A 63,005-nucleotide genomic window follows, 5' to 3' on the forward strand; every position below is an offset into this window, starting at 1 on the left:
TTTTAGTCCTCATATCAATGACAGTGATGCGTCCAAGTATGATATATTTCTGCAAGGCCTGAATCAAGATATCTACTCACAAGTTGTCGCATGTGATAATTTGACATTTTATAAGACTTTGGTGAACCGTTGCCGTCAAGTGGAGAACAACAATAGGCGGGCACTGTTGATGATGCCAGGACAGCCTAGTGGATCTCTTGGGCCTAGGGCTCAATTTATTGTGCAATCTGGACCTATGTCTTCTTCTACTACTACTACTTCGTCTGGTTCTCTTGGTTCACGAGGTACTTTTTGTTTTGGAAAGAAGAAGAAGGAGGAGGAATTTTGCAGCCACTGTGGTGGAAAGCATCCTGCGGCTTCGTGTCGGAAGGCTACTGGTGCTTGTTATATTTATGGTGAGCTGGGACATCTGCAGAGAGATTGTTCTCAGCGCATGGGTTCTGCTAGTGGATCGGGATCACAGGTTGGATCTCAGGCTTCTACTTTTCCACGTCAGCAGACAGCACCACAGAGTTCTTCTGGTTACCGTCCACAGACTCAAGGGCAGGTATTTGCTTTGTCTCAGGAGCAGGCTTTGGAGGGAAGCGATCGCATGTTGGTAGGTACCTTTCTATTATGTGGTATTCCTGCACTTGTCTTAATTGATACTGGAGCATCGCATTCCTTTATTTCTAGTCGTTTTGTTAAGAGACATAGATTACCTTATGTATCATTAGATAAGGATTTAGTTGTATCTACTCCGCTGGAGCAGGAGGTAGTAACTAAGCATCTAGTGATGGGTTGCCTTCTAGAGTTTGAGGGTAATGTGTTATCGGCTAATCTGATGATATTAGCGATGACAGATTTTGATTGTATTTTGGGAATAGATATGCTGACTTTGCATCACGCTACTGTGGATTGTTATCAGCGTCTGGTACAGTTTCATCCGGATGAGGGTGATAGCTGGTACTTTTTATGGTGAGGGTGCGCGACCTCCGATGCTACTTGTATCGGCTCTGAAGGCATGTCATGTCTTGGAGTCAGGTGGGGAGGGCTACCTCATTTATGCAGTTGATATGTCCACGAGTAGTCCGGGTATCGATCAGCTACCGGTTGTCAGCAAGTTTTTAGATGTATTCCCTGATGAGATTCCTGGTTTTCCTCCGGTTCGAGAGGTTTAATTTGGTATTGATCTAGTGCCAGGAACTACGCCTATATCCCGAGCACCTTATCGTTTAGCACCGTCAGAGATGAGGGAATTGAAACAGCAGTTGCAGTATCTGCTTGATAAGGGATATATTCGTCCGAGTGTTTCTTCGTGGGGAGCACCTGTTTTGTTTGTCAGGAAGAATGATGGATCGATGCGATTATGTATTGATTACAGGCAGCTGAATCATGTCACCATCAAGAATAAGTATCCTTTGCCACGAATTGATGATCTGTTCGATCAATTACAGGGTACTTCTGTTTGCTCCAAGATAGATCTGAGATCGGGATACCACCAGATGCGGGTACGAGACTCAGATATTTCTACGACTGCTTTCAGAACCAGATACGGGCATTATGAATTTCTGGTGATGTCATTCGGTTTGACGAATGCACCGCAGTCTTTATGAATCTGATGAATCAGGTATTTCGAGAATATATGGATAGATTTGTCATTGTCTTCATTGATGATATTCTTGTCTATTCTCATGACAAGGATGAGCATGCACAACATCTGAGGATTGTGTTGCAGACGTTACGAGATAAGCAGCTGTATGCGAAATTGAGCAAGTGTGAATTCTGGCTTGATCGGGTAGTATTTCTCGGTCATGTGATCTCTAGCGAAGGAATATCTGTTGATCCTAGTAAGATAGAGGCAGTGCTGAACTGGTCTCGTCCGACGACGGTTGCTGAGATTCGTAGTTTCTTGGGTCTAGCGGGTTATTACCGTCGGTTCATCGAGAATTTTGCATAGTTGGCCAGGCCTTTAACTCAGCTTACTCGGAAAGATATTTCCTTCATATGGTCCTCGGATTGTGAGGAGTCATTTCACGAGCTGCGTAAACGTCTTACTACTGCACCTGTGCTAGCTCTACTTTCTGGATCAGGAGGTTATGTTGTCTATACTGATGTCTCTGGTCAGGGGTTAGGATGTGTTCTGACACAGCATGGACATGTTATTGCCTATGCTTCTCGACAGTTGAAGACACATGAGAATAATTATCCAGTACATGATCTCGAGTTAGCCGCCATTGTATTTGCTCTCAAGATTTGGAGACATTATCTTTATGGCTAAAAATTTGAGATATTCACGGATCACAAGAGTTTGAAGTATTTATTCACTCAGGCAGAGTTGAATATGCGACAGAGACGCTGGATGGATCTTCTGAAGGATTATGATTGCGAAATCAAATATCATCCAGGTTCTGCTAATCTTACTGCTGATGCCTTGAGTCGGCAGGTGAGATTTTCTGCACTTCAGACTAGTGAAGTATCTCATATGATTCAAGAGTGTTGTTCATTGAGTTTAACGCTCAAGCACAAGAAATGGAGGAATGGGATTCGATTGTATACTATTCTATCTGAGCCAGCATTGTATTCTCGGATTAGAGATGCTCAGATATCTGATGATAAGACTCATCGTTTGGCACGTCTTGCCAATGGAGTTAATACATCTGGATTCCATTATCAGGCAGATGGTTTATTATGCTTATCGAATCGAGTGGTTGTGCCTGATGTTGCGGAGCTAAAAAATGATATTCTTTCTCAAGCTCACATGAGTCGATTATATGTTCATCCTGGAAGTATGAAAATATATAAAGACTTGCGAACTAGATTCTGGTGAAAAGGGATGAAGCGAAATGTATATCAATTTGTTTCAAGATGTTTGGTTTGTCAACAGGTCAAGGCTGAACACCGACGACCAGGTGGATTACTGCAGAATCTTGAGATTTCCGAATGGAAGTGGGAGCACGTGACTATTGATTTTGTTACCCACTTGCCTATGACGTCACGTCAGTGTGATGCTATCTGGGTCGTTGTTGACCGTTTGACAAAATCAGCACATTTCATTCCTTACATCCGGGAGTATTCTTATGATCGCATGGCACGCTTATATGTCCATGAGATAGTGCGATTGCATGAAATTCCAGTGAGCATATTCAGTGATAGAGACCCGCGATTTACCTCACGTTTCTGGGGTAGTTTTCAGCAGTTGTTGGGTACCACTCTGAGTTTAAGTACTGCATATCATCCGGAGACTGACGGGCAGTCAGAACGGACGATTCGTACATTGGAGGATATGCTACGTTCTTCTGTCATGGACTTTGGTTTATCTTGGCAGGATCAGTTACCTTTGATCGAATTTGCTTACAATAACAGTTATCATCGTAGTATTGATATGACACCTTTCGATGCATTGTATGGTCGACGGTTTCGTACTCCGTTATTCTGGAATGAAGTAGGAGAACAACAAGTCGAGGGTCCTGAGTTGGTGCAGCAGATTGCAGACAAGGTAGATTTTATCAAGAGGATAATCAAAACTGCTCAAGATAGACAAGCCAGTTATGCTAATATTCATCGCAGGCCATTGCAGTTTGAGCCTGGTAAATATGTGTTCTTGCGAGTATCAACTTTCAGGAAGGTGATGAGATTCGGTGTGAAAGACAAGTTGTCACCTCGTTTCATTGGACCTTTCCAGATACTGGAGAAGATCAGAGATGTTGCTTATCGTTTGGCGTTACCGCCATCTCTTTCCAGTATACATAATGTTTTTCATGTGTCGTTATTTCGACAGTACATAGCTGATGAATCACATGTGATTCAGTCTTCTGAAGTTCAGCTAGAGCAAGATCTGTCGTATGTTGAACGATCACTCCGTATTCTAGACAGGAAGGAGAAAGTTCTTCGAAACAAGACTATACCACTTGTGATGTTACAGTGGCAACGCCGAGGCGTTGAGGAAGCAACTTGGGAAATCGAGAGCCATATGCGAGCAGAATATCCTGAGTTATTTGCTTTGTACTTTTAATTACCATGTAAAGATGTAATTACCGTTGTTGTAATAAAACATGATTTTCTGTTTCATATTGTTATCTTAATTTGTCTTTAGATTTTATTTCGCAGACGAAATATCTAAAGGTGGGGAGAATGTAGTAACCCAGATTCCATTTTAAGATAATAATATGATAATCATGATTAAGGGTCCAGTCTAAACTGCTGAACTGTTGAGCTGCTGAACTGCAGCTAGGGATTATGAGCAGCTAGGGAAACATGAGCTGCTAGGGAATCCCGACCTGCTGCTAGGGAATCCCGAACTGCTAATAGGGAAGCCCGAACCCTCCAAGACAGGCAGGCAGGTGTGTGGACGCTTGCATGAATGACAGTTGGCGCCTAAGCATGAGCTGTCAATAATGGTAGTGACTCAGCTTAAGTATCTGATACGTGGCGTGCTTATAGGAGCTCGGACGTCTCGACGTCAGCTCAAGAACCCTGATCACCACAAATATTTGTCTATAATAAGAGCTGGGGATTCAGTTATTTTTCACATCACTTCCATCTCACTTCATATCTTTACCCGAAAAAGAGTAGCTCGGGTCGGGAAAGAGTAGCTCGGGAATTCGGGAAGGAATAGCTCGGGAAGGAAGAGCTCGGGGTCGGACCAAGAGGCCAGGTCGGGTCGGGTCGGGTCGGACTTGAGACCAGGTCGGGTCGGGAGTTGACCTAGGACAGCTAGGGGTTGTCTTTTTCCAGCTTAGTTCAGAATTCGGTGTTAGGTACATACACATTGACTGAGATTGCCAGCGAGTATACATGTTTATATGTTGCATTTATTTGGCATTATTATGTGGCATGATGTATGTTTTATCGTTTTTTATATTCATATATCATGTGCACATACACGTTGAGCCTATACCTTGTTATACCTGATTATAGAGCCGCTCAGCTCTATACTCGATAGTTTGTCACTGAGAGTACCGCGACGGCGGGGACATGTATGTCTGACTACTCTGGTGTATTAGACGAGTGTGGTTGCACCCAGAGGTTGATCCATGCGGTGGCAGCACTCATATGGCACCGGTACTGAGCATGACTTTTCAGATGACCATTTACCAGTCATCATGTTGCATGCATCATATACATATGTTTACTCATGTTTATGTACTGGGCGTTAGCGCTCACGTCCTAGTTGTTATCTTGGACACCCATTCCACGGGGCAGGTCGCATGATGGACGGAGCCGGTAGCTCGAGGCAGGATTAGGGAGCCAGAGCTTTTCAGGGGATTTTATACATCATGATTTGTTTAGCTGTATAAATGTTTTAGACAGTTTATTTTAAGCATTTCAATATGGTTGTATCACTACAGATTTAAGCCTGGATATGTTTTCCTAAGCTGTTATGTAAATTATGGATTATGTTTCCGCACGTTTTTACTCTGTTAAGAATTTTGATGTATTAAGTTTAATGTATGCTATTAGTTGCCAGTTAGTAGGTGATTCCATGCAGGGTCACTACACAATGGCTGTGAGCTGAGATCAAGAGACAAGAGTCGATCACTGTAGTGAACCAACCCGGATCCACTAACTAATCAGAGTTACGATAAAAGCGCATGCAATTAAAACTTAAAGCGTAAAGAGCGGATAATTAAAATACAGCAAATCCAATCGGCAGAATACAACCGACGATATCACAAGTGTATAAGTACTGTTATACAACCAAATCGAAAGTTCATGGTAAACAAATCCCTACCCTCTACAACCTCGCACTCTCCAAAGCTCAATCCTGCTGAGAGCCGTCTGGACCGTCCATCCTCAAACCTGCCCCGCCACAAGGTACACCACGATACCCAAACACTGAGGCGTGAGCGACAACGCTCAATACGAAAGCAATGATATAAATACAAATATGCGCACACATAAGATTTAAAACTCAAATGTAAACACTTGCTCATGGCGCCGAAAATATACAGTATCGGCTAGAGAGCGACTCCGCGGGGTACTCGTATACTCCATATCAGGGCTGAGCCAACCCCATCCTAACCCGAATCCAAAACAGGATACAAGTCCCATCTGGAAACTGTCATACCTGACTCGAGTCCAAAATGAGATCATAGTTCCCTATGGAGGCTGTCAATGACTCACATCTCTCCGGATGCAGTCACACGTAAAATCATGTATGTGCTAAGATGGTAAAACATGCTAAAACATGATAAAGCATATAGCACATACTCATGCAACATACATGCAAATATATCATGCCGGCTATCTCGGTCAGTACTTACGTACCTCTAACACTGCTGGTCAAACCTAGCTCCGCTGGTCTAGACTCCAAGCCTACTAGTCCAGTCTATTGCTACTACAATGCAAATATCCATGCATCAACAATAAAGCTCTAAAAGCCTTAACTAAGCTAATGCATACTCCTAAATATTTTTAGGATGCCAAAGCTATACCTGCGTCCGTCGTTAGCCCTTTGCTGTAGATAGCCTCAAAACTAGGCCATAGCTCCGCGACGACGTCTAGATCACTAATCCACTTTCGGATTTCCCGTAGGACGCCTAGATCTCCCTAGATCTGAGTTAGAAGGCTTAGGAATTGAGAGAGAAGAGAGGAAATGAGCGAGTCACAAATGAACCTCGGCTCCTCTATTTATAGACGGCGTTCGGGCCATCCGAACTCGGCTTCGGGCCCTCCGAACTGGTTCGGATCCTCCGATCATGACTTCGGATCGTCCGAACATGATCGGACCGTCCGATCCTCACTTCAGATCCTCCGAAGTCCCATCAGTGACGTCAGCCATGATGTCACCTTGCTGACGTAATTGATGACGTAAGCCCTAACCCTGTTCGGGTCCTCCGATCCCACCGACGGAGCCTCCGATCCTCTTCGGATCGTCCGAACTCCTCTTCGGATCGTTCGAACTCCTCGGGCCTCCGATCCTGACTCCGGTCACGTTCGGGTCCTCCGAACACCAGTTCGGAGCATCCGAACCTCCCGAGCCATGCCCGCCTTGTTCGAGTATCCTAGAGTTATTTCTGGAGTTCGTTAGTTCGACAGGACATCCCTAATCATGTATTAAGAACATGATCATGTGATTAATTACTCATTAATCACTAATTCGAGATGCGGGGTTACTACAATCACAAAGAGAGAAGAACTTAGAGGAACTCTGGAAATTTCTGTAATCTTCTTATATTTTGTAATCGATATATTTTGGGATATTGATTGTACACTTGAACGTGAATTTTTAATAATAGAGAGATTGGTCTCCCTCCCCGTGGAAGTAGGCAATCTTGTGTCGAACCACGTAAATCTGTCTTGTTACTTTGCATTGTTTTGATTCTTGTTCATTGTTGGGTGTGATTAGATAATTGAATTTTTATGGAATCTTGTTGAATTCTGCATTGCAGTGTTGATTATTAGTTACTTGATTTGGTTGAGAGAATTGGTTGCATTTTTTTTGGTGTTTTTGAAGTGCGTCCTGTATGTTTCATTTTTGGGTGAGCTTCTTGAATCAAACAGATTGAAATCATGACACATATTAAAATTCATATAAGATAAATAAACAAACAAAAATAAAATGAAAAAAATAAAGAAGAGTGTCACCCGATATTTTAAAATGAGAGGATGTTTTGTATCATTGTCCTTAAAATTATCAAATAACATTAATAAGGAATTAAGGATTGTATATTTTGTTTGGGGATATATTAATATATTGTAATTATCATTATTATATTTATTAAAAGGGGGCCTTGTGAAATTACACAATCATCCTCTCACTTCACTAACCAAAGCACACCGCCAACCAAAGAAAAAAAGGAGAGGACTCCAAAACCCAAAGCCCATTCTTCCAAAGAGTAAACCTCTTTTGAGAACCTGCGGCCAGCCTCCACAGCTAAGCTAACGCGCCGCCGCACGTCGCTGCCTCCGCTATACGTTCGGGGCCAGGGATGCACAGGGATTTGGAGCTTGGGGTTTAAAATGTTCTGTGTTTGACTTGTGGTGAGGTGCGGCAGTTCAACGGCGGAATAGCATTACTGGAAACATACTGGTAGCCATACTGGCAACGCTGAATTTTTTATTCCATGTCATGTGTTCCTTTTTTTATTTATTCTTGAATATTTACATGACTACATTCTGATTTGAATAGATCAATCACAGAAGTATTGTGCTCGAATTTCTCGGTTATTTACGGACCAATCGGTGCACCATAGGGTTATGCTCTGTAGTGGACTGAAATAGACATTAAAATAACTGTCAAGTAACTGTATTGTTCCGATAATTCACATTTTTTTCTTTCGTTTGTGAAGTCCTGGTGCTTTCTATCAAGCACTCATGATGCCTAAACTTTAAAGTATTTTAATTTGGAATAACTGGACCAAAGATTTCACCTTTATTCGAGTTTTTTCTATATCAGTTTATCTGTAATTCGGAATATCTCGCCATGTTCTTAAAGTTTAGTTTATACAGTGTCGAATAGTGTTTCTGGTTATTTAAGGACACGTGTAGTGACTTATGATTCATGCCATTGAAGTTTGTACGCGGGGGGACCTTCACTTTCTAATTTATTTTCTTTCATAACTGGTTTCCCATAAATTTATAATGAGCATGTTTTACTACATATGATCTGCTACGAGGTTGAAGGATTATCAAGTCCAGCCATGCCATGTTTGGCCAATGGAACTTTCTATGGTTCTTCGTGTCTAAATGGAAGTTGTACAACTTCTTTCATATTTGATGAAGTTCCTCGAATAGCTGTCAAAACAGTTCATTTTAATTGACATTATTTATTTCATTTATAAATCCGAAATTTCCATCTAGGATTTTTATAAAGGAAATCATAGTACTACACTTAGTAACAGTCTGCTTGGAATTCAACCAAAAGCATGTAATACTAAATTCCGTCTATTTTTAAATTTGATGCAGATTCCCAGCGGCTTGAATTTAGGAGATCTGTAATTTTATTTTCACGTAGCATGTACCAGAATTTCTTTTATTGCAACTAGAAGAAGGTAGGACAGAAGAAAGATGGTGCTGTCAAACAAAAAGTTAAAGCAAAAGCTGCGAGCTGCTAAAGCTGAACTTTTCGTCGAGTCAGAGGCTCAAAACAAGGATGATGAAAAACTCAGAGCTTTGGATTCGAAACTCTCTAATTCTATAAAGATGATCCTGAATACAGAGTCCCACAAGTCAACATTGTCGAAACGAGAAAAAAGAAGACAAAAGGTACAAGAAAACTCTGATGTTCTAAAGCATACAGAATTAGTTGGTGACACAGATAGACAAAAGGACGGTGGGTTGAACTCAGATAACATGGAGGTGAAGATGATGAAAAAGAGGAAGAGAGATGAAAACAAGGTGAAGAGTGATGTTGAAAACAATAAGGCAGAAAATTTGAAGAAAAAGAAGGAATCTAAGAAGAAGAAGAAACCTAGGAAATTGGGAAACAATCCAGTCAAAGAGGATGGGTTTGAGAACAATAGGAATGAAGTAAGCAAAGAGCAACTCAAGGCAGATATGGATGAGTGCAGTAAGAGGTACGTGGTTTCTCTGAATGGAAACTTTATTCTATGCAAGAGTGAGTAAATTGTCCAAACTGAATATTACCTTTATGATTCCTTCACTGAAATTTATACATGTGCTTGGTGAGTATACCTTCATAATTTTTTTAGGTGTGCCATATTTTTTGTATAAAGACATTAACTAAAGGACCTTTAGCGATCAATAAAATATGCTTTCTTTTTTAAGTTGGTGTCCATCTAGGAAGGCAATAGATTTCCTATTAAGTGAGAATCAAACTCTACGGTAATACCGAGATGGCATTTGACTTATTGTGGAGGAAACTAGAAGGATTAAATGCTACTATGGCTACCCTTGATGGCTGAGTGGCAGTGCTAGTGTGATAGTGCTTTGTGGTGGTCCTGCTGCTGGTTAAGTTTTATGGAACAGTGAAGGTAGTTTTATCTGGTGAGGATTCGTGCCACCTTTTATATTGCTCATACCCTTTGGAATTACATGAATATGAGAATATGTTAAAAGGAAATTACAGTGTGCAAGTTGAGCTCGGGTAGTTATTTGCCGGGGAAGGTTACTAATTAAATGCAAACGTTGGTTTTTAGATCCATTAGTGCGCATGTTCGACGAATTCTTGGGAGCCTTGTTGACGTATTGGCATATGTCTTAAAGTGCATGGGTTGTGCACCTTGGTTCGAAGCGTGTTGAGGCAAAGCTCTTGTGCCTAGGTTCAAGACAAGACACAACCCTTTAACATACTCACTCTTTGCGTGTGAAGTGGACATCTTGATGTGCCTCAAAGGTTCAAGCACACGTCTTACAAGTCATGGCCTCTGTGATATTATGTTTGCCATATTTTAGAATTATTATACCCCAGTCCATCTTGTTTCGATAATTCGTGCACCTCACCTTGTTCTTTATGCAGAAGATACCTTCACGCATTATTGTGGCTTTGATAACCAATGTACAGACATTTGAGATGCGTGTTCAATGATTTTGATTTTTGAGTGAGACTGAAATTTTCTAAGAGTTGCATTTGCTTCCATTTTGTTTGTTTAACTTGAATTCTTACCACAGACAGGATGTTGAAGTATCATCTGCAAAAGTATATGTTGGGGGCATTCCATACTACTCCACTGAGGATGATATTCGGAGTTACTTTGAAGGTTGTGGTACAATTATTAATGTTGATTGTATGTTATTTCCAGACACCGGGAAGTTCAGAGGAATAGCTATAATCACTTTCAAGGTTTGTTTTTTGACTGGCTGGAGTATCATTTTTCGCCTATCCTCGAGTATATATGATTTATGACTTCTTAGTTCTTATTCTTCAATGGAGCATGGATGCTGTCGCTATTAAATTAATATCAAGCTAATAAATTGCAATTTACATGGTAAAAGGTACTTAGAAATGAATTTAAGAAAACAATATTGTTAACTTTCGATTTGAAATATTTTAATATCCTGACCAGTCCTCAACAATGTATATAGTTTGATGTTATAATTAAGTTAGTTTGTGCAGATGATTATGTTTACATTCTTATTAATGTTTTGCTTGTCCTTTCTAGAAAGTGAAGTGGTTGCCCAATACACTGAAAATTCATTCCTTAGAAAGGATTTGCGAATGAGCGGCTACTCTCATGTTGTTTGAGATGTTTTCATGCCAGACAAAAATCCGTAACTGACTCAGACGTAGTTGAGAATTTTCGCTTTTGAAAATGCACAATAATAAGCTGGCCTAAGAAGAAAATAATAATCTTGTCTTCAAATTCATCAAAACCATGGTAAGAGGTGGAGGGCGGGGTAGAGCTTTGAACTACTACAGTGAAGACTCAAACGTCATAATGGTAGTTTTCAACCTTGTACCGCCGCAGGGAGACCAATGTGGTGGAGGGTTTTGTGCCCAGTTATGTAGAAGTCCATTGCATTGATATGCTATCATTTTGGATTTCACTGACAAATCAATGTGGGATAGAGCTCAATTGAACTCGATGACAAATTCAAATTGCTTTGGAAGTTCGTTCTATAAATTTGTAGGTCAATCTGTGGAATAAGGACATCACATAATATTTTTCACAAGAACTGACATTTTTGTGTCTAAAAGAATGGGAAATTTGTCATTGTTATTTTTGCACCAAATTGTAAAGACAGGCAAAAATTATCACAGTTTTATCTTTTGTTCTCTCTTGCAGACTGAAGCAGCTGTTAAAAGAGCGTTGGCTCTTCATGGTTCCGATATGTAAGTCGCTCTTTGATTCTAATGCATGACTTTCGTGAATTTTCATACTCAACTTTTTACTATCTTCCAGGGGTGGTCTCTTTTTGACAATCCAGCCATTCAAATCATCTAAACACAGCAAATCGTCAAACTTTTGCCCTTCAGTTTCAGAGGGATACAATAGGATCTACGTTGGTAATTTGTCATGGGATATAACTGAGGATGATTTGAGGAAACTTTTCTTTGATTGTACGGTTACCTCTATACGATTAGGTGAAGACAAGGATACGAAGGAGTTCAAGGGGTATGCCCATGTGGATTTTGCCAATAGTCTGTCCCTGCACATTGCACTGAAATTAGATCAACAAGTTGTCTGCGGAAGACCTGTTAGAATAAGCTGTGCTGTACGGAGAAATGAAACTGAGAACAACTCAACATCCATGGCGAAAGAAAGTAAAACTGATGGTGGTCAAGTCAGTATAGCCATTGAAGGTAACAATGATGCAAGTGAAATTAAAACAGATAGCAGTGAAGTAAGTGCGGTGAGTTCAAAGATTAGGCGGCGGACATGTTACGAGTGTGGAGAACGCGGCCACCTCTCATCTTCTTGCCCGAAGCAACAAGCCATGGCCAAACAAATTAACACCGACGGTCATGAAGTTGGTATAGTTAAAACTGACGATCATGTAGTCAATCTCGTTACTGAAGGTAACAATAATATTAGTGAAAGTAAAACAGAGGACAATGAAGCAAGTGCAGTGAGTTCAAAGATTAGGAGGCGGACGTGTTATGAGTGTGGAGAACGTGGCCACCTCTCATCTTCTTGCCCGAACAAGACAGCAACTGATTCGACGAATCCAGTTGCAGTATGAACTTCGAATGGTCAAGAATTATTTTTTAACCGTTGTATCACACCTTGTTTTGTATTCTTTGCGCAACCAACCCCAGCTTGAATCTCACCACTCGAGTAGGAACTTTTTTTTGTTTTCAGATATTTTTTTAATTAACCAATTACCATCTCTCATCATCTTAACAGTGTGTTTGGTTCCCTGGATTTCATGGAATTTGGTGGGATTTGGATTTTCAAATCCCATTTTGATCGTTTGATATAATAGAATTTTAAAATGGGATTGGTGTTTGGTGGGGTTTGATGGGATTTGATATAACTAAATAAAATCTTGGAAAAAATGAAAAGATTTCATGGGGTTTGGATTATACACACAAAATAAATTTTTTTTTTCTTTTCAAACCAACTAAAAATATCATGTCCTCAAAAAACAATACATTTAATTTATAAATATTTTATCATACAATTGAAAAAATTATTTCGAAACCATTTTAAAATATTTGTATATTTTAAAAATTATGTAGATTTTTTTTAACAATGAACTTCAATTATTTTTAATGCTAAAAACTTAATTTATCATTATTTGATGACTTTATCTCAATTTTATTTTGATGAAATTTTTTTCATTATCAAAAAATCTATTTACGAAAAATAAATATTTTTTAATACTTATAAATTATTTTATTAAATATCATGTAAAAAAAAAATGTGACTATTAAATATTATTAAAAAGAAAGATATTTTTTTAAAAAAATAAGTAAAACAAAAATTTTAAAATTTAAAATTAGATTAATTTTAAGTATTAAATCCAATTCCTAAATAACATTAGCCAAACACTAAAATGGAATTCCAAATCCAAGAATTTCAATTCCAAATCCAATTTCAATTCCCATTTTTTACTATTTCAAACAAAGTGTAAAGGTATCAATCAACTATTAAAAAAAAGTTGACCTCGAAAGGAACCTCATTTCACATAAATCATAGGCTCATTGGCTCATGCAGAGTTAAATCGAGGGATGTGCACGAGCGACATGGACCTAAGGGAGGGAGCAACATGGTCAATCCCAGAGCATACCCCACAATATTTCAGCAAAAAATATGCTCCACACGAGGATCGAACCCGCAATGCTAGGGAATTTCTTTCCACGTCACTTCAGACCTTAGCAACTCGCCTGTGCCCCTGTGGGCGATATCAATCAATTATTGTCATTATCTCGTATCGCTTTATAAGAATACCATTGTTATTTAGTACATATTAGACACTTTGGTGAATGGTAATTCACTACATATTTTTTGTAATCTTCAGCCCATAAAACCCACAAAGAAATCAAGTTTAGGACAGACAGAATCAAACTTAAGATATAAAACCATGGGTAGCCAAGACATTGCCGATAAGTAAAGAAGCCTAGAATTCATATTTGGCATTTGAGTTTATCAAATGTTTCATAAAATATTAGTAGATACATTAAAGTTCACAAACGACTTACAAATCATTTAACAAAATTTTGATTTGAAATAGTATCAAAGACGTTGAACACGTTGGATGCTCGTACATCGCCAAGACCTCCATTAATCTGGCCGTCTCATTAAGTTGATGAAAGTTGAAATTAACAGCTCAAAGAACAAATACAACTCGAGCCCAACGGGTTGACTTCCTACGAACTAGGTCAAGAAATTGGCAAGCAAGATTACAACGGTATATAATGTAAGAATTATCACATGTTTTCACAATATTTCTCAAATATTTGATATCTAAATCTTAATCTTTAACCAAAAAATCAAGAACTCTCCAAACTTGAGTGTTTGAACTTTAATACGGTAAGGTAATATATCGAAGAAGCCATATCAATTAATCAATTTACATTTGTCCTATCCAAAAATGACGGAACGTCTTATATACAATAAACCTAAAGTGTCTCCACAATTCCAACTCATGCAAAAGTACATTTTGACGGCAATATCTATCATCAAACCACCAAAGAGAATCTGCATTGGACGATGAACATCAGGATTCATATTGAAGCAGCATCAGGGAGGAAGAAAATTGTTTGAAATAGCCGCGGATCATATAAGACGACAGATTTTCTAATCACCTCATGTCTGCATCTAGATTTATAAATGACCATCGAAGTTCAAATTTAATTGGTGCAAGAGAATTTATTGTACAGACCATTTTTCACTCTGAACGTTATAACTTCGAATAAAATTGTCAAACTGTGAAACAGAACAGGGCCGCACCTGCAGAAGAATTTGGTTACTATGGTTCGAAAAAGCCAGTGCAGAAAAATGGCTGGTGAATCTATGAGGTATAATATAATGGTAAGACTTAAAGAGAAACTTCGCCGGGTACAGAAAAAAAACCCAAGTCTTGATTTCAGTTTTTACTGAAATTCAATCGGTGGAACAGAAGTTGGGGGTGGGGGTGTTGGCTATATTTAGGTCCTGTCATGATAGCTGAGTTTAAGGTGATGTTGAAATCAAATACGCCATGTCAATGGAGACAACGAAAAAACAAACAAACCACCACTGAGAGCTTTACTGCTTACGATAAACGAAAATGTGGGACAACGTGTTCATATTCTAGTCCTGGTGTAAATACTGCACACTTGCCTCAGGGACAAGGAAACTCGACAATGGTATCAATACGCAAATTCTCTTTCATCCATCAGCATCAAATCGAATTATTTTGGATGAACTGAGACATCAATCACCAAGCCAGAAAGTATTATTCTTGCCAGTATCAGGTGAGACATCCTACACAGGAAACCATTATATAAGCCAGTCACCAAAGACACTAGAAGACAAAAAAGGGCTGCATAAGTGATGCTACTAGAAGAGCACAATTATGATTGTCAGGAAGAAACAAAAGGTGAGAATCAAACTCGATAAACAAGCCCAGAAAGTAGAAACTAAAGACCTACAGGTTCAAGCAATCAAGTGTAACCTCCAACAATGGAACGAAGGCTTGACTGATCCAATTACTATCTAATAAAAATCAAGAAGCTTTTATCTTGTAGATCCATGATGAAAGTTATCAACTACAATATCCAATTCCAGGTTTTTAGATCAAGTTGTTGGAATGATACCAATAACAAATGATTTATGACAACAAATTTGCATCCCATCCTTGTTCAAGTAATAACTTGATTACGAAAACTAAACTTGATCAAATAGTCTAAATCGGCATCCACAACTTATGTGCAATTAGGAACTCAATTAAGTGGCCAAAAAACAAACTTACTATTTTATAGAAATTAAACAGTGATCTATTAATCGAGCATCTCAGAAAGCATACATGCTATAGCTACATCTATCTGCACATACTGGACTGTGAATTTGCGAACATAAACTTTAATGTATCGGGTTTCTATCACCACTCTTCAGTACCCAAGCAGAACCTTGAGTTATACACAATTCCTGCAAGACCTGTAAATCAAACCCAAAGAAGAAATGAAAAAGATTAAATCAATCAATAACACTTGGAGGAATTGCTAAAACACAGAAGACTTGATCACTCTGAACGTCAGCAGTTGGCAGGCAAGTTGGCTATTAAAGCTTCAGCATTTTGCGATATGCAAGATACAAGGTATTTCCTCGTCAGTTTTGAAAAAGTTGTGAAGGATGACAATGAAGGCAGCTTCACAAATAAAGAAACTCCAAAACAGAGTTCAAAAGTTGCCATCAAATATAAGGTCGAACAATTTTTCTCTCTTCCCTATGACATGCATGCCAGCTATGTCCTTGACGTCGGCATAAATTAAAAAAAACAAACAAAAATAACAAAGCTCTCTCTGCCACACTTTTGTAACTCAGTGTCTCGGTCTCAAACATAAAATAAAACCCATTCCCATGGCCAGGGAAAAAGTTTGACATAAAGGACAGGGGAGAGAGTATAATCTTAACCTGAATATAAAATCATCATTGCCATCATCTCACAATCATCATTTATATTACGCGTTTTGTACTGACCTTATTATACTCATTAGTAGTTATATCCCTCTTAAGTTCCATCTTGGCAGCCTCAAGTATAGAAGCCTTTTTAAGCTTTGCATTTGGTCCTTCAGCAACAAAAAGATTAATGACAACTTTCCTAGAAAGGCAAAAATCACAAATTAATTGATGACAAACAAGGGACATCGTTTCAATAAAAGCAAGTTGAATGTTCTTTAACAGAAGGGAAGTAACCAAACGGAACCTGAATGTGTCATACTGTGGATGATCTGGTGATGATTTCGGAATGCAAATGCCATGAATATTAACAGCTACTTGATTAACGATTGCCTGAAGTTCGGTAGGAAAAGAATCGATGCTGTTCGCTGCAGCTACAGCCTCTTTAGCAAATCCCGTCGAGCGCGCAGACTCAGACACTGCCATGTCCCGTAACCGTTGGCTAATTTGTTGAAAACTGTCATAATAAAGCATATGCAAAAGTAATTTACCTAACAAATCAAACTAAAAGTCCTCAAGAAAACCCTCTTCAAAGATTGAAGTAAAGCGGATAAGCTCAAATTGAGCCAGGTTAGCTCAATAAAAGTAAGCAAGAGCGAAATAGACTTGATTTGAGACTTCTAGTCCACCAACATTTCTCCCAATGCTCGGTGAAGCAAATAATAATGAAGACTACATACAAGTCCTCGATCTGAGAACAAACAAATTAGTGTCTAGAACTTCCACTCAATCGGCTCACAGCTCTACTGTCAACATCATTTCCATCCGTATGTCCATTATAGAAGGTAGAGGGTAGAGAAGATATTTCTCAAAGCACGTATTATGTCAGAAAATTGTTGCACCTCAATCACATTAAACCATCTAGTTATAGATAAAATTAGCGTCTCTGAACTCTGTATCAAACAGGTAACAAGATGTTACTACCTAGAAGATGGCATTCACAATCACAAGTATAATTAACTGCTTGAGAAGAATAATTCATATAAAAGAGCAACTCACCTGCAAACTTTGACACTTTTAAACAGTTTTTGAAGTGCTTTTGCAATAGCCTCTCGAGCTTCTTCGGACATTTGGATCCTTGAATTTGCTCCAGTTGGAGTTCTAGTACCTACTTTATCGGAACTTTTCGCAATCGTATTGTTTGTCGTGTTAGACTTTGAAGAAGCCACCATAGCAGGTCCACTTTTTCCTCCAGAAAGAAGACCATTGATTTTATTGTCTAAGCAATCCCACTCTTCTTCTTGTTTTTTTACGACTGAGGGATTGAGTTTCATGAAACTAAAATCCGGGAGTTCTTTCAGTTTCCAATCACTGAAGGCGGGTCTCTCCACAGACAATACTTTCAGGACATCTTTCATCGCTTTAGCAAGTTGAGGTCGTCGAGGCAATTGAGAGCTGTTAATGAGAGGACTCTTGGTAAATAAAAGGAGGACATAATCCCTGGCTAAAACTTCTATTCCTTGATCAGTTCCATACACCAGAGAACTTTTCGGAACCCAAAGTCCCTGAACTAATCGGGCATATTCCTGCAAGACTCCCAAAATTTCTTCAGCGGATTCATCCAATGCTAGGTACTTTAAAGCATCAAATCGATGAATTGATGGACCCTGTTCCAGCAATTTCACAAATCAATTGGAAGAAATATTTAAATGTCACCAGACGTCCCACAAATAACATAGCCAAAAGAAGACATGAAGGGTAGATAGATGAAAGGAGATGTTGGGTGATGGTGAAGACAAACCAAGACCCAAAGTGCCCCAAAATGAAGCGTCTGAGAGAGAAGGAAGAACATAAATCTAGAAGTTGAAGGACATCAACCTTCACCACAATGTCTAAATCAACCCTTCCCAGAAAAGATGCAGCCAACTCAGAGTGTAACGCTTCATTAGCAAATATACACATATGTGTGTGTGTGTGTTATAAAAAAAAATGGTCTACATGATTCATGATAGACCAAGCAAAGTAGGTGTGAAAAGACAGGAGACGTAAACATTTGACAAAGACAATAAAATCACCAAAAAATTTGGATAAGACAACTTCGAAACAATAAAAGCAGCCACAGACCTCAAGAAGCCAAGTTTTAAACCGTTCTTTTAGTGGTAGAGTCAGCAACCTGAAATACCATCCACCATCTATATTACACAAGGAATCACATAAAAGCAAGTAACACTTGGAAAACACAAAAAAACAAATAAGAGTTTGTGCAACATAGGAATGTTAACAATTTAAAACTTGGGAAAAAGTATATATGTGACCATTTCTATGGCTGCATTCTGCTGATAATGAAGTAGAGAAAGAAATAGGAAATGATTACAAAGATGGACAAGGGATTACATCTGACGATGGGCTTCAATCAATAGGGAATTCAAATTAATGTGTCAATATCAGCAAAAATGAAATGCAAACGAGCAAAAGCAACACAACTATGAAGCTCATCAGTTGGAGAGAACAAAATATTATTAATATTATCACAAACTAAAGATACGTCCTCCCATTTATAAAGATAATCTACTGAGCTTAGAAAAGCTGTCGGAGACATTTCCACTAATGTTCATACCAATTCAACATTATATTTCGCTTCGTATTTATAAAGCTAAGATAGAGGCAGTCGAAAACGGATATACAAGGGATGCTTAAAGCACAAAAAGAGATTAGAACAAAAACTTGGATTCTCTAATCAGGAAAAACAAAGGAAATAAAAAAAGACAGTATGATTGGATACCTTCTTGGAGGACCGCTAATCTGAACATGATCATTAGAAGTGGCAGGATACAAGCTATTCAGATAGTCAGACCTTCATATTTGAACAAAGAAAGAGATATATATATTTGAAAACATACATACGATGAACACTATGGGAATAAGTAGTAGCAGCATTCAAAACATACGAGCTCATGGAAAAATGTATAGGTGAAACTTCCTGAGCCACCATTTTTTGTGAGTAGCTTGATGTCATGTCACTTGTTGCACTATGGTATGTCAGAGGAATCCAATCCTGAAAAGGTAGCAAAATATCAAGGTTAAAAAAAATGGAGATCAACTATACTGAATTAAATTTTGGCAAAGATAAGTATTTTAATCGTATTAATGGGGAAAATAGCATTTAAAAAGTGGTAAGTCAGCACAAAAAACATGTAATATAGTGTCTGCAAAGTGCAAACCATTGAACTTCTTCCGCTTCACTTTGAAGCAGAAATTGACGGTAAGATCCTTAAAATGTTAAAGAGACTCTATAATCCATGCTAAATACACTTCAGTGCCCATCATCCATCGAATCCTTGGTTCATCATGCAATCATGCAAAAAATCCTAGCGCAGTCTTTCTTTCATCTTATGTACAACAGCTTCAGTGGTAAATCGCAAAAAGCTCTATAAAAGTTTGAATTTCCTGGCTCATTAGTATCAACAAAAGTTCTTTATAGCAACCCGAGCAATTTAAAACCTACTTAATAGGTAATATTGTGACTAGTCAAAGCATATAACCATGATCCTTAAGAAAGTAGACAAGCTGCCACAACCAAGGGCATTTCTGATATTTATTAGAAGAATAACTCCTTGACGAACCCCCTCCAAAAAAACGCCAATAAACTTCTTCCACCAAAAAAAAAAAACTGCAAACGCATTTTGACCTCAACATTTAGTAATTTCATAGATGAAAGCATAATTTGGAGCCATTTATTTGTTAATGGCATAGTGAATTTCCTTGTTTTTGTGTAGTAACACACTGCTATTGACATCATATGCCATATAATCCTCATGGTCCAACAATTAGAAACACAATGCAGTCAAAAGAATAAATTAAATTTCAGATGCTACACTATTAGGGATGAAATTAATAAACGGCATTAAGAGAATCAGGAGAGCCAAGGTGCGCATACTTCTCCAATATCCTTCTCCTGCCCTGATGGTTTGATCTGCGAGGAAGTAGGGTCTTGAGGTAAAAAAATCAATATTCCAAAGATGTAATACACAAATGTATAAAATAAGACATTAGAACTGAAACTGCTTCGTCATCCACTTAACAAAGAGACGGGCATTTGTTATAAACATATTTCCTATGCTCATGTACCCACCTGTTTAAGATGGCTTTATATTCCAGTCCTAGTTGATAATCAAGAGATGATACATGCTGAGATATAAGATGGTATCATAACTAACTCAGCCATTTTTTTAGTATGCTTAGACATGTCAACTAAGTAAAAAGAAGTGTAATAAATAAATGTCATACTAGTTGATGATATAAAAAAAAAGAGAGATAACTTACCAATTGTTTTGATGAACCCGAAAGTTTTCCCTCTTTGGTCTCTTCCACCTTCACTGTATCTTCCACACTGGTAACAACCTTCCTCTTGGATTCCCCAGAATCAAGATGCTCCATAGAAGGTCGAAGTTGTACAACTGCATGGATAGGGTTCAAGTGTAACTGCGTGACAAACAGAAGATTGTGATTGTCCAGCTAAGATTTTAGCATCAAACAGAAGCCAACCCGCATTCAAAATGAGAAACAGAAGGATTCTATGAGATACAAAGGCATGCCTTGTTTCCAGTTAGAACGCCAACAGCATACCCACTTCTTTGAGGTGGCTTCCATGATGAAGTAAGAGTCTACACAAGAAACAAATAAAAACAGATGATGCAAACTTTTACACCCGAAAAGAAAAATGAGCAGTTAAAAAGTGGAAGTAGATGAAAGTCTCTATCCATGTTTATTAATAAAAGAACAATAAGGACATCATGTTAGGTTATGACTATCATCGATTCTACTGAATGAAAATCGATGCCACATCGCCTTCTTACTAGAATTGAAACATACATATGATAGTTAATATAGTTCATGCACCAAACTTTTATAGAAACGAGTGTGGTGCATTTACCTCATCTATGAATAACTAACTGAAACATCGATGTGTACAAATAAAATAATCTTAAAAAACAAACCTGCTTTTTCATCAAAACTCTGGAGTCAGCATTTCTATCATAGTTCTTGGATTCCAAGTCAACAGCAAAATCAATCTCTACTTCGTTACTTGCAGGCTTCACCCTTACCTGAAAAATCAACACCACGTCTCACCATATGCACAGTTCTCAACTCGGCCAAGGACATTTTTTTCTTTTGGCACAAGACAGTTGCCAGATAAAACTTGTTGATAAATTTTCACCAGCTAATGGAAATTATGAATACCTCATCACATCTTCCTTCCATTTCATAAGGCCGCCACAAAGGTCTAAGTGGATATTGCAACACATACAACTGAATGGCAAAAGAGAAAAAAAAAAAACAATTAAATGTTCCACGGTCTCGTGCCCCGTGATCATTCATTTAATCACCTCAAAAAAATTCCTATAACAGATTTAAAACTAAAAACCCAATAATACCCGATCCAAAGAAGAAGTTAGATACACGTCAATTTCTCGAACTACTTCGTCTACAGCCTCCCCTTCCTCAGTGTCCATTAAATCTTCAGTCTCTTCTTTCTTCACTCCGTTTTCAACTATCCCCACACGCTTAAATTCAATGTCCATCTCAACAACATCGTTCGCAAATTCGGGTTTAACACCAAGTTCCTCTTGTTTGGGCAAGGGAATGGAATCCGATTCCTGTCGAATCAGTTCAGAAGATTCAGATGAAGATGGTGGCGGCTGTTGAGATCGCTCGATTTTGGGCCTCGGCTTGAATTTAGAGTTCTTGGGATTGAAGCGTGTGGATCGAACGGGAGCCTGCGCGGGGCCGCCCAACAGCTCGTCCAGGTCAAAATCAAGGTCCGCCATCTATCCTTCCCCGACTCTGAAGCGGAATTAAGAATCGAAAATCGAAGAAGAACAGTAAACGTCACAGAAAATTCGCTGTTAGGTTCTCTCCCAGAACAGGGTTTAGGGTTTCAAACAAAAATAGCAGAGGTTTTGGTATATGGAAAAAAAATATATTAATAGTATATTTATTTTAAGGCCAAAAATCATATCGTATAGTTTTTGAAAAAAATACTTTTTATGCGTTTTCAGGCTTTTTTTTTTCCCCCAAACTACATTTCTTAAAGAAAAACACGCTTTTATAAAAAAAAATGTTTTTTTTCTGTTGACTTCTCTAACAAAAAGTATTCTTCATAAATCAGGGAATGAATGTATTTGTATAAAATAATAAATACATAATGCATTTGTATTTAATATAAAATAATTAATAAATGTTCACATATAAGTAATGGTTATTAAAGTGAATTTGATTTGGTATGATCAAGCGGAACCAAAACGATTTTTTATTATTAAAATTTTTAATGTCATTACGAACGAAGTGGCTTATTATTACATGATTTTTCAAACAGATAGAAAATTTTCTAGCTCCCAAACAAAATAGAAATAAAAGAAATAGAAAAAATAGCAAATGAATGAGCAATTCCATTTGTCGAACATGAAACATACTGAAATCTGAAAATTAATTAGTAGTATAATAGATAAAGGATATGAACGAAATGGGTTTTAAAAACTATGCCTAAAACTACCAGCAAATGGGATAAATTACAAATATGCATGTTTGATAATTTTTTCATTACAAAAAATATGAATTTTTATATCAAATAAGTGTTATTCATATAAGTGGGATTTTAATTTTTAAAAAAATGGGTTTTGATACCTCATGAGTAGGCTCATCACACGTTTGAGCCTCATAGAGGCTCATAAAACCAAAGACGAGGGTTCAAGTCTCATTCTAAGAGGTAGGATCGGCCCATAAAGATAAACATTGAAAAAGAAACATGTTGGCTCTCAAGACGTATGGAAGAGCCTCATCAAGTTGGACCCTACCATGAGGGTTCGTATGAGAAGTCAAGAGCTTATGACAATATAGAACGAAGAGGTGAAATGGAATGTTGGGAGTGTAGAAGAAATAAATGGAGGAGGGCAGGCGAGCCCTAAGATAGGTAAGCTCGACTTTGTGTCTTGAATTGTTTTGGGAGGGCGAGCCCTGAATGAGAGGCGCGTGAACTACACGCTTGTGGTCTCCAACCTTGGTTCATATGAATACGAGTTTGCTCACTTCGTTTGAAATCCATTCGCTTTCATTTCGAGGAGTGCTGGAGATCCTCTTTCTCTTATTCGTTCACGTCTCTGACTTAAGTGTCAAAGGGGCTATGCCGAGACACCGTCTCGCTCCCTCTGACATTATCTGTTTGGTTTTAGGTTTACCTACGGATTTAAAGCTTGGGATTTAGATTGGACTTGGATCATCAAATTTTAGCGAGCAGGGTTTAGAATCTAGACATATGTTTGATTTTTTTATTAAAAAAAAAAAACATGACATTGAGTGTGTTTGATTTCAAAAGGTTTTTTTTTTTTTTTTAAAAGTGATTTTTTAAGTTGACTTTTAAAAATGATTTTTTAAATAAAAGTTGTAGCATTTTAGTGTTTGGATAAACAAATGAAAAACAATTATTTAATTCATAAATGTATTTGGATGAATAGTATTTCTAGAGCTTTTTTACTAATATATATATAAATATATATATATATAAATATATTTATATTAAAACTCTAAACAATCTAAAGATATAAAAAAATTCAGGTCATAAAACAACATTAAAAGGAAAAATGAAAGGAACTTCCATTGAACGTAGACATCACTACAAAAACTATCACTTGTTCAGTAATGCATGAAAGCAAGGGTAGAACATAATTATTCCACATTACGCAGCCTGGAACAAATAATTTTTTACCAAACAAAAGAAAGGCATTGACAACTGAAAATCTGGGTTAACGACAAATATAATCATTTTTTTGTTATTCACAAACAATTTCAATCATAAAACAAACATATGAGTAGGAATATCTAGTTGGCTACAAATTCATGTAAATAATACGAAACGACAATTCAATGAATGAAGATAAAAATGGTTGTCAAATGTTTACCTTGTTTTTCACTGAGAAACTTTAGATAAGTGATGAGAAAATTTTGACTGTGACAGCTGAAAATCTTTTGGATGTTTAGGTTAATAGAAATATAAATTAGAGAAGCACTTTTTTGGCTTTTGAAAAAGCCCCAATTTTAGCTTAAGCACTTAGAAGCCAATCCAAACATAAAAATAATTACAAAAGTGTTTTAAAAAAAAAAAAATGTTTTTCCTAATCTAGCTTTCATTTCCAAACGGCTATGACATTGTCAATTTAAGTATTTTTTTAAAAAAAAATAATATGAAATATACAAATTAATTAAAATATAGCAATCTACAAAACTTTATAAATGTATTATAATTTGAGACAGTTTATCCAATTGGATATGTTGATGCTGGCAGCCGAGCATCATGAACTGGTCCCTTGGATTTGGCAGAGTTTATGCAGAAGCTCTGCCAAATCCGCGGCAGGTTGTCCCAAATTTAAAATTCATTTTATTTTATTTTTCCCCCATGGGCTGGACATGAAGTCCGGAGCAAAGTAATCAATCAATAACACAATTTATAGCAAATCAATTACGATAATTATCTTTTGACGGATGCGAAGTTAAGATGATTGCAATAAAAATTACTTATAGCTAGTTCTTTATATTGGTTGAGTTTCATGACCGAAACAAATAAAATTAAAGGTGGTCATCTTTCCCTCGGTGCTATACGAAAGCACTGTTTTAAAATAAATTTTATGTTGTTTGCATATTTTTAGACTTTATTAGTAGAGTACTTATTAAATCACTTACTGATAACACAACAATATATTTATAACATAAAAGTTGATATTTTAATTTTATCCATTTCATGTAAGTCAATAATAAATATTAAATTAATTTAAATATTTCATTTATAAAAATTGTTGATCAATTTTTTTAAAATATAGATTTGATAAATATATTATCTATAAATAGTTCGTTAGCCATATATCTTTTATACATTTATAATTAATCAGAGTTAATCAATCAATATATATTTGATAATTGTTCTCGTGTTTCGACACTTTAATTATAAAAATAATAATATAATTTATTTATAATAATATATTATATTCAAAAGGCAGAATATAATATTTATATTTAATTTTTATAAAGATGCAGTGAAATTTGTAATACTATATTCAGTTACAAATTAAATAATGTATTTGATATTGTGTAATAGCTTGATTTGGTTACCAATATAACAAAATAATTCAACATAAAATTAATTAGAGTAATTTATTTTATCAATCCAACAAAACTAACTGTCTAATAGCTGGATTATTTTATGCTACACTTGGAGTACTTCTCCCTCATGATGTGGTCAAATATCAACCATTGGATCATCAAGACATATGTCAATTTCCATAAAAATATATGGGTCTCACGTGATCTAATGATATTGAAATAGGGGGAGAAACACTCCCAATGTAGCATAGACTAACCCCTAATAGCTTGATTTCGATTAAGACTCCTTTTTTTTAATGGAAAAAACCAATTGGACCAGATCGGTTGGTCCAGTCGATATTTTCATTTCCGGCCAATGGGTCAAAAAAAATAATTTTTTAATCGAGGCAGCGTGTCTCGGATTATACCACATTTATAAAGTTTTGTAAATTGTTATACTTTTATTATTTTTTATTTTAATATTATTAAAAAAGCCTAAATTTAAGGGAGTTAATATCGGTTTTTTTAATCCTTATATATATATATATATATAAGGATTAAAAATATATATATATATTTGAAGAGGTAGCAAAAATAAATTGTCCAAGAAATATTTCTCACATATAATATGAAAGATTAATTTAATTTATTGATCCTATATCTTTTCTTGGAATGATGTGATTGGTAGCATATCTGCATATATTATTTTAATATTATTAGTCTTATCTATCTACATATTATAAAGCGCCAATAATCTAAAACGGGCCAATTTTATCCCCGGTTCACACAAGGGCATTTTTTTTTACCTCGGTCAACATTTTATTTAAAAAAATAACCTCCTCTAGTGCATTTCAAATCATTTGGGATGTCATTCTTTTAAAAAAAATATTGACCTATTCTATATGCCCAAATATCTCCATTAACACAAATACACGCGTTGTTTTCGTAATTACCACCAATTATCAGTCTATCACACAACACACGCATACAAATAAAATTGGTTGAGGACTTCGGTTCTAATCTTCTCTTCTCTTCCCTTCTTTCGCTTTTGTTTCCCTATTCATTTTCATTTTTTTTTTCGCCAGAGATTTGTACCGTAAATCAGTTGCTTCACGTCATCTTCTTCTTCGAATAGATCGTGTCTTACTGATTTTCATTCAGCCTTCAAAATGTCGTACGACTCACGGGTTTCTTTCCGTATCTTTTTCATTCTTCCTTGTTTTCAAATGTTGTACGTGGATCTGTTCCTTCTGTTTTTAGATCCGAGTTTTTGCTTTCTTAAAAAATAGGTTAAAGAGAAGATGTTGTGTACAGAGGATTATTTTACGCTACATCTGGAGTACTTCTTCCCTTATGATGTGGTCAAATTACAACCATTGAATCATCAACACATATGTCAATTTTCATAAAAATATAAGAGTCCCACGTGATCTAATGATATTGAAATAGGAGAGAAACACTCCCGGTGTAGCATAGACAAACATGTCAATTTTCATAAAAATATAAGGGTCCCACGTGATCTAATGATATTGAAATAGGAGAGAAACACTTCCGGTGTAGCATAGACTAACCCGTCAATTTCCATAAAAATATCAGGGTCCCACGTGATCTAATAATATTAAAATAGGGGGATAAATACTCCCGGTGTATCATAAACTAACCCGCCCACAGGTCTTGTTTAGAAATAAATAATGTTTTTTTTTCCGAAGTTTTCTAAAAATCATCATTTAGAAATAATATTTTTAGCGAAGTTTTTATATATGACGAAATTACATAAAAAATAAATTTGTATTATGCTTGTCACTGAAATAAAATTTCATAACTATCATATTATCTAATTTATCATATAACTAAAATATTTTACAAAAAAATGAATGATTGTATAAACACGAAACCTACTCGAGACATTAGTTATATACGTATATATTATTAATTCTAAGTTTTAAAAAAGCAAAATCAAATTATTCGATTATGATTATCTTTACTATTGAAAAATGAATCAATTGTCACAAGGTAGACATAAATGAGAAGAAGATTTGGTGAAAATGTTGAGAATATTGTCAAAGTTTAGGAAGTGTACTTATATTTTTGGAACGATTTAGTTTATGTTTTTTCTAAAGGAAATTAAGTATAAAGGAACATTTTTTTATATATGGGGAATAACCTTGGCTCATTTGATGCAACGGAATATAATATATTGTTATTTAGTTCCAGTAAAAAAAAATAACATTGTTCTTATGTTTTCCCCTTGAAGTTATGCTTCATTGCATTTGTAGACAAAAGAAAAAAAATCTGATTTATAATTTTCCTCACTGGTTACTATGAACTTGTGTCTTAGTGTAGTGGTTCATCGATAAGATATGAATGATACACAATATAAAGATAATAAATCAATATATTTGAATGATATAATAATGCATAACACTAATTTTTTGTAAAATTTAAGCCAAACATTAGATAAACAATAATGAACGATCAATTAATGTTTATCCTTAACGTAAAACACAATGCCTTAAATTTTCAATCCAATGAAATGTGAACTCTCTATTCTCAATTTCAACTCAATGCAGAGAACCGGCTGTTGGTGGTGAACGATAAGAATTGCTCACCAAATGGGTAATGGTGTGCCGCTAGAACACTATACATAACAAGTATAAAAAAAACACATAATCAATTATTTTTAGAAGTTACAAACATTATCTTATACATGTCAATAAATATCAATGACAAATTGTCCAAAAAAATATAAATAAAAATGAACGACAATAATAATTTCAACTTTTACTCTGCTTGAACTTCGTTTTACAAGTTTAGAAAGTTAGTTGACTTTATATTGAGATGACTGTATCTAATTGTTCAAAATTTATTTGGATAGATTGGGTTTATAAAGATATATGAACATTACCATCTCATCACGTTGGACATCGATGTTTTTTTTGAGATTTTTTTTTCTTTATGAAAAACATATAAGACATGCTCGATAGATGTGAATGAGATAAAGATAAAATATGATTTTCGTATTCACGAAAATAATCATTACGTTAATGAAAATGATCATTCTCACTTCTTTTTTCTTTTTCTACATTTATAAAATCTCATAGTTTAATAAAATGTCTAAAATAATCATCATGAAAATAATTTTTGCTTAAAATATAATATTTTTTAGCAAAATTTATTAGATAAAATATTTATCTAACAACGTTGATGCGATTTAAATATTGTATATTAAAAATAAAAACCTCATTTAAAAAAAAAGAAAAAGAAAAATGTAATATGTGAAGAGCTAAAAGACAAACCAAGGCCAGGACTGAGAAGACTTTCAGGCTTCGAAGATATCCATCATCATCTTCCCAAGCTCTCTGTTTCTCTCTCTACATTTCTTCGCCGCCGCGGACAGCCGGAAGCCATTCTTCGTCGACACGCGGTTCTCTAGTGCCACTGGCTGTGAATCTTCGCAGTTACTTCTTCCGGCCGCTGTGTTGGAATCCTGGCTAATGGGGATTTTCCCATCAAATGCGGCACTGGAACGTCATAGCTTGACCTCTGCATCATGTTTGAATCCTCTTTGATTTTTGTCCAAACTCGTAGTGTAGTTCCCACTTTCTCAAATTTTTTTTTATCAACGATCCGTTGCAGAATTTATATGATTTCACTTATTTACCTCTTATCATCTTCCCAAACTCACAATGAATCGATTTATCAGTGATTGATTGTGTCATTCAGCTGATTTTTCTAACCACTTATTCATTCAACATATTTGGGTCTCGATCAGAAACTGGTAGTTGGCTTTTATTTATTCAGGATTGACATTTGACTAGTAGATAAATAATTCCCCGAAATTACCAGCTTGATGCAATGTTTGATTTTTTTTAAGATATTAAGTTTAATTTAACTTGTAAAATCCCCAATTGAATTTTCTTTTTTAGCAACCCAAAAACGTACTGCTATTCCCATCATTTCGACTACTGTTCAACAATGAATGATCCAACGGCTGCAGGGGCCTCTTGTTCTGGTAATTCGACATGCCCTCCAAAATTAACTTCCAAGAAGAAGCGAAATCTTCCGGGAATGCCAGGTAAAAGTTTGGTACTTGAAGACCGTGCATTAGTTTTTAGGATGGTTTTTCACTGATCAAATATTTGAAAACGTGCAATATTGATCGTGGGTTCGTTTTGGTGCGGGCTCGTGTGTTTGTGTAATTATTAGATCCCGATTCAGAAGTGATTGCTTTATCCCCGAAGACTTTGTTGGCAACGAACAGATTTGTTTGTGAAATATGCAACAAAGGATTTCAAAGGGACCAGAATTTGCAGCTGCATAGGAGGGGTCATAATTTGCCTTGGAAGCTTAAACAAAGACCAAGTAAAGATGTGAAGAGAAAGGTCTATGTTTGTCCTGAACCGAGCTGTGTTCATCACGATCCTTCACGGGCACTTGGCGATTTGACCGGGATCAAGAAGCATTTCTTCAGAAAACATGGGGAAAAGACATGGAAATGTGACAGGTGCTCAAAGACGTATGCCGTGCAATCGGATATGAAGGCACATTCGAAGATCTGTGGAACTAAAGAGTATAGATGTGATTGTGGAACTTTGTTTTCAAGGTTTAAGGGTCAAATCTGCTAATCAATTTCAGAACTCAACTCCCCTTTTCATGTTATGGAGTTAATTAGGATATGCTTTCTTTGCTTGAGTTTTAAGCTTCATTGTGCAGGAGGGATAGTTTCATTACACACAGGGCTTTTTGTGATGCATTAGCAAGGGAAAGTTCAAAACCACAGGCAGAAGCCGAGTCTCCTGTTGATGACAAGGATCCAAAATCTGAAGTTGCTCCGACGGCAGCGGTATCAACACCACAAGATCCAGCACCTGCAGTTCCTACTTCAACTACTGTGGCGTCTCCTGCTTCTCCCGTTCAAAATCAAGGTATTTTGGCTAGAACTTGGATTTGAAAGCATGGGATTTGGGTTTTGTCCATTGTGCAACATAAAACACTCGGGTTGGTTAGTCGGTTTACCTTGTCTATCTGTCTTTCATTTTAGAATTAGAAACTATTATTCGTATTCGTCTAACAATCTATTTACTGAACTGAATTCTTTACACTTGTTAAGCCAATAGAAAAAGATTTTGTTTTCTTGCCTTTTGAGTTCTCTTCACTAGTGTATACTTTATTTTCATTGTGGGTATTGTCTACTCACAGAATTGAAAGAAAGAAACCTCCCCGACCATACCACCACACAGGTTCTAGAGGAGTCTCCTGCCCTGGCAAACTCAATAGCAAGCTGTAGCAGTAGTATTGGTTCCTGTAGTAATGGAAGTTCTAGCAGTAATGTCTTTGCCAGCCTATTTGCATCTTCAGGAAGTTTACCATCTCAAACTACTGCATTCACAGACTTATTCAGAGCCGTGACTTGTCCAGATCACATACCTGAACTTGCACCATCTTCATCTTCTGAACCCATATCTCTCTGCCTCGCAATGAATCAAGGGTCGTCAATTTTTGTATCATCTGGGCAAGAACATTGGCAGTATGCTTCAGCCCCACAGCCTGCTATGTCTGCTACCGCATTGCTACAGAAGGCTGCTCTGATAGGTGCCTCTTCATCAAACGCGTCGTTGCTTAGAGGCCTAGGGATTGTGTCCTCATCCTCATTCACTAACGTCCACCAGATTGGACCACAAATCGAGCCTGATGGCACTTCTTTAGCTGCAGGCCTTGCGCTTGGGCTCACATGCGATGGGGGTTCTGGTTTGAAAGAATTGATGTTGGGAACTCCTTCTGTTTTTGGTCCTAAGCACATTACCCTCGACCTTCTTGGGTTGGGAATGGCTGCCAGTGGCGGTCCCACTGTCCCCCTAACGGCTTTAATGACGTCCATGGACAACCTTGATGACGCTGCAGTAACACCAGCACTAGGTGGATAATTTCGCCTCAAGGCCATGTCAAGAAAATCATGATATGATTTTGGTGAGGAAATCAAGAATCTTAGTCATTTGTAGTCAGACCAGATCTTGCGGCAGCATTTGTTATCTGGTGAACTTGATTTTGTCACGCCAATGCTATAAGTATAATTGGACTCGGATCGATAATAGAAAATGGCGATTCTGTTATATTTTGTGGATTGTCCAGGATTGTAGATATGTTTTGGTTTTCTAGCCCATTAAATAAATTCATGCGTCGGGCACATTAATATCAAGATTAGTCGATGCAAGCAACCAACTTGAATCATTATTATACACTTGAATCATTATTATACTAAGCGTCGATTCAGATTTTTTGTATATAAATACTGTGTTCATAAAGAGAGGAGTCTGATGGATTCAAATATTTTAGGTTCTGATTCCTGATTATATGATAAATAAGGTATGTAACTGAGATAAAACGGGAAAAGTTTTGGTAGACAGTTGATGTACTGGATATTTTTACTCAATCGTGCATTTTATTGTATATACTTCTATTTACTTTCTTAAGTCTTGTTTTTCTCTTTATCCCAAGACAACCTTGAAATCAGATCATTCATACCTATCGTTCAAGTGCCCAATCATCTCTCCGATGCATAAAGAGTGTTCGTCTTTTTCCAGCACTCCACCTGGGACTGAAGCCATTGAGCATTTTTTAAAGAAATTTTGCGCTATCCCTTATTTTGGTTAAATTTCTGTGTGAACAAGCCAGAATACTAGAAATTGAGGAGAAGTTTTTGCATAAGCCAAAAGCTAAAAACTGTTCTTACCCCACTACACAGTTTACATGCAAGGATCACTCATCTTATTGATCCAAAAGAAAACATTCATGAAATCCAATTTACTTCAAAACACAGAAAAAATCTATCTGAAACTCTGCATCCCTAGTTGTGATCGATGCCCCTATTTTTACCATTCCAGCTGAAACTTAGCTGCTCCTCCCGTCACCTCCTCCCCTATGGCGACTTTCTGCTTCTTCCTCCTCCTCCTCCCGTTGCCTTTCCTCTTCAGCTGCCCGTTCTTCCTCACCCTTTTTATGCTCCTCCGCTCTAGCTTCCTCTTCTTGTCTTGCCTTTTCTTCTTCTTCTTCTTCTCTTCTCTCCGCTTCTTTCCTCGCTCTCTCCATTTCCCTTCTTTCTTCTTCCTCCTCCTCTCTTCTCGCTTTCTCCTGCTCTTCATGCCTTTTCCACTCTTCTTCTTCCCTCTTAGCTTCCTCCTCTTCTCTTGCTCTGGCTTCTGCTTCCTCTTCCTCTTCTTCCCCCTGTCTCCTTTCCTCTTCTTGCCTCTTTCTAGCTTCTTCCTCCTCTTTGGCTTCTTCCTCTTCTTTCCTCCGGGCTTCCTCTTCCGTCCGTCTCTGTTCTTCCTCCTCCTCCTGCTGTTCTCGCCTTTCTCGCTCTGCTTCCTCCCTCTTAGCTTCTTCCTCTTCTTTCCTTCGTGCCTCCTCTTCCCTTTGTTTCCTCTCCTCCTCTTCTTCTTTCCTTTCTCGCTCTGCTTCCTCCTTTTGTCTCTCTTCTTCCTCGTGCCTTTTCCGCTCTTCTTCCTCTCTCTCAGCTTCCTCTTCCTCCCGCTCTCTCTCTTCTTCTTCCTCCTTTTGTCTCTCTTCTTCCTCCCTCTCAGCTTCCTCTTCCTCCCGCTCTCTCTCTTCTTCTTCCTCGCGCCTTTTCCTCTCTTCTTCCTCACGCTTGGCTTCCTCTTCCTCCCTTTTTCTTGCTTCCTCTTCCCGCCTTTTCTCCTCTTCTTCCTCCCTCCGAGCTTTCTCCTCTTCCCTCTTTCGGGCCGCCTCCTCTTCCCTTTGTCTAGCTTCCTCTCGTTCCTTCTCCATCTCCTCCTCCATCACCCTCAACTCCTCCTCCGCACACGACACACATCCTACTATCACAGAGTCTCTTTGCGGAGCCAAAAGCTGATCCAGTGTCGCGTTCGTCACATTGAAGGAAATAGCCACTACCTCTTTATCCAAGGCTCGGAGCACAGAAGCCTGCCCCGCAAAAAACTGAGGATGGTTCCTCTTTGCTGAAGTACTAAATCCTGCGAAAACAAACGTATCATTCTCGAAAGCCATCTGAGCCATCGGATGCAACCTCGGAACCGCAAAGACATCCCCTTCCTCGACCTTAAACCGCACACTTTCGCACCCTGTTTCATTCCCCGTACTTGAACACACAATCCGCACAATTCCCTGCCCTTGCCAGACTATCCCAATTTCATTTGCCACGGGGTTCCAATGCGGCCCCATCATCGATCCCTTCACAAAAAAAAAGTCGAAATTAGCTACAATACCAAACCAATACCATTAAAACCATTTGGTACTCTGAAACTCACTTGGGTCAAGTTCACCATGTATAAACCAATGTTGGTATCCTTCAATACCGATAACTTTTTCCCGGTTACGGTCGTGCTCCACCCGTTGTCATTCTCGAAATCTTTCTTCTCCTCCAGAAGGTTGAATGATTTCGCTTTCTCCCTCTTCTTTTTGTTAACTTGGATAATATCATGCCCTCTGCTTCTCAAAAGGCCACTAATGAACTCAACTTCCATCTCCCATGTCTTCTTCTTGGTCCTTGGAATCCCATGTACAATGGCAGGCGGATTTGATCCGCTCAACAGTTCATCCATCAGTTCGTCAGAAACCTTAAAATCACGAATTTGAATCCCATTAACATTAAACTTCAGAACCCACGCACAGAATCGAAAACGATCGAAGGAACATAACAAAGTGGATAGAAAGAAATTACAACCTTAAATGCCACCTGCAAAACTTCCTTGTCGAAGCCTAGAACCATGTCTCGGATACCAGAGTAAGGGCCAGTTGTTGATTCCTACGAAAATCACAAACGAATATATATATTTTTAAAGATACTATTTAAGGCCACTGATAATGAGCATTAAGTGTTGGATAAAAACTCAAAATCTAAAGCAAAATATATACTCGCAGTTCGTGGTTAGAATCCACAAAAATGGCATGAATCCTGAGTTTTTGCCTCTCGGCTTCGGTTTCCAAGTTGCTCTGTATGAAGAAAACAGTTCCAGTCTGCAATCTGTAGACATCTCCAGGCCTCAAATCTATGTCGTTGGAATCATTTTCCTCCGCCCAGCTCAACTTTCCACTCCCTGTTGACATTTAAAGATCATGAAACGAAAAAAAAAAAAAAAAAAAAAAAAAACTCCATCACTCTGAAAATTTGTATACATTCCAAAGAACAAAACTTTAAATCAAATCCGGAAAATGAAGTACACAAGACAGATGTAGAGTACCTGTTTGCACATAGAATACCATATGCTGATGCAGAAACACAGGCAGAAACAGAGAATTGGGCTCCAGCGTGAAGAAATGAACAAGATAAGTGGCACCCATGTCTTCAATATCGCCCAGTACTCGAACAGCCGAGATCTCTCCATATTCCCCGGAAACAACAACTTTCCTATCTTCCCTTTTCACCAAAACACCCGAAGCCCGAACATCTCCGCTCTCTTCTTCAGCGCGCATCAAAGTGCTGAAACCCGAAAACGTTGGCGGGATTAAGCAGCACATAATCAAGAGCAGTACAGGTCGTAGTATGCTGGAAACGGGGTTCATCTCCTTCGCCATTTTCCGATTGTGCTGATGGATTTGGGCACCTGAAATTTTATAGCGGTCTGTTCTGTTGGTGACAGGGGATAGGAGTGAAGAGGGGAGTGAGGGTACGTGGCATTTGCATGGAGTGAAAATGCGACACGAGGAGTGCTGGCGCTTCATGCACGGGGCTTTGGTTGTAGGTGTGTATATATATATATATATATATCGTAAATTTTTTTTTATGTATATTTTGTTTTATTTAATTAATCTTCATCTGACGTTGTTATTTGATTTTTCTCAAATGACAAATGGGAAGTGTTTTCTTTTACCTAGGCTAGCCTTTGGTTTGTTTAGTTTAGTGGTAGTCTTTTTTGCTGATATGTTTCAATCAGTCGACCTTATACATTATTATTATTTTTAATATGAACTATCAATCTCGAGGGAAAAAAGAAGAAGACAATTAGAACTTGAGAAAGTGAATATTAAATACATGAACTGTTTTGTTAGTCAAATTTGTGAGATGAAAGGTAATTTATGAAAAATATTATTTTTTTATGTTAAAAGTTTTATGTTTTATTGTAAATATCAATTAGTTTAATCTGTTTCATAACATACCTATTATTTTAAATAATAAATTTTGATATAAATTTGTAATTTTAAATACAACGTGTAATATATTCGATGTATACAGATCATTTCTCTATATTTTTTGGGAAGTTTTCCAGCAGTTATATGCATAATAATTTATCCACGTTATATATTGCGTCTCAAAATACAGAGTCCAAAAATTAATTTTTTTGAGTTTAATTATTATTTTTTAATTAGTTAGATTGGCATTACCAAATAAGGTAAACAAAATTATTATATCTATTATCTATTATCTATTTCTATTTCTATTATATTATATCTATTTAAATATGTGAGTTTATTTGTGAATTTACATGGTTATCTTTTTTTATTACTACCTAATTAATGTGTGTGTTTTTTCTTAATTATTTATTTATGTGACTCTTCAATAACTAATTTATTTTAAAAATTATATCACGTTCTCTTTCAAATAAAAATTTAAAATTTATTTTAAAATTAATGTGTTTTATTGTTTTCTCTTTTTCTTATTTGATTTAATTTTTTTATTCAAATTTATTCTCAAAAAACTATTTTTATAAATTACAGATTATATATTATCTTTCGTATATACTTTTAGAATTACATGTTAAATTGTTATGAGCATAAAAATTATAGTGTTTGCAGAATGCAGTTTCTTTCCATTATATAGCGTATGCTATGGATTATATATTTATAATGTTTTTTCTTTACCATATTTGATTTAGATCAAAATTTTTATCCCAAATGCTATATATATCTATACTATATATTATAGTTTCTTTTTTTTTTTTTAGAAAACTATATATAATAGTTGAGTATCTTAGATAGGGTTAAGTCGATGCTACCCTTAGAGTGGAAGCTAACTTTTTTTTTTTTTTTTTTCAAAATTGCCCTTGAAACTATAAAAATAAATAAAGATTTTATTCATATATAGTTCCATATGTTTCTCAACTAACCATAATATAGATAAGATAAATTGATAAATAAATTTTAAATTTTTTTTTATTTTATTTTAGAAATTAAAAAAATAATAAATTTAAATATTATTGAAAAAAATAATATTTATACATAATATACAACACTAAATATATAATTAAATGGTTTTATACACACACAATGCGTGTGTGTGATTATGTTATAATAATAATAATAATAATAATAATAATAATAGTAATACCAATTCGAAGTCTCTATATATAAATATATATTAAAAAAAACTAATTTGAAGTAAAATGATTAAATCTTTCATCTTAATCCTTGTTCGAATTTGGCTTGAGTTCGATAAGCTCGAATACGAATCAAATATTTATCGAGCGGACTCGTAAAGCTCACGAACAGGTTCGGTTCGTTTGCACCCCTATAAAAGAGAAAAAAATTTTGATATAGACGTTTTGTCATTTATCTATATAAATGAATTATGATTTTTTAAGGTTAGATGAGTAATTTGACTTTTGTGTCACATAAACAGATCAATTCGATTAGTATAGGTGCCTCAAATTTTATATATAGTATAGATATGTTTTTTAAGAAAAGGTTTTATTATTATTTTCCAACACATATTGGACTATATATATCTGTCTGGACCAAAAAGATCAATGATCTCATCTGCAATACTGATTGGTTGCTCAAAATGGGCTTGTATCGATCAACTTGTTCTGTTGGGCTTGTGCCAATTTTCATTGCGGCAACACAAATTTTGAACGGCAAAGACGTGATATATAATCATACCATGTAAAACAAATACCTTAGCTCATTCTTCTTTCTTATATTTCTAAAACGATTTTATTATAAGAATTATTGTGTAAATCCGATTCAATCAACTATTGAAACGAATTTCTTGCATCAATTTTTCAATACAAACCATTATCTGTCTGAATTACAAGTTTGAATTCCAAGTAAAATATGCTTCGATAGGCTGATTTGAGTATCACAGAGTGATCTCAATCAATTGATCTGATATAAGTGAGTTTGAACTCTGTGAATGAAACTTTGATCTGCTACTTGTATGATTACATGAGAACTTGCTTAATGAAGACTTTGATAATCTTTTTGAGTTCAGAAAACTTGAGAGCAAAAGTTGTTGATCTCCAAATGTCATCAAGTATTTATAAACGCTCCTCTGCAACGTTCAAAAAAGGATTTAGTGGAATGTTTATATCTCCAATAAATTTCTTGTATTTTAGCCTTCTAGCTTGTTGCGTAGCTGATCTGGTCTGATTGTTCGATTTGATTTCATCTTCTCTTATCTGTCTTTCAAAAAATAGTTTTGTTCTTGTCTAATATATCCAGATCAATATATTAATTTTTCTTGATATCAAATCGATTTGAACTTATGCATTTTGTTATTCATTGTTCTAATTGATTTGTTTATTCATCATCAAAATTATGAAGTCGTCTTTATCAATGTGGATATGATGCATGCATGTCATGTATCAGAGGTGTTTGCTGTTAAAAAGTGATTTGTGGTTTCCTCCAAATTTGATGCTTTTATGTGTTTTTTTAATAAAAAAACGGTTTTAATTTTATTTTCATATAAAAATTAGGAATTAACAACATTTTCATTATATTTTTAATTTGAAGGGAACTATATATCTTATTAAAGTAGTAGAGCTTTATAAGAATTCATTTGGTCTCTTTATTACGACAATTATTCAAATAAAAAATATTTTTTATTAAATTACAAACACTAGGTAGTAGGTATGGAACATAAGATTTAAGTATTGTTTGACAGTGCATTTAAAAAATACTTTTGAGCTTCCTATAAATATTCTCAAATACTATCTTATGAATTCGTCAATTGTGTGTAATATAGTCTAGAGATTGCAACATTATTGATTAATTGTCTTGACGGCACTCAAGTTTTTAAAAATAGTAAGAAAAAAATTAACTACAAATTCTAATTGTATTTTTTGAATTCTAATTTATTTATCTGTTGCAATATATGCAGACCTTGGTTATGTTGGAGTTTGTGCTTGAGAAGTTCAAGATCTTTTGAAGACACTGATGATTTCATAAATTATTTATGAGCATAAATTGACCAATAGTGTAGCTCATAAAGTTGTGTATTTTGTTCTTCATCATGTTCATTTTTTGTTTTGATGAATGATGAATAGTACTTAAGACAAAATCATAATATTAGATAGACTTCAATGTTAAATTATTATGTCATATTATAAGAATAACAAATAATCATAGTGTTTGTAGAATGATTTCTTCACCATAACTGATTTAAAAAGTGTTTGATTAAGTTTAAAAGATTTAGTACTTTTTTTTTTTAATTTTTTTGACAATAATTTGGTCAAACAACTTATAAACAGTCAAAACAAGTTGTTTGACAATTTATTTATTTTTTTGAAAAAGCTAGGGTGATCCAACTTTTTTTAAAAAAGATTTCATTGTAAACTTTTACTTCTCCAAAATAACCTTCTATATTTTCATAAATCTCCGCCATGTCCTTCATTTATAAAATATTAATTTTTTTTAAAATTAAATTACCAAATAATATTAATTTTTAAAAATTAAAATATGAAATATTTTTTTATTTTTTTTAATAGCTTAATACTTATGATAAAATTTTAAATTATTTTTAAATAAAATTCATATTATTATATATATTTTTTTGATAATTTTGACAATAAAAAAATCTTATTATATCAAACACATCAAAATTTTTAATGCGTTTAAAATAAATTCATCCATACAGTTTAACAATTTAGTTTTTTAAATAAGTGTGAAATTTTATAAGCCTTTAAAGTGCTCTAATAATTATTTTTAATAAGATTAGTCAAACACCTCTTAAATCAAAATTTTTCCCAAAATCTATAATAATCATGATAATAATAATAATAATAATAATAATAATAATAATAATTCGAACAGTTTATTAATCTATGTATAAATATATATATATATATAATAATAATAATAATTCGAACAGTTTATTAATCTATGTATAAATATATATATATATATATATATATATATATATAACTACAATAATAATAAATAATATATATAAAAGAAGTAATTTGACGTAAAATGATTAGATCTTTTACCTTGTACGTCTTCAATAGAATCTCGTGCGAATTTATTATGAATTAAAAGCCATATTAACAAAGATGTTGAAAATGTCGGTCACCGTATTTTGTTAATTTTTTCCACCAAAAAATAATATCATTTTGTGTAATCTTAAAAATTCAATTATAGCTTCGATCATATAATATCATCACTTTTCATTTACATTATCGGTGTGGCACACAATATATATATATATATATATAAATATTATTTGTTGTTTAAATACGTTTTCCAAATAATTGTTTTAAATATAATTTGATGCGCTTAAAAATTTCACATCAAATAAATTAGCTCAAAACGATAATCAACGAACCAATTTTTTCAATAAATCGAGCCGAATTATCCCAAAATATTTTTCGAACCAATAATATACGTGATGCGAAAATTTTTGAACGCATCATACTTATTTATTTTGATAATAATTAAATATATTTTAAAAGATATTTTAAATTTTTTTTGGGGAAAATAGCATTTTTTATAAGTACACTTTCAAGTGATCTGGACCGTGGATTCTTTGGTTCTTAAGGAAAATAGCATTTTTATTAGTCAGTCATTTTCTCAAACATTTTCTCGTCGCGTGCCACACTGTTGAATTTCCTCTCAGGCAGTGCGTGAAAGATGAGAAGAAAGCTGGTGGGTATGTCTACCATCATTCTTGGGCTTCGAAAGAACATCAATTTCAATCACATAACGGGAAATGTGCAAGGCCCTCTTTGTTCTCTGTTCCGACAGCCTAGTATCAGTACCGGTAGTAGAGTTTGCGACTACTACCTTTGTACTGCTCCATTGGATGTGACTTATGCTGCAAAACCATTCTTTTTCAGGTCTTTTTCATCCCCGAGACACGGCCAGGGTGATGTTGAGCCTGAGTTCGAGAATGGTACCGAGTGCGAGTTGTTAGATTGTGAAGGTGTTGTAGATCAAGGCCCTTCTTGCGATGCAAAAACTATCTTGGACATTTTGTCGACGTGCCCTGCTCAAGAAAAGTGTAGTAAACTCGACCGATGCGGAGTGAAGGTGACACACCAGTTAGTTTCTGATGTGATTTCTCGAACACGGAATGATTGGGAAAAAGCATTCACCTTCTTTCTGTGGGCTGGCAGGCAGCCAGCGTACGAGCATTCTGTGCGGGAATTCCACTCGATGATAGCTATTCTGGGTAAGTTCAAAAAGTTCGATACAGCTTGGAGTTTGATCAATGATATGCAAGCCGCATCTCTTTTGACTCCACGGACAATATTGATAATGATCTGGAAATATGCGGCTGTGCACGACGTGGCAAAGGCGATCAGCGCTTTTTATGCACACAAGAAATATAAGTTTGAGATTGGACTGGTTGAATTCCAAGGCCTGCTCTCGGGGCTCTGTCGGTACAAGAATGTCAAAGATGCGGAACATTTACTTTTCTGCAACCAAACTGTGTTTCCTCTCAACGCCAAAAGTTTTAACATTATTCTTAATGGATGGTTTAATGTGGTTGGTGACTCCCGTGAGGGAAACCGAATTTGGTGGGAGATGGAGAGGAGAGGGATCAGGTATGATGTTTATTCCTATTCTAGTATTTTGTCTTGCTATTCGAAAGTTGGCAACTTGAACAAGGTGCTGCGATTGTTTGACGAGATGAAAGCATTGGGCATTGAACCGGACAAGAAAGTTTACAATGCAGTGATTCTTGCTCTGGCCAAAGGCGGGCTTCAGAAAGAAGCTCGAAATCTCATGAAAACAATGGATGAGAAGGGTTTTACTCCTGATTCAGTCACTTATAACTCGCTCATCATGCCTCTTTGTAAATTCAAGCTATTTGATGAAGCTAAACTAGTGTTTGATGAGATGATTGAAAGACGCCGTTTCCCTACTATCCGCACTTACCATGCTTTCTTTCGTATTTTGAAGACGGGAGAACAAGTGTTTGAGCTCTTGCAGAAGATGCATATAACAGGATGCCATCCAAGCCATGACACATATATAATGTTGATCAGGAAGTTTTGCCGCTGGAGACAACTTGACAATGTCTTCCAACTGTGGAGCGAGATGAGCAAGAATGGACTTGATCCTGATCGAAGCTCATACATTGTGCTGATACACGGTCTCTTTTTGAATGGGAAACTAGAGGAGGCATACAATTACTATCAAGAAATGAAGGCAAAACATTTGTTGCCTGAGCCAAAAACAGAGGAAATGCTTCAGGATTGGGTGAGAGGCAAAAAGGACGCAGAATTTCCCGTGACTGATCAAAAAGGCAATCAATCTACATTTCACGTGACTGATCCAAATGACAATCCTGCCTGTTTTAAGTCACCACGACAGCTAGATTTAAGTTCACAAAAATCTAAGGAATGCAGTTTTCCACAACCGGAATTGAGAAGCTTTATCAGGGAACGTGGCTTTTCTTTCCCAGATAATTAGTAATTTATCGTCCTGCAGCGTTTGCTTCCATGGGTTCTTCCACACTTTTTTATTTCAAGGGACGCCTATGAATTGGTAGGTGTATGGACACTTCTTTACTTGCAAATTCAGTGCTTCAAAGCTTATCTTACTCATATGCTGCTGGATAATAAGATGATAATGCCTTGCCATTTAAATGGGCTATTAAAAATGCTGGTGATTTTTATCTCAGGTAGCGTATAATAGCCCATTTAAAGTGTCTGTTAGTAGTTACATACAAAGACAACAAGGGGATCTATGTGCGTGTTAAACATTTTAGATATTTGCTTGTTGTTGGTGAGTTTTATTTACCCCTTGTCTAGCTGTATTTATTTAAAGCTTGTCCGCTGTTTTTATTGAGTTCTTGTTTCTCGTTTACCTGCACTGAAATTGAAGCCATCAGTAGATAAAGGAAGAACAGGTGTTTATGCTTAAAAAGATTCCGATGGATAAAATTGCCCTCATATGCCATAGCCTTGTGCAATTATGGATAACCAGGAATTGCTGCAGTAACTCATATATTTTAGTTTTAAAATTCACATGATCTTGTGGCGCACCCAAGTCTTCTTGTTCCCATATTAAAAGTAAACAAGTGCTATTCTATATCAAGGTGCCAAAAACCTCATTCAACGCTATCGAGTATGTGATTGATATCCAAATACTTTGGCTGATGATGAGATGAAAAATAAACTTTCAACCAGTAGGATGAGTAGCTATGGTCTTTGTTGATCTGTAATTGTCCTTTTTATTGTTTCTGTAGATGTAGGTATTGCCTTCTTATTATACTGAATTTGTATAATCTACCTAATTTGCATCTCTAAGTTTGTCTCAGAACCACAAGGATCAGAAATATCTCAGACACGCCCACAAAGATCAGAGATGCTTGGGAAAACAGTTTCTCACTTCGGAGAAGTTGGAACAGCTGGAAGATGAATATAACTGCAAGCATTGTAGTTTAACTTTTGGAGTTGCATCTAATGATCACTCAGATAAAATTCTATATAGGGTCTCAAAGAATCTGGGGTTGCACACTACAGCTAGCAGAGTGACGACGACCCCGATTAACTCAATTTTATCCGAAATTGGTACGCCAAGAAACCCGAAAGGTTAGTACACTTGTTCCTTCATACTTTTTCTTCATTGATGCTGCTCTGGATGATTCATAGGCCTTTAGTTTGTAATATGAAAAATTTGGATGAGTTTGTTTTCCGGTTTGGTTGTTTGTGACATAGCATAGTATTACTTGGCTCAATAAACAAAGATGGATATCATATTCTCTATTTTTTTTGTCTCACATTCTGTGGCAGGTCTATGTTGGATGGGATCCAAGACTTCAAGTTCATTTTGTAGTGGCAAAATCTAAGCTTACAAGCCTAAGTATTAATAAGTGGCCTGAATATTTTGTAATGGCAAAAAAATGTGTTACTCTTACATTACGTTCTCCAAAATTTTGATAAGTCGATTGACTACGAAATTACACCAATGTTTATTGTTACGTTGAGAGTGAAACTTACTGAAATTGCAATTGTTGGCACCCAAGTTTGGCAAGGATTGACAACTAGGCTATATTATAAAGTTACGGCGGCGAATGCACAAAGGGATTCAAGTTTTGGGGCCGACTTCAATAATTTTGAAAATTTACATTTAAAATTTAACGATTTGTTCTACACGTTGGGGAGTTCATTCAAATTTACTTTGAATTTATCCCCATATATATCTTATCTGAGTTTGTGAAATAGTTAAACTGATGTTAAATGATCACGGATTCGATGACTCCTACAAATGTATTTTTGATCGAACTTTTCGTATATGACTTATCTAGTATTGTTTATTGTTTACAAGTCTAACATACTTCCAAGGTTTTAATTGCACTCTCAAATGGTTCCTGCTGCTGTTCTCCATAAAAAAAGAAAATTAGCGTTGATTTTATTGATTACCTCTAATTTCTCATTTTTCGGCTTAATTTCAAAGATCATTGACAAATCATACGCATGCCACTCCTTGTTTAAATTTATTCACGCAGTACCCCGAAATTAATTAGAGTATGCTAATTAAATACAAGAATCACGACAAAATGGACTGGCAATAAAGTAAGTTCCATTAATTATATTTAATTTACAATCTTGCATCACACTAACTGACATGAAAAGCATGAAAAATATACATAATACATACATTTAGTTGTTTCACTGTTTTACATAAACAGACATTATATTATATCCCACCCTAATGAACTAAATTACTAAGGATATTTAATCACACACAGTAAAAATGATCCCATTGCATGCCGGGAACAAAAGCGTTGTTTGGAAAGTAAAACACGCTTTCTAATCCTTGTGTTCCGAATTCCCCAACATATGATGGATCCATTGAGAAGGATGAAGTTGGACTATTGCTTGATAGCCTCTGTATCTTCTTCTCTGCGTCATTTAGTTGCTCTTTAAGCTTTAAAAGCTGCACGTACACAAGTCGACCCGAATCCGATTATTCGCCTTAAACGTCACAAATATGCGTCGATGATAATGTCGCGGTGTTTACGATTTACGTGATGTTTTTGCCATGAAAACTCTAAATTTTATTTCTTTTCTGGGTTTTACGTGATATTATAAATTTAAAAAAGAAATCAATTTGGTGTCGATATTTATATATATATACATACATTTTTCTTGAGCTCAAGAAAAATAATACGTACGTACGTACCTCAGTTTCAAGGCAGCATTTTTCTACGACGGCGGAGTCATGTTGGGACTTAAGCATGGAGTATTCCTCCTCCAGCTTCTGGCTCTTCCACTTGGCCCGGCGGTTCTGGAACCACACCGCCACCTGACGCGGCTGCAGCCCCAGCTCCGCCGCCAGCCTATCCTTCCTCTCCGACTCCAGTTTATGCTCGCTCCCAAAATTCGTCTCCAAAACATTCACTTGCTCTTCGTTCAGCTTCGTCTTCCTCAACATCGACGTCACCCCACCATTTTCTCCATCCATATTCTTCATCTTCTTACGTCTCCGCCGCGCCTTCGCCGTATTTTCCTTCCCTAAAAAACACACACACACGCGCATGTAACTAAAGAAAATATATCTCGAAACTTGTGAAAAAAAAACATATATGTTCCTGACCTTGTTCTGGTAGAATTTGGCTGTAAGATTCAGAAGAATATAACTGAGAAATGTCGAGTAGCATTCGAGGATCGTACTTAGGAGGGTCCATCACCTTTAATGTTCTTGTCTCGTTTGATTTCTTGTATGTATGTGTTGCTGTAGCTAGCTAGGAAAAAACATGGGAAGAATTTGGAAATGAGTGAGTGGAGGATGACTTCAATTTATAAAGGCGGATGCTTGGATTTGGGTCTTGGTGTTGAATTGTTTGATGGGATTTCCAAGAATGCCATTTATGATTAATTATTTACATTACTAATACATGATAATATATATTGCTATCGAAACATTTTTGTGCGTTATCTTTATATTATGTAATTATATCAATCGCGAATGAAATGTGTTCTAAATTGTTTTATTTCTCAATTCTTCTAGGAATAATATATATATGCTTATGTTTTGTCAAAATATTGTGTTTGGATAGTATAGGCTTTACGACTGAGATGCCCCCTAGAAAAGGAAGAATTAATTTGGTGAAAACGTGATTGATTTGATGGGGGTATGCAGAAAATGGAAAGCGAGGTTTCTTGTGTGATCCGGACACTATATTCATTCATTGTATGAAGTATGAACGAGACTCGTCGAGAGGGTATTATAGTCATTTGACCATTTCATCGGATTTCAATGGATGGAGAATGAAACCCCTTTTATTAATGGCGTGTGATCATAGCACGTGCAAAATAATGTTTGAAATAATTTATCATTTAATAAAAGATTAGAAAAAACTCTCGTAACAATTTAGATTAATCATTTTTTAGATGACGGATATAAAATAGATGTCACATGAGCCTAATTTGTAAAAATAAAGACTATACATGACAAAATGCAATATGTGTGAAGATCACATCTTGAATCAACGTAACAAAGTGTTACACACACGGAAGTAAACCGATAAATTCCCGGGATAGTGGATTAATGAGTCTGGCCGCGATGATGACTCAAATTGTGAAAGAGATTATAGATTAAAAAACACGTGAAATATAATATTACTTGTCACCATGTAATATAATATATTATATTCATGAATTCGAGCCTTGACTATATCAACCAATCACCATGCCTTGGGATAAGGTAATTAAATAAATTTTTATCTAGCATCACAAAGATCATGAAGCTTCCATGTGATGATATTTTAACATAATTCGGGTCGCAAATTTTGAACAAAGAGGACGATGAAAATTATTCCAAGCAACTAGCTAGAATCTATATGTGTGTGTGTGTGTCATGTGAATGCAATATATATAGTTAATTTTGCAAATTGAAAAAGCGAGGGAAGAACGTACGAGAAATGAACAAGTGGACAATGTAGTGTATCTTGTTGCTACAAGTGCAACATTTATTTGCCACTTGTAATGACAAATTTAGATACACTTTCTTGGATAAGTAAAGCTTTAAAGTTAGGTAATTTTACTTGAGGGGTGCCAAAAACTAAACATGGAAACCAATAATATACTTACTTTCATACTAGTGTGAGTGTCACATAAAAATAAAAATGATTTCAAAGCATTGAGCCGTTGTTCTTCCCATTTTTTATTTCATACAATATGTTATTTACATATATTACGATGTGAATAGTTTTTTTCCCCGAAAATTTACGAGTACGCTTTCTAATTTACGTGTTCGTGTGGCTATTCTAGCTAGCATTATTTGTTTTTACCAAATTTGCGTTTTGGTGAGCATATGATTAATGGTTCTTAGATGATTAAGGTGTAGTTAATGACAATTTATGAAATTATGGATGATGTTTACTAAATATTAGGGGGTTAATGATGGTTACTTCTTGTCCTCATACACTCCAAAAGTTAAAGTACTTTATTTAGGAAAAAAAGAAAATAGCAAGCAAAGCCAAAGAAGCAACCATAACGCTTTTAGTTCATTTTCAAACGCACGCTCTCTGAATCTTTAAATCTTTCACCCATAATCGTAATATAGAAAATGGTAATTGATTTATTTAGTTAACACTCGTGTGAATATACAGACTATAATGCCAGCCGGAGCCGTAACAAAAAGGATATGTTTTTTCACGCCGCCTAATACATGACATCATATGAAAGCGATTTTTTTGTAGTCACTGAATCAACGCTATAGATAACATTGAAAGGTACAGTCGAACTAACTCATTCACCTCAATTTTGTTATTTTTTATTTACAAAAATTCATATGAAAAGGTCTTATAAATCAATGCATTGAAACAAATCTTTAACCCGATATAACTAAAAAAAATTTATGTCAAAAATATTATTTTTCATTGTTTGTTTAGATCAAATCGACTCATCTCATCTATATCCGTAAGATAGTTTTGTGGGATATTTACATTTTTTAATATAAATTTTCATATAGTTTTAATTCGAAAAAAAATAATCAAAATTTCATTTTTTTAAAATATTATTTTAATGATGTGATGCATCAGGTCCTTTTGTTTGTTTGGATCCTCGTAACAAAACAAGGCAAGTTGTCAATGCTAGAGAATTTTCAGAGCGATGTTAAAAACTGGAAGAAAATTATAGTTGTTTTTTGTTTTTTTGTTTTTGGGTGAAAACGAGACACTTTTTATTTTGTAATAAATCGATTTAAGAATATTGAAATTTGAAACTCAGATTTTGTTGATTGAAATATTGTTCAGTAAAATGGTAGTAGTAGTTAAATTTGAGCAATAAAACAGTTAAATTCGAATATATATTAAATTTTGTTTGTGCGTATTTTAATTTATAAAATTTTGCTAAAGTTTATAATTTTATTAATGTGATGAGGCGTAAAATGGGTAGGATCACGACCGTGTGCTATCTAGGCCTAGGCTGGCGGTGACAGCGGGAATCAAGGCCTTAACTATAAAATAAAATAATAATGAGGCAAGTTGCTTGTTAGCTTAAGCAACAAGGATAAGGCTTAAGTTTTAAATCTATATAAGCGATTTTAGGCATGCGATGCGTGTTTATATATACTGTTTTTTTCTAAATAAAATGAGATAATTATTTTGTTTTCAAAACATAGTATTCCTTCCGTGCCATATATATTGTTCTTTTTGGATTTTCACATAGATTAAGAAAAATATATTGAGAAATCAAATTTTATATAAATTTCATATTTTATCTCTATTCAATGTATTAAAAAATGATTGCACAATTTTTAAGATGTAGTTAATAGGTGTATATTAGTAAAAAAGTGTAAAAAAATATTACTAAATATGGTATATGAATATATATTTGGGACAAACAAAAAATGAAACATTAACAATATAATTGGAACGAAAGTAGTATTATAAAATAAAATATGAGAGAAAAAAAAAACATTATCTTAATATCTCAGGTGAACGCATGAGATGTGAAGATTTTTATTTAATGAAATATATTACATTTTGTTTTTAAAATTTAAGATAACCGCTATTTTTTTTTAAAAAATAATAATAAAAAAAATTGAACGATGTTTAAAAGAAATGTGAAACCAAAACTTGGAGTGTGAGGTATTTTTGGGATTAGAATTTTTTTTCACTAAGTCACAGTTTTTATTATTGTCTCTTCTTTCATATAATAACTAGCTACCGCACACACACAATGTATGCGTAATATAATATATGTGAGTGGAATTGAAAAAACAGTGTGTAATTTGAAATGAACTGAATGTATAATAAAACTTTCGCTCTCACTAATCCAATCCATGTTTGTGCATGTCGGTTCTAATAAAATGCATGTATAAAAATTCAAGAGCAGTTGATAAGAATATGGGAGTAATGTTTGTATTAGAGTTGGAAGGGTATTTTTTAAATTTACACAATAACACATAGAAATTATTCTTTTTTATTGTTGATATGAAGACTATATTTGGCAAATTGCATAAAAATATCAAATATGGTTAGTATCAACTCCTCTTGCTTTATTAAATACTAAGAAATAATAATAATAATATATAGATATTAAAATAATAAGAAATAATAATTTTATATACATAATATTATACATATATAAATTATAATATTATGTATTTAAAATTAATTATACATATGGAATATATTGTTAAACGAAGTAAATTGGAAGTGGTAGGAAAAGGATAAGAACAAACTTTAGTCATTAATGTACTAATATAAAATTAGTTTTCATATATTTTAAGTTGTATAGTTTAAAATCATCTCATCTTTTGAGGAAATGAATGCGCTACTTCCATGATTAGTTCGATATATAATTTTTAATTTATTATATAATTCAAATCTACAATGAGATTATTGAGATGAAATAAAGATATGAAAACGATCAATATACAATTTTCTTTTTTTAAAAAGGCAAAGAAATAATCAATACACATTATATATCTTTCGCACCGAAGTGTGCCCGATCCAAAAAATGTGTTAAATAAATTCACATAATGTGTGTGTTTTTCTTGTTTAAATTACAAAAGTGTTGATCAAATTGCATCACAATATAGTAAAGTGAATGGAATCAAAGATGACATTAATGACTTTACATATTCATGGGTCATCTCATTCTATGTTATATCCAATGTTATAAAAAGCGCTAGACGGTAGGCGGGCGGCGACCCACCGTCTAGCGCCTAGCACCTAGCCGCTTAGGCAGGGCCTAGGCGGTTTTTTTTTAAAATCTAAATAATAAATAACTTAAAATATTCATGAGTTTTACTATAAAATATAATTTTTATATTTATGTTTTTCAATTTTTGTACGAAACGTCTAGGTGGTTTTTTTTTAAAAAAACTAAATAATAAATAACTTGAAATATTCATGAGTTTTACCATAAAATATAATTCTTTCAATTTTTATACGAAACTCTTATAAAATTTTAATAATAATAATAATAACAACAACAACAACAAGATAAATATTAATAGATATAAAGTCTTCATATGTAATATGATATTTAATTTTTTTTTGACTTTTTTTTATGCGCTTCTTCTTCTTTTTTTTTGTGTTTGTTTCTCGCTTCGCGTCTCTCTTTTATTTTTTCATTTTTAATTTTTTTAATAAAAAATAGTAACAGCCTAGGCGGATTTCTGTAATCCTAGGCAGCGCACAAGGCGGGAGATTAGGCGGGTAACACCTAGATGCATAGCCTAACAAGAAAGCGAGGTGATGAGCAACCGTCTAGCGCCTAAGCGACGCCTAAACGGGTCTAGACAGTGCCTTTTAGAACACTGATTATATCAAGAGTAACATTATCGTTTTTGTATCAATATTTTTTATTATGCGAAGAGATGTTCACAAACATTTGACACAAACACACCGAGAGTAAAATTTCAGGTCTAACAAAGACTATTTTCAATACTTTCACTCTCCTTGTCGCTTTCTTAACATGTTTTTCGACTTTTATATGTGAGGCATTCGAGCGATAAATATCGAATTCCAATTCAAACCTCCTACTAAGCAACATTAATCATTTAAAAATATTGTATGATTGATGTTAAAAATAATTATGTATAGACTATAGTGAATCTGAATATACAAGATCGGAAATTCTTAAAAGAGATTCTCAAGATCTAGAAAACGAATTGATTATGGCTTTAAATTCTTTTTAGGGGGATTATTTTAATTGAAGGATTCCTTATGCTTTGGATGATGAGTTGTTTAGTACGTGGATTAATTTGGCCTCTTTCTCTTCGCAAAGCAAAAAACCGATTAATAAATGGATGTCAAGTCTATCCCGACAACTCAAGCTCTTGTTTCCCATCTTCCAACTTACCTCGTATTTGCAAATACTAATCACGATTTAATTTTTATTCTATTAAACAATGGTTAACGAGACGATAAATGATATATAAATTTTTATTTTATTAAACAATAATTAATACGTTGGATGAGACGATGAATGATATATGTAATATTTAGATTATAAATTCGTGTATATAGATAATATGATGATCTATGAGTTTAACCATATATTTATAAAACTTGAACAAAACATTATATGATTTACGATAATGAAATCATATTTTATCTTTCGCGTTAAATGGTACGTTAATGTATATTTAATTCCAATTATTTTGGGTTGAAAGCTTATTTGAAGTACATTTTACTTGCGTTTTATTTGACACCCACTTCCATAGCTTTAAGAAATATCCCATGATTTAGGGGGGGAAATTAATTTAATTTCGTTGTGTGTGGGTTTATGTCACTCACTATTAATTAATGGAATTGTATAAAAATTAAACTTTCGGAAATTATATAATTTTTTAAGTTCCTCAACATTCATGAAATTTAGAAAAAGTAAGCATTTATGGAAGTATATAAGTTTTAAAAATATTTTAAAATAAGTAAAATTTCGAATAAAAAAATTAAAATCATATCCACAACGCTTAAATAATTCTTGATTAGTTTACAAATTTAATTGTTTTTTTCCAGTTTCAGCTAATTATGTGTTCTTCCAAAGAGATCTGATGAGTTTGGTGTGTGTGTGTATGGAACGTTCATGATAAATCCCTCACACAAAATGGTTTAAAAAAATATCATATGATTGCTACAAAGTAAAGAAAGGTGAACCTCACATTTTTCTTGATAATTGAAAAGAAATAAAATTTAACAAAACATTTTTGTCCATCTGAAGCAAAAATCATAGCATCTCAGTTTCCTTGGAACCACCTAGCCTAGCATTCTCCCTGTCCTGCTTAAAAGTCCAGTACAAAGGAGTGTAAAACAAGCAGCACAAGGCAGTAGGAACCACCATCATCGAGATAAGCCCTCTCGACAAAGCATACGCCTCTCTAGGCGACCCAAGAACCGGATCCACAGACTTGGGATCGTACCCGTACATCTTCTCTGCAAGGATCCCCACAAGGGGGGCTGCGAACGAGGAGAATGACAGCTCAAAAGCACGATCAAAGGCGTATATCATGGTACGGTGTTTTACGGGGACAACCTCAGCAAACATAGGGCCATTTGTGGCGGTTGCACACCAACTTACTGTTAGCCCCATAAAGAATAAGGTGACAGCAAATGTGTAGTAGCTGGTTACAGTTTGTGGGATGACAGTCAGAAGAAATATTGAAAATGGGATTCCTGTAAATGAGCTGAACTGTGCACACATGACACGTCCAGCTAAAGGGTATATTTGGGACATTTTGTCGGCTATTACACCTCCAAGAAACGACCCTAGAGCGCACCCAGCAGCGAAAAGACCAACCAAAGCTGCTGCACTGTTGTGATCAAAGCCTGAGAGAAAAAGTTTAGGCATGAATGAGCTAGTCTTGAGGCAAGTTTGGCTCATTTCATCAAGAATCAAATTGGTGGAAATTTCACTGAAAAGGAACATGTGAAAAAATCCTACCTATTAACTCAAACCACAAGGTGAAGAAAACGATGGCTGTCCAAGGGATTGAGCCAACAAGACCTTGTAAAACAATGTACCGAAAGGTTGGCACTTTCATAACGGCTTTCATGGTCGCCCATGATTCCAACCATATAGTCGTAGAACTTGTAATTTCTTTCTCTATCAAATTCTCCCTAAATCAAAGAAAAACCAACTCACAAATCATCTTTGAATCTTGAGATAAAGAGAAAACAGATGGTTGACAAATCTTTACCTATCAGAAATCTTGATCGTATCATGACCGTCACTAGCTCTTCTTGGATCAACAACAAAGCGAAAAACAAGAAACCCGATTAATGCACTTAAACTTGCCATCACGATAAAGGAGAATCTCCATCCGGGCATTCCCCAAAAATTGTAACCAGCCATAACTGTTGCAATAGCACCACCTCCTATACCTCCCACTGTTCCAACAAGATTCAAAAACCCAAATCCAGCACCTCTCACACCATCCGAATAGCTATCTGCGATAAAAGACTGAAGTGCCGGTATAACAATTGCTAGTCCAACGCCATTTACTGCTCGCCAAAATGCAACTTGAAGGAAATATTTGCTTACACCAACCGCTGCTGTAGATAATGCCCAACATAGAATGCCAATTGAAAGAACGGTTGGGCGGTCATAATTCATGGCTAATACACCTGCAACAGGTGATGCTAACCCTTGCACAAAGTTTCGTATGAACGTAAGGTATCCAAGATCAGATGGCCCAGCTTCAAAGGTTTCACTGACTTCTTTATAAACAGCAGGAAGGAGATTCTCATCAGCGCGCTCCATTATAGCGGCCATATTGATGATAATTAAAGAAAGAGAAATCCCGAAAATTTTTCTTGCTCTGTAGTATGTAAAACACAATTAGTCAGATGAAATTTACCTCAAATGTTCTTCAAAGGAACCAAAGAGAATCATGGAGTGGGAACTGTAACATCTTGGTATTGCACAAAGCTAAAGCTCTAGTAACACAACCATCCCGACCATTGATACAAAGTACATTGAATTTAGAGGTTATGTATATTATACACATAACAGAAGGATTGGTTGACGAAGCCTCTAGATTGCAAGTGTCGCGAAATACTTTATGAAGTGTTACTGACATTTGAAACGAAGGACGAACGAATCGCAGAGTTGGAAACCACAAAATTGTTAAACAAGAGTGAAGCACGTATCAAGAGGTTGAAGAAAACAAAACTCCATGTTTTTTGTGGCAAATTCCGAATGCCCTCTGTGATCTTTATTTCCCCATTACTAAAAGAGTACTGTAACATTGCATAAGCAATGTCAATTTCCAAGCAACAAGATAAGAGGCACTTCTAATTTACTAACTACAAGTACAGTTGTATATAAAAAAAATCTGATGAGCAACACCAGCAGCCAATCCCTTACCAGTAATCGGGATTCATAATCAGAGAAAATGACTACTAAATCCCAAAATCTTTCCTCGAAATGTCTGTTCCCATATAACGAATGAACATAAGCTGAATAGTGGTCGACCATAAATTCAAACAGAATCACAACAATCTACCCATGAGCCAAAATGATCAAATATTTCCGATGTTTTTTTATAAAAATCCAATCTTGAAGGGACCAAAACAACAAAAAGAAGCAAACCGAAATCATATCCCAACCGCAAACCGCATCAAGAAACTAACACCCAATCAACGGATCAGAAACAGAAAGCGGACAGCAGGGGATAACGATAACCATAACATGGGTGAATCGAAAACTAACTTCATGGCTCCAAGATTTGTCGGAAGCAGATTCTTGGATCGAAAATCAGCAGCCCCACGAACTCTGGATACCCTCAGGCCAAGGCCCATAAAACACTCGAAAGTCAACTGCAAGAAATCCTGGGATATTGTCGCGGGAGGCTGATCTCGATTAGCCAGCGGGCATCGCCAAGCACTGTGATGTGGTCGTGTGAAGCATTGACCAACCCATGATAGAATTTTCGAGCTTTTAAGTAACGTCAATTTACACTCCTTATGTATTTATTATTATTATTATTATTATTATTATTATTATTTATATATTTATTATGTATTTATTATTGTACATAAATCGCATGGTATTTTGATAATATATAAAGCTTTTAAGTAACGTCAATTTACACTCCTTATGTATTTATTATAAATCGCATGATAGAATTTTCGATTCGTTTCATGAATAAAAATCCGTGATACCATGTCATTTTGAAATGTTTATTTCTTATGAAATTTTTTGATAAAATTATATTTTTGGTCTTGTAATTTCCAGTTTTTGATCGACGAAAACGAATCAATTTATATAGTCCTTTGAGACTTTGATAAAACAAAAATGAAAAATGAGGAAAAAAAATACAAATTACGATATTAAAAAAAACAAATTCATTGTAAAAAGATTTAAAAAATAACAAAAATACAAATTACAGGAAATATATATAATTTTCCACGAAAAAATGATAATAATTAGATTTATTCGAAAATTGTTTAGCACCAATTCTAATCTAGTTTCAAAATATATTTCTGAAAAAATATATCATATATTGTTGTATTTTATGAAGGAAAAACAATTTAGAATGTCTGTTTCTTCTCTAATATGTAATTGTTTTTAATTTTGAAACTATTTTATTGGATTAATAATAATTCATATATGTAGTGAATTTGAAATTACTAGAGAATATATTTTTATGAAAAAGGGGAGAAATAAAATAAATATGATGTTATACTTATATATTTCGTACAATAAAAACATTTTATATTTGGATTCGTTTGTCATGCACAAATTTTTTACTCTCTCCCTGTCTTTAGATATTGTCCTGGCTGATGCGAGAAAATTACTCCGCTGTGGATGTTTTTGGGGTTTTTTTATTTTTAATTTAAAAAAATAAAATATTTCAAAAATAAGAAGTGTACAAAAACATTTCAAAAATACTTTAAAACGATGTCGATGACAGCGGACCCTGCAAAATAATTTTGCAGCGGACGAAAGCGGACCCTGCCATATAGATAGCGGACGCTGCTAGTTGCATGGGGACTTGCGCCCGGCAATACCCCATGCCTTTTTTTCTTTTTTTTTTTAATTTTTTTTTAAATTTTTTAATTTGTTTTTATAATTTATTTAATTTATAAATATTTATATAAAAAATGATTATGTATTTGATATTAAAAGGTAATTTTTTTCTCAAAAAATCAAACTTTTAATTTTAATTTTCGATTTAATTACCAAATAAAAAAATTATTAAGATAAAAATTAAAAATTTAACAGGTAAAAAATTAAACAGATTAAATAAATTTGTTTGTAATCAGTTATACTTATAAAAAAATTTGTTAACTTAAATAAACATATTTTGATTTGTAAATATTTTTATAAAAAAAATTATGTATTTGTTATTAATACCGTAATTTTTTTTTCAAAAAATCAATCTTTTAATTTTAATGTTGGACTTGATTACCAGCTAAAAATATTATTAAGATTTGAAAGGGAACAAAATCATGGGGCGTTAACTACAATTTTATTTTTATTCGATTTGAAAGGGAACAAAATCATATTTTTTTAATTATATTATTATTATTATATATATATATTTAAAAAAAGAGTTGTTCCCGAAAGGTATTACCGATTATACCGAAGCGATCACGACCTAGAGGCGGATCTACAACATGGCCCCCCAAAATTTTTTTCGAAGTCTTATTATTATATATGATTTTTTTGTTAGTATATGTATATATATAAATAAAAAGTTAGATGAATTGACAACTGGGACGTGCAGCTTAGGTGGTGATGTGTTTAGGGATGACAACGGGGCAGGTTCGAGGTTGGTTTGGGAAAACCCGAGACCCGACCCGCCTCCCTGTGGACCCGACCCGCCCCATACCGTGGACCCGACGGGTCCAATCCGGGTTAGACCCGTTGAATCCGCCAAATTAAATATAATTTAAATTATATTAAATAAAATTTTAAATAAGTTAAAAAATTAACAAATCATTATTAAATTTATTTTTCAAATTTAAATTAATAATATTTAAGATAAAAAATATTTTTACAAGTTAAAATATATAATTTTAATTAAAATAATAATTAATAACTAAGAAAAAATCATAATAATATATTTTCATATTAAAAATATAATAATATATTAAAATTTTTTAAATCTAAAAATATTATAAACTTAAATTAAGGATAAAGTATTGATTATGTAATATAAATAATATAATTATATATTGTTAATATATATACATATATAATTTATATTTATATTTAATATATATTTTTTTGGCGGGGTGGGTTCGGCCAAACCTTGGACCCGCATCTGGACCTGCTTGGTCGGGTCTAAACTCGCCCCGCTAGGCCAGGTTCAATGCGGGGTCGGGTTTAGACCCCGACTCATTGCCATCTCTAGATGTGTTTACTTCAGTTAGTAGTGCAAAGGTTCGAATCTCAATGAAGATTACAGGGGACTCTTATTTTTTTGTTTTTATTAACTTTTTACTCATGACAAAAACTTCTATGAGACAGTCTCAAGGGTCATTTTTATGAGACGGATCTCTTATATGGGTTATCCATTAAAAAGTATTATATTTTATGTCAAAAGTATTACTTATTATTATAAATATGGGTAGGATTGACCCGTCTCACGAATGAGACCGTCTCACAGGAGTGTTACTCTTTACTCATTTGCTTTGTTTTTTGAACTACTCTAATTTTGTTTTTTTTTTTAACGTTTTACTTATTGGCTTTTATTAGTAGCTACAAACCAAAATCTAAAATTTTATTTCCACTCATTTTTTCGTGTTGAATAATATCTACCAAATTAGTAAAGATAAAAATATTTTATGGACTTTAAATTAAATTATAAAATAAAGTAGCAAATGATAAAAAAAATAGAGTTTTTATTAAGTTAAAATTTGATTTCGCTAAAAATGGTGGATCTCCTTGACCCTTGAACGTTTTTAAAATCTTATTGCTTTCTAAAAAACATATGTATATATTATTTATTTTTTATTTATTTATTCACACTCCAATATAAATTATTTTTTTTATAAGACCAATATAAAGTTATTGATCGTGAAACTAATGCACGAACCACAATTCCGAAAAAGCGGAAGTGGCGACCCCCACTGATAATTGGTAATTCCGCCACCATATCACACAACCATCACCTAGCTAGTATGCGGCCTCCCCGACCTTTAGATCCTGGATCCGCCCCTGATCATGACGATAATAAAATTGCGAAATAAAATAATCAGCAAGAATACCAATAATTTACGTGGTTCATCCAATGTAGGCTACGTCCACGGAGCTACTGCATATATTTATTTCAGGAAGAAATATTACAAGTATATACAAAACACTTTCCTTCACACTATCCCACACCCCGAGTATAATCGAGAAAATAATTTCTCTGTCCAGCAGAAGAGAACACTCAAGAAACCTCTTTACTCGCTTTTATTTAAGAAGCTTTTTATTGCTTCGTTTTGGGATGTTTAAACTGAGGAAGGGTAGAGCTTACAAAGCGTGTGAAATAAATATATTTCATCCGGCAACCAATAACCATCAGCTAGCCACCAATCGGATTAAATGCTTGTATCCGCCAAACTCAATTGATTCCCAAATTCATGGTATATGTTTCCCGACAACTTCATAAATGCTCTTACCTAACATTTCTCTCACTTGAAGACTTGATTTCAATCATGGCTTCACACAGTCAATGCAGCAGCTCATGCTTCATCTCTTATACTTGCAGTCTGACTGAAGTTGAACACAACTTCAGTTTGTCAGTGATTACAGTCTTCGTGAGCATATCAGCTGGATTTCTGCTTTCAGGAATCTTCTCAAGCATCAAGATTTCATCTTCCAAAACTGATATGATAAAATGGTATCGAACCTGTATATGCTTTGTCCTAGCATGATATACAGGATTCTTTGCCAAATGAATAGCACTCTGACTGTCACAGTATAACATATTATCCTTAAGCTTCTGACTCAATTCCTCAAAAAATGATCGCAACCAAATCATCTCTTTTATCGCGTCTTTCACTGCAACGTACTCAGCTTCAGAAGTCGAAAGTGCGAATATCTTTTGCAATTTAGACACCCAGCTTACTTTCGTACCACCTAATGTGAACACATACCCAGTAGTAAGTTTTCGACCGTCTAGGTCACCACCCATATTGGTATCGACATATCATTGTAAGTCCCGATTAGTCCTCCTGAAGCATAAAGATAAACCAGCAGTACCTTTCAAGTACCTGAGAATCCACTTCACTGCTTCCTAATGTTGTTTTCTCGGATTGCTTATAAATCTGCTCACAACTCCCACTGCATGTGCTATATCTGGTCTTAAGCACACCGTTGCTTACATGAGGCTTCTGATAGCAGAAGCATAATGAACCTTGTTCATGTAAGCCTGCTCCTGCTCTGTTGATGGTGATTGTTCTTTGGTTAGTTTGAAATGAATAGCCAAAGGAGTACTCACAGCTTTAGCTTCATCCATATTAAATCTGTTAACAAAATGAATAGCCAAAGGAGTACTCGCAGCTTTAGCTTCATCCATATTAAATCTGTTAACAACTTTTTTCACGTACTCTTCTTGAGATAACTTCAAGATTCCATTCACCCGATCTCTTAAGATTCTTATTCCAAGGATTTGCTTTGCAGCACCCAAATCTCTTAAGCTTATCAATTTCCTCCAGACAAGATCCTTCTATCAACATATCATCTACATATAGCAGTAGTATGATATAAGAACCATCAAACGTTTTCACATAACAGCGGTGATTGGCTTGGCACCTCAGAAACCATTGTTGCTCATAAATCCTTCAAACTGTTTGTACCACTGTCTTGGAGCTTGTTTGAGATCGTACAAGCTCTTCTGAAGTTTGCATAAAATTTTCTATTTTCCTCGTACTTCAAATACTTGTGGCTGTTTCATATAAATTTCTTCATCTAGGTCACCATGAATAAACGTCGTCTTTACATCTAACTGCTCCAGATGTAAGTCTTCCTTTGCCACTAGTCCAAGTACTGTCCTGACTTCTGATAGTGGTTAACTTTACAACTTGAGAGAAAATCTTGTTTTAATCAACGCAATCTCTTTGTTGAAAGCCTTTTACAACAAGTCTTGCCTTGTACCATTTGCTGTCATTAATTTCTGCTTTGATCTGATACAACAACTTGTTGTGTAATGCCTTTTTGCCTTTCGAAAGTTCTGTTAACTCCCAAGTCTGATTGGATGATAGTGAATCCATCTCGTCTTTCATGGATAAATCCCACTTGATTGAATCATCATTTTGCATTGCTTCTTCAAAGGTCTCTGGTTCACCTCTATCTGTCAGCAAAATATAATGAAGTGCAAAGGAGTATCTCTCAGGCAGTCTAATTGTTCTCGAAGATCTCATGAGTTCAATCACTGGAATGTCTGATCTGTCCTTGTACAATACTTTCTCATTGAAAATGACATCTCTGCTTTGAATGATGTTCCGATTATGGTCATCCCAGAACCGATAACCAAAATTTTTATCTCCATAACCAATAAAGAAACATTTTTTTGATTTCGGTTCAAGTTTCGTTCTGATGGCTGAATCAATATGAACATATGAAAAACAACCAAACATTTTCAAGAAAGAAAGGTTTACTCTTTTGCCACTCCAGACATCCTTTGGTATTCTGCAATCAAGTGAAATCGAAGGTTCTTTGTTGATCAAATACGCTGCAGTGTTAACTGCATCAGCTCATAATGATTTTTGCAGTCCAACGTGCAATCTCATGCTCCTGGAACGTTCAATCAGTGTTCTGTTCATTCTTTAAGTCACTCCATTCTGTTGAGGAGTACGAGGAATGATTTTCTCCATCTTGAGTCCGTTTTATGCACAATACTTCTAGAACTCACCATTTTTATATTCTCCACCATTATCAGACCGTAGGCACTTCACTTTCAAGTTGGTCTGATTTTCAACCATGGCTTTCCACACCTCTTAAAGGTCTCATAAACATCAGATTTATTTTTCAAAAAATAAACCCAAACTTTTTCTGCTCGAATAGTCAATATATGTGACGTAGTATCTCGAGCCTCCAAGAGATGCCATAGGAGACGTTACCTACTGAACCAACTTTAACTTTGATGCTTTTGGTTCTCTGCCGTCTTTCGAAAAACTCACATTTTTCTGCTTTTCAAGAACACAACTTTCACACAATTTGCGTTCGGCAGTTTTTAATTATGGTAGTTTCCCTTTTGATATCAACATCTTCATTCCCTTCTCACTCATATGCCCAAGTCTACAATGCTATAGACTTGAATTAGCTCCAGCATCCACGGTTGCAAGCATATCTCTGCAACTGGAAGTCATATAAAGGGTTCCAGTTTTCTTTCCAAGAGCAATAATCATGGTTCCTTTGCTCACTTTCAAAGAGCCATCACCAAAGGTCACTTTATGGCCTTCGTCATCGAGTTGTCTCACTGAGATCAGATTCCGGGTCAATCTTGGTACATGCCTTACTTTTTTGAGTTTCTAGATAGATCCGTTTGATATTTTCAAATGGACCTCTCCCATACCAGCTATTTCCAAAGGTTTTCCATCTGCCAAAAAAACTTTTCCGTAATTACTGAATACCTCACGATCACCGGTGGTATAAAACGAAACTCCAGAATCCATAACCCAAGAATCAACCGGGCTTTTCATGAATAGTACTAAGGCATCGTGTACATCCTGATTAACAACATTAGCATTGTTCTTGAGTGATTTGCAGTTCTTTTTCAGGTGACCAGTTTCACCACATCTTCAGCACTTCAATTTCTTTCGAAGGAATTTTTGTCTTCTCCATTCCTTGATTTGGATCTGCCACGCCATCGGTTAGAGCTCTTTTCGTCATTCCTGTCTCTGCCTCTATTCTCGAGATTTAGGGCAGATCTCGATGATTTCCCTTCACCCGAATCCATCATACGAACCTCTTCACCAAGAATTTATCTATGACATCATTGAATTGTAATTTTTTTTTTCCAGCAGAATTGCCGACGGCTGCCCGTATCGGCTCTCAAACATTTGGTAAAGACGCTAAAAGAATAAGTGCAAGAATCTCGTCATCAAATTTGATTTCAACCGATGTTAATTGGGAAACAATCGTGTTGAACTCATTGATGTGTCACGCCACCGAAGCACCTTCCTCCATCTTTAAGTTGAATAACTTTTTCATGAGGAACACTTTATTATTTGCTGATGGCTTCTCGTACATGTCCGACAAAATGGAATCATCTCCTCCGTGGTATTTGCTTCCGCCACATTATGTGCCACGTTCTTTTCTAGGGTCAATCGTATTACACCTGACACCTGTCGGTCAAGGAGCTCCCACTCATCAGCCTCCATCTTTTCTGGATTTATTCCGGATAGAGGTTGATGCAGCTTCTTGCTATAAATATAATCTTTAATCTATAACCGCCAGAACGTGAAATCTGTATCGTCGAACTTATTGATTCCAGGTCACGATCCATAATTTTCGGCCATCGGTTCTCTTGCCTTAATAAAATTTCAAAAATTCTTTTCTGATGTGGAAGGTCAGACAAAGCTACAACCACATAGCATACTCAGAATTTTAATAAATTTTTCACCAAGGCTTCCGGACACCGTAACAGCTCTGATACCAGTTGTTATGGATTATACCGAAACGATCATGACGATAATAAAATTGTGGAATAAAATAATCAACAAGAACACCAAATATTTACGTGGTTCATCCAATGTAGGCTACGTCCACGAAGCTATTGCAAATATTTATTTCAGGGTGAAATATTATAAGTGTATACAAAACACTTTCTCTCATACTATCCCACACCCCGAGTATAACCGATAAAATAATTTCTCTAACTCACACAGGAAAACACTCAAGAAACCTCTTTACTCTCTCTTATTAAAGAAGCTTTGTATTGCTTCGTTTTGAGATATTTAAACTGAGGAAGGGTAGAGCTCCCAAAGCGTGTGAAATAAATATATTTCATCCGGCAACCAATAACCATCAGCTAGCCACCAATCGGATTAAATGCTTGTATCCACCAAACTCAATTAATTCCCAAATTCATGTATATGTTTCCCGACAACTTCATAAATTATTTTACCTAACAATGGGGACTCCATCACACATGAGTTAGATGTTCATTGGCTTATGCGGGGATTAAATTGAGGGATGTGCACGAACGGCAGGGACCTGAGGGGGGAGCAACATGACCAACCCCAGAGCATACCTCCACAATATTTCAGCAGAGAATATTGATAAGTGCATTTTATGCACTTAATTTGCATATGATTTGACTTGGATTTTGTGATGTATCGAGTGAATTTTATGCGTATTTGTTGTTGTTTTTGTGAGATGCAAGGATTGGAGGAAAAGTAACGAA

General features: G+C 35.2%; 7 protein-coding genes across 12 annotated transcripts; 3 read left to right on the forward strand and 4 right to left on the reverse strand.

The window, feature by feature from the left end:
• The first annotated feature begins 7,768 nt into the window (after positions 1-7,768).
• On the forward strand, positions 7,769-12,733 carry LOC140881646 (phragmoplastin interacting protein 1). The gene is made up of 5 exons (XM_073287120.1): positions 7,769-8,014; positions 8,890-9,500; positions 10,555-10,726; positions 11,670-11,716; positions 11,787-12,733. The coding sequence occupies exons 2-5, from the start codon at positions 8,992-8,994 to the stop codon at positions 12,565-12,567; spliced, it is 1,509 nt and encodes a 502-aa protein (XP_073143221.1). The 5' UTR covers positions 7,769-8,014; positions 8,890-8,991; the 3' UTR covers positions 12,568-12,733.
• A 1,638-nt stretch (positions 12,734-14,371) lies between these two features.
• Positions 14,372-22,404, reverse strand: LOC140881315 (uncharacterized). 4 transcript variants are annotated; one of them, XR_012149915.1, is made up of 15 exons: positions 21,866-22,404; positions 21,672-21,740; positions 21,428-21,535; positions 21,026-21,094; positions 20,754-20,912; positions 20,368-20,403; positions 19,379-19,485; positions 19,213-19,284; positions 18,555-18,603; positions 17,490-18,097; positions 16,738-16,947; positions 16,512-16,632; positions 15,838-15,968; positions 15,153-15,296; positions 14,372-14,780 (listed from the first exon to the last, which is right to left on the reverse strand). XR_012149915.1 is itself a non-coding variant. In XM_073286519.1 (14 exons), the coding sequence occupies exons 1-13, from the start codon at positions 22,256-22,258 to the stop codon at positions 15,894-15,896; spliced, it is 2,076 nt and encodes a 691-aa protein (XP_073142620.1). In that variant the 5' UTR covers positions 22,259-22,404; the 3' UTR covers positions 14,372-15,296; positions 15,872-15,893. The 4 variants fall into 4 exon arrangements, 2 of the variants coding, with proteins under 2 accessions (XP_073142620.1, XP_073142618.1); XR_012149914.1 differs by having other exon boundaries at positions 14,372-15,296; XM_073286519.1 differs by having other exon boundaries at positions 14,372-15,296; positions 15,872-15,968.
• Positions 22,405-28,848: 6,444 nt separating this feature from the next.
• Positions 28,849-31,795, forward strand: LOC140880197 (zinc finger protein GAI-ASSOCIATED FACTOR 1-like). 2 transcript variants are annotated; one of them, XM_073284420.1, is made up of 5 exons: positions 28,849-29,111; positions 29,557-29,634; positions 29,766-30,162; positions 30,273-30,484; positions 30,759-31,795. In XM_073284420.1, the coding sequence occupies exons 1-5, from the start codon at positions 29,054-29,056 to the stop codon at positions 31,481-31,483; spliced, it is 1,470 nt and encodes a 489-aa protein (XP_073140521.1). In that variant the 5' UTR covers positions 28,849-29,053; the 3' UTR covers positions 31,484-31,795. The 2 variants fall into 2 exon arrangements, with proteins under 2 accessions (XP_073140521.1, XP_073140522.1); XM_073284421.1 differs by having other exon boundaries at positions 28,850-29,111; positions 29,486-29,634.
• A 558-nt stretch (positions 31,796-32,353) lies between these two features.
• LOC140885096 (vicilin-like seed storage protein At4g36700) lies at positions 32,354-35,038 on the reverse strand. The gene is made up of 6 exons (XM_073292025.1): positions 34,775-35,038; positions 34,449-34,630; positions 34,258-34,338; positions 33,842-34,150; positions 32,958-33,764; positions 32,354-32,837 (listed from the first exon to the last, which is right to left on the reverse strand). The coding sequence occupies exons 1-6, from the start codon at positions 35,004-35,006 to the stop codon at positions 32,448-32,450; spliced, it is 2,001 nt and encodes a 666-aa protein (XP_073148126.1). The 5' UTR covers positions 35,007-35,038; the 3' UTR covers positions 32,354-32,447.
• A 5,196-nt stretch (positions 35,039-40,234) lies between these two features.
• LOC140883231 (pentatricopeptide repeat-containing protein At5g15010, mitochondrial) lies at positions 40,235-43,654 on the forward strand. 2 transcript variants are annotated; one of them, XM_073289616.1, is made up of 3 exons: positions 40,235-42,239; positions 43,005-43,288; positions 43,490-43,654. In XM_073289616.1, the coding sequence occupies exon 1, from the start codon at positions 40,377-40,379 to the stop codon at positions 42,162-42,164; it is 1,788 nt and encodes a 595-aa protein (XP_073145717.1). In that variant the 5' UTR covers positions 40,235-40,376; the 3' UTR covers positions 42,165-42,239; positions 43,005-43,288; positions 43,490-43,654. The 2 variants fall into 2 exon arrangements, with proteins under 2 accessions (XP_073145717.1, XP_073145716.1); XM_073289615.1 differs by having other exon boundaries at positions 43,015-43,288.
• Positions 43,655-44,262: 608 nt separating this feature from the next.
• LOC140884494 (homeobox-leucine zipper protein ATHB-40-like) lies at positions 44,263-45,577 on the reverse strand. Its single transcript, XM_073291267.1, has 3 exons — positions 45,297-45,577; positions 44,883-45,214; positions 44,263-44,636 (listed from the first exon to the last, which is right to left on the reverse strand). Exons 1-3 carry the CDS (start codon positions 45,385-45,387, stop codon positions 44,439-44,441), a joined length of 621 nt encoding a protein of 206 aa, XP_073147368.1. The 5' UTR covers positions 45,388-45,577; the 3' UTR covers positions 44,263-44,438.
• A 6,203-nt stretch (positions 45,578-51,780) lies between these two features.
• On the reverse strand, positions 51,781-54,594 carry LOC140882908 (uncharacterized). Its single transcript, XM_073289156.1, has 4 exons — positions 54,371-54,594; positions 52,857-53,477; positions 52,601-52,776; positions 51,781-52,485 (listed from the first exon to the last, which is right to left on the reverse strand). The coding sequence occupies exons 1-4, from the start codon at positions 54,457-54,459 to the stop codon at positions 51,887-51,889; spliced, it is 1,485 nt and encodes a 494-aa protein (XP_073145257.1). The 5' UTR covers positions 54,460-54,594; the 3' UTR covers positions 51,781-51,886.
• Between the last annotated feature and the right edge of the window lie 8,411 nt (positions 54,595-63,005).

This window comes from Henckelia pumila, chromosome 2 (assembly GCF_033568475.1).
Source record: "Henckelia pumila isolate YLH828 chromosome 2, ASM3356847v2, whole genome shotgun sequence".
Lineage (NCBI taxonomy): Eukaryota > Viridiplantae > Streptophyta > Magnoliopsida > Lamiales > Gesneriaceae > Henckelia > Henckelia pumila.

Bases quoted from the DNA above. Each gene is read 5' to 3' on its own strand.
- LOC140881315 (XM_073286519.1), bottom strand. From the start codon at position 22,258: ATGGCGGACCTTGATTTTGACCTGGACGAGCTGTTGGGCGGCCCCGCG. The intron at 21,741-21,865 runs GTATTATTGGGT...TTTGCCATTCAG, and splicing joins TAACTTCTTCTTTGGATCGG to TTGTATGTGTTGCAATATCC. The intron at 19,285-19,378 runs GTATGTTTTGAA...TCAAATATGAAG, and splicing joins ATACATTTTTCCATGAGCTC to GTCTGACTATCTGAATAGCT.
- LOC140882908 (XM_073289156.1), bottom strand. From the start codon at position 54,459: ATGGGCCTTGGCCTGAGGGTATCCAGAGTTCGTGGGGCTGCTGATTTT. The intron at 53,478-54,370 runs GTTAGTTTTCGA...TACATACTACAG, and splicing joins ACAAATCTTGGAGCCATGAA to AGCAAGAAAAATTTTCGGGA. The intron at 52,486-52,600 runs GTAGGATTTTTT...TTTTTCTCTCAG, and splicing joins CTTGTGGTTTGAGTTAATAG to GCTTTGATCACAACAGTGCA.
- LOC140881646 (XM_073287120.1), top strand. From the start codon at position 8,992: ATGGTGCTGTCAAACAAAAAGTTAAAGCAAAAGCTGCGAGCTGCTAAA. The intron at 9,501-10,554 runs GTACGTGGTTTC...TTCTTACCACAG, and splicing joins ATGGATGAGTGCAGTAAGAG to ACAGGATGTTGAAGTATCAT. The intron at 10,727-11,669 runs GTTTGTTTTTTG...TCTCTCTTGCAG, and splicing joins TAGCTATAATCACTTTCAAG to ACTGAAGCAGCTGTTAAAAG.
- LOC140880197 (XM_073284420.1), top strand. From the start codon at position 29,054: ATGGGGATTTTCCCATCAAATGCGGCACTGGAACGTCATAGCTTGACC. The intron at 29,112-29,556 runs GTTTGAATCCTC...CAACGGCTGCAG, and splicing joins TAGCTTGACCTCTGCATCAT to GGGCCTCTTGTTCTGGTAAT. The intron at 30,163-30,272 runs GTTTAAGGGTCA...TTCATTGTGCAG, and splicing joins TGTGGAACTTTGTTTTCAAG to GAGGGATAGTTTCATTACAC.
- LOC140884494 (XM_073291267.1), bottom strand. From the start codon at position 45,387: ATGGACCCTCCTAAGTACGATCCTCGAATGCTACTCGACATTTCTCAG. The intron at 45,215-45,296 runs GTCAGGAACATA...TGTGTTTTTTAG, and splicing joins CCAAATTCTACCAGAACAAG to GGAAGGAAAATACGGCGAAG. The intron at 44,637-44,882 runs GTACGTACGTAC...GTGTACGTGCAG, and splicing joins AATGCTGCCTTGAAACTGAG to CTTTTAAAGCTTAAAGAGCA.
- LOC140883231 (XM_073289616.1), top strand. From the start codon at position 40,377: ATGAGAAGAAAGCTGGTGGGTATGTCTACCATCATTCTTGGGCTTCGA.
- LOC140885096 (XM_073292025.1), bottom strand. From the start codon at position 35,006: ATGCGCGCTGAAGAAGAGAGCGGAGATGTTCGGGCTTCGGGTGTTTTG. The intron at 34,339-34,448 runs GTATATATTTTG...TGATTTTCGTAG, and splicing joins ATTCTAACCACGAACTGCGA to GAATCAACAACTGGCCCTTA. The intron at 32,838-32,957 runs GCACGAAGGAAA...AGGAAAGAAGAG, and splicing joins GGAAACAAAGGGAAGAGGAG to GAAGAAGCCAAAGAGGAGGA.